Here is a 72,089-nt window from a genome sequence, read left to right as displayed (position 1 = left end):
AGAAGGGAAAGCAGAAAGGTGGAAATACTGGTAGAAGCCGACTTCGGGGAAGATCAGTTTGGATTCCGTAGAAATATTGGAACACGTGAGGCAATACTGACCTTACGACTTATCTTAGAAGAAAGATTAAGGAAAGGCAAACCTACGTTTCTAGCATTTGTGGACTTAGAGAAAGCTTTTGACAGTGTTGACTGGAATACTCTCTCTCAAATTCTAAAGGTGGCAGGGGTAAAATGCAGGGAGCAATAGGCTATTTATAATTTGTAATGTTATTCAATCTGTATATTGAGCAAGCAATAAAGGAAACAAAAAAATTCGGAGTAGGTATTAAAATCCATGGAGAAGAAATAAAAACTTTGAGGTTCGCCGATGACATTTGCAATTCTGTCGGAGACAGCAAAGAACTTGGAAGAGCAGTTGAACGGAATGGATAGTGTCTTGAAAGGAGGATATAAGATGAACATCAACACAAGCAAAACGAGGATAATGGAATGTAGTCGAATTAAGTCGGCTGATGCTTAGGGAATTAGATTAGGAATTGAGACACTTAAAGTAGTAAAGAAGTTTTACTATTTGGAGACCATAATAACTGGTGATGGTCCAAGTAGAGAGGATATAAAATGTAGACTGACAATGTCAAGGAAAGTGTTTCTGAAGAAGAGAAATTTATTAATATCGAGTATAGATTTAAGCGTCAGGAAGTCGTTTCTGAAAGTATTTGTATGGAGTGTAGCCATGTATGGAAGTGAAACATGGACGATAAATAGTTTGTACAAGAAGAGAATAGAAACTTTCGAAATGTGGTGCTACAGAAGAATGCTGAAGATTAGATGGATAGATCACATAACTAATGATGAAGTATTGAATAGAATTGGGGAGAAGAGGAGTTTGTGGCACAACATGACGAGAAGAAGGGATCGGTTGGTAGGACATGTTCTGAGGCATCAAGGGATCACAAATTTAGCATTGGAGGGCAACGTGGAGGGTAAAAATCGTAGTAGGAGGCCAAGAGATGAATACACTAAGCAGATTCAGAAGGATGTGGGCTACAGTAAGTACTGGGAGATGAAGAAGCTTGCACAGGATAGGGTAGCATGGAGGGCTGCGTCAAACCAGTCTCTGGACTGAAGACCACAATAACAACACTCAGATACTGTTCAATTTGTATCCTATCAATCCAGTTAATCAAAAATATCTTCTTACCTATCTTAACATTTCTCATAAAACCTGTAATCATAGCTGCTATCACAGCCTTGTGATCACATACACCTTTGTCTAAGTTAATTGATTCGATAATTTCTGGTCAGTTTGTTGCTAGGAGGTCTAGGATGGTCCAAGAGTCATTTCTCTATCTACTCAAAATAATTTTCGGACGATAATGTCTCATTCACCCCTGTCTCTGCACCGTTTTGATAGAATGACTGTCTACACACTGGCAAGCTGAGTCGCACCCAATTTCAACATCATGATCTGGAATGTTATTAAAGATGTTCTGTAAGTTCTCCCTTAAGCGCTATACCAGTACACCCACTGAAGCAGGCGATCTATAAAAGCATCTGACCACCATTTTTAAGCCTACCATGGCTTACTAACTTTTTCTTTTTTTGCGTCATCACTCTTCCGACTGGTTTGACGCGGCTTGCAACGAAATCCTCTCCAGTGCCAACCTCTTCATCGCAGAGTAGCACTTGCAATCTACTTCCTCAATTATTCGCTGAATATATTCCAATCTCTATCTTCTCCTACAGATTTTGCCCTCTACAGCTCTCTCTAATGCCATCGAAGTCATTCCCTAATGGCTTAACAGATGTCCTATCATCCTGTCCCTTCTCCTTATCAGCGTTTTTCACATATTCCTTTCCTCTCCGATTCTGCACAGAATCTCCTTATTGCTTACCTTATCAGTCCACATAATTTTCAACATTCGTCTGCAGAACAACATCTCAAATTAATTGATTCTCTGCCGTTCTGGTTTTACCACAATCCGTGTTTCACTACCATACAATTCTGTACTCCAGACGTATGTTCTCGGAACTTTCTTCCGCAAATTTTGGCCTATGTTTGATATTAGTAGACTTATCTTGGCCAGGAATGTCCTTTCTGTCATTGCTAATTTGTTTTTGATGTCCTCCTTGCTCCGTCCGTCATTTGTTATTTTGATATCAAGGTAGCGGAATTCCTGAACTTCACCCACTTTGTGACCATCAATCCTAGTTTCTCACTGTTCTCCTTTCTGCAACTTCCATAGGCTGCACTTATCAGATTGTTCATTCCGTTCAGCAGATCATTTAACTCTTCTTCACTTTCACCCGGGATAGCAGTGTCATCACTTCAACGTATCGCTGATATCCTTTCATCTTGAATTTTAATTCCACTACTGTACCTTTCTTTTATTTCCATCATTGCTTCTGCGATGTACAGATTCAACAATTGGGGAGGGGGTGGGGGGAGGAAGATTGCACCCCTGTATTACACCCTCTTTAATCCAAGCCCTTCGTTCTTGGTCGTCCATTCTTATTATTCACTCTTGGCTCTTGTACATACTGTATATTTCCTTTCGCTCCCTGTAGCGTACCCCTATTTTTCTCAGAATTTCGAATATCTTGCACCATTTCACATTGTCGAAGGCTTTTTCCAGGTCGACAAATCCTATGAACGTGTCTTGATTTTTCTTTAGTCTTGCTTCCATTATCAACCGCAACATCAGAATTGCCTCTCCCGTGCCTTTACGTTTTCTAAAGCCAAACTGATCGTCATCTAGCACATCCTCAATTTTGTTTTCCATTTTTCTGTGTAATAATCTTGTCAGCAGCTTGGATGCATGAGCTGTTAAGCTGACTCCGATAATTCTCGCACTTGTCAGCCCTTGCAATTTTTGGAATTGTGGGGATGATATTTTTCGGAAACTCGGATGGTATGTCTCCAGACTTATACATCGCACACCAACGTGAACAGTCGTTTTGTTGCCACTTGCCTCAATGATTTTAGAAATTCTGAGGGAACGTTAACTATTTCTTCTACCTTATTTGAACTTAAGTCCTTCAAAGCTCTTTTAAATTCTGATTCTGATATTAGATCGCCAAATGGTTCAAATGGCTCTGAGCACTGTGGGACTTAACATCTGAGGTCATCCGTTCCCTTACAACTACTTAAATCTAACTAACCAAAGGACATCACACACATCCATGTCCGAGACTGGATTCGAACCTGCGATTTCAGCAGCAGCGCGGTTCTGGACTATAGCGCATAGAACCGCTCGGCCACAGCGGCCGGCACCGGATCTCCTATCTCTTCTAAATCGACTCCTGTTTCCTCTTCTATCACATAATACGAATTTTACCCCTCATTGAGGCTTTCAATGTATTCCTTCCACCTATCTGGTCTCTCCTCTGCATTTAGCAGCAGTGGAATTCCCGTTGGACTCTTAATGTTACCACACTTGCTTTTAATGTCACCGAAGTTTGTTTTGTCTTTCCTGTACGCTGAGTCATTCCTCCCGACAATAATTTCTTTTTAGATTGCTTCACATTTATCAAGCAGTCATATCCTGAACTTCCTACTTATTTCATTCCTCAGCGACTTGTATTTCTGTATTCCTGAGCTCCTCCGGACATTTTTGTACTTCCTTCTTTCATCGAACAATTGAAGTATATTTTCTTTTACCCATGGTTTCTTCTCAGTTTGCTTCTTTGTATCTATCTTTTCCTTTCCAACTTCTGTGATGGGTCTTTTCAGAGATATCCATTCCTCATTCTCTATATAACCTTAGAGAACTTTAAGCGTGTCATTCGTTAATACTCCTGTATTCCACTTCTTTGCGTATTGTTTCTTTCTGACTAATGGCTTAAACTTTAGCCTACTCTTCATCACTACTACATTGTGATCTGATTCTATGTCTGCTCCTGGGTACGCCATAGAATCCAGTACCTGATTTGGTAATCTCTGTCTCACCATGATGTAATCTAGCTGAAATTTTCCCGTATCACCCGGCCTTTTCCATGTATACCTCCCTCTATTGTGATTCTTGAACAGAGTATTCGCTACTGCTAGCTAACCTATTCTTACGATATATATTCTAGTGTGAGCTTATGATTTCATTGGTATTCACTTTCCGTTTCAGCCAAATTTCTGTTCGTACATTTTGTATGGTCCAAGGCTTTCTCCAGGTCGACAAACCCTATGAACGTGTCTTGATTTTTCTTTAGTCTTGCTTCCATTATCAACTGCAAAGTCAGAATTTCCTCCCTCGTGCCTTTACCTTTTCTAAAGCCATACTGATGTAAAATATTACCTGGGGATTATGCCCATAAATGACACTAATCCTGGGACCTTTCCGTGGGTGTTTGTGCAGGTTACTAAAATCATGTTAATGTTTTCTATAGACGAGAGTTCTCTGAGAACGTTGTGGCTGATGTAACTTCGATTTTCGTAGGCAGCTCGTCTCTGATTGCAAAGGGAGGACTGGGGGTGGGGAGGGGGAGGGGGTGGTTCAAAAGATGGCTCTGAGCACTATGGGACTTAACTTCTGAGGTCATCAGTCCCCTAGAACTTAAACTACTTAAACCTAACTAACCTAAAGACATCACACACATCCATGCCTGAGGCAGGATTCGAACATGCGACCGTAGCGGTCGCACTGTTCCAGACTGTAGCGCCTAGAACCGCTCGGCCACTCCGGCGGGAGGGAGGGGGGGGGGGGGGTCCTCCAACCTGTAAAATGTTAAGATAATAGTAAGAAGACGCTGCTCAACATGCCATAATATTACTTGTCGAATAGAGGTGAAGACCCTTTAAATGAGTTTGCACGTTACGGGAATTTTCATATTATTACAAGAGCGTGCTGAAAAGTAATACATCCGAATTTTTTGGGCGAAAACCATTGAAGTTTGTTAATATTCTACATGTTTATTCTTCATGTGTACATATTTGCAGCCCTCTGCCGTTAGAGGGCTTCGAATTGAAGCGGGTAACACGGTGGTGTGTAACGTGCGAACCTGGGACTGACGATGACAGCTGTGGACTACGTAAACTAAATTACGGACCACCTGCATCCCTTCATTCTTGATGTCCTTTCCGACAGCAATGGCATCTTTTAGCAGGATAATCGCCCCTTTCACAGTGACATAATCGTGATAAAGTGGTTTTGAGGAACATGACAGAGAACGCACGTTGATGTATAGTGACCAAATTCTACTGATCTGAAACCGATGTACCACATTCCGAACGCTGTCGGGCGCCAGCCTAGTGTCCTCAAATCACCGACACGCAACTTACACGAATTGCGTGACTGAGCATAGACAATTGGCGCCACATTCCTCCGGAAACCTCCAAAGGACTTGTCGAATCGATGCCATGAAGAATCGCTTCCTGTATTGCGTTCCAAAAGGCAGATGCACACCCTATTTAGCAGTGGCTCATAATATATTTGCTCTTGATAATTTAGAACCAAAAGTCAAGGAATGTCTGGCAAAATCAGACCTAGAATGAGCAATTTATCATACAATTCCCTGCCGCGTCGACGTTGGTGATGTTACCTTAGAAAGCAGTACATAGTTTGTGGAGCTTAGCGCTGTTTTCTCTTGTTGATTGGAATACTTCGAAGAATTTGGTAGGTACTGGAAAAGCAGCAATTAGTCTCCTATCATATGCAACTTACACTTCTCAAAAATTAGTTAATGTAGCAGACTGTGGCTGGGACATGAGTCGCACAAAATCTTAGTTCAAAATCATCGATTGCTCATTAAAAAGAATCTCATTATGGAAGAGACGGTTAAGTGTTGTTGCCTATGTGACGAACGAGAATATCTCTTATTGTACAAAAAAAAAAGCAGTGAACGCATAAGAAACTTTTCACCCGTGGTGCACGAAATGCACATTAATAAACATGAGACTGGTACTCTTCTGGAATAATCTCCTTGATTGGTCTGCATCTTCGGGTTAAGTATTGTGTCGGGAGCGGACTTGATAACCTGAATTACGGAGTGAAAGCAACCAGCTTTCCCTCGTCGGTTAGATAATCCCATGGCAGCCCGTCCTTTGATGTAAAGGGAAAAAAATGTGATGCTGAATTATCCTCTGGGGATGGCAGTGGCGACATCACGTCTTCTGCATTGAGTAACAGCTGATGCGGACACTGCCGACCAGAACATGGAGCAGGCCCCAGCCCAACTTCCGCGAAAACTACCTAACTTCTCAGGGACACCCAACTTTCCTAATGAGAGTCGCTGACCACGTCCTCTCGAGAAACTGGAAAAAAAAGAGGGCACTCCGAACGCCCACCTTCCTTTGAAGAAAAACGCGAAGGTTTCCATTGACGCTCAAGTTTCCAGTCCACACAATAAAATAACCACGAATTAATGGCAGAAATAAGTACCAAGAAAGCCAAAATGATACCACTCTGCGAACCCAACTTCCCAGGAAGAAAACCGCAGTGATTTCCACTGAGGTACAAGTGTCCAGTTCACTCAACAAAATAACCTCGATGTACTGGCAGAAAATGAAACTATGTCGCATAGGAACATATGACTATCATATCACGGCATAAGAAACTTAATTACAATAGTCTGTCGACTTACTCAGAACATGAGTGAATAGTATACCGCCGAGACGTCAGTTCAAGAAATATAGTTCCTGCTTCTATACACCAGAAATATAAAGTATCAGACAATAAATAATGGAAAATGACGTTGCTCAGAAGCTAGACTTGGTGGGATATCTACATAAGCGATCGAAGGAACAAATATTCGCGAATCATTTCCATTTTCAAGAAGGGTTCTCAAACTATGCACACAGCCGTAGGGCTATGTCGGTGACGTCAATCTGTTGTATAACTTTGAAACATCGTTATGCTCATATATTATGACTTTTTGGAGACCTAAGTATCTCGTCTGTAGGAGTCAATATGTATTCCGCAAACAGTGCATCCCAGCTACTTCAGTTCGTTAACAAATCCCGGAAGACACCACAGATGCCACAGCCCAGATTTGAGTCGAGTTCCACGACTTCCTAATGGCGTTCAAAGCAGTTCCGCTTTGTTGTGTAACGAACAAAACTCAAGCGTATGGAATGTCTGACCAGCTTTGTGAGTGCGCTGAAGAGTTCCTAGCAAAGAGAATACAGCGTATCACACTTGGAGGAGAGTACATAAAAAAATAGGTACAGAGCGTTTTTCTTCGAGAAGAAGCAATCAATATGCAGCATTCATTCACGCATATCTCGTGAAAAGGTCATGTACGTCAAATCAGAGACATTCGAGCTTATATGATTGTTTTTCCTGCGCACAGTTAGCGTCTCGAACATGAAGTTCCCTTCATTTCTCAACGCCACGTGGCTAGCGGGGAATGTACGAAGACGTAGATTTAAATGCAATAGTATGCTCTCAGCTGGGACTTTTTAATTTCCATGTAAATCCTCAACAAACAGGACAAAAACTCTGTTACGATGAACATTTTCCTGTGAACTCAAATTATGGTCGTAAATGAAGGAAAGAGAACAGCGTAATTTACGAAAAACTTTGGTGCTTATGTCAAAACTTCATGCCTTTCCAAGTTAGTAAGTGAGAAGTTCATCACAGGCGCTGTTTTTACAGTACTTCGGTTGCGTGAAACACGAAGAGGTATCATACTCTAGCTAGTAATTTACCGTAGGACGAGTTAATCTCGTCCATTTTAAAGGGGACAGCATGACCCGCTTTCGTTGATTTCGTGTGCGATTTGAGATACAACTTGTTGCCAGTAACTAACTTCTTTTATTTTTCTTGTCGCTGCACATTAAGCACGCAGGCAATGGAGAAGGAGGATGCACCTGCGCACATCTATTTCTTTACCCGAGTTCTGTCAGTTCCCTTTCCTTGCTCCTGTGTGAGTATGATTCTGTGTAAGTGGGTACACAAGCATTTTTGAACTCGGCAGTAGAGCAGTAAGTTTGTGATACCAACACAATTTCTTCTCTGCCTTGAGGGAGGTCCAGAGACGTAGCTTTGTATCGGGAAGTGGTCGCTCCACACTCTAGCGTATCACAGGTATTGACAACCAATGTTCGTTCTCCCCCACCCCCACTCACCCACTTACCACCCTTTGGTTTAAGTGCGACTGGACACAAAGTTCTTGGGCTCGGTAAGTCAAAGACGCATTTGGCTTGATCTGCTATGCGGTCGTGAACAAAATGTTTACTAGTTAGGGTTTGGTTAACATTACTGATTTTTCATTTGAGACAGTTATGGTGATTTTGTGCAGCGTACTCGTTAAAGCATGTGCTATGGTAAGTGAGCGGTATTCACCTTATGAGAAAGGATCTTCGTATAGATAACGATCGCGTGTACCTGAATGGTGGCAAATCAGACTTACATCCACTCTGTAATAACAATGATACGTCAAGTAAGTTCGAAATTACACGTCAGGATGGATCAAAAGCAAACCAGAAGATGCTACCAATGTGACAGTAATACGGTCGCCAACCTAATTAGGCATTAACTGAGTTTCTTTCCAGTACAAGTTGGTATATATTCATGCAAAACAACAAGTTGTAACACTGCATAATATAGTAGAGTTTTAGAACCAGAAAATCTATTGAACTGATAGTTTCACGTTCTGTACTGGTATGGAAAATCATGAATACATAACACTACACTATAATGTTTACTACAAAACATTATACTGTCTATTAATCTGATTAAAATCGGACATAAGTTACCATAGAAGTTGTACTTTCATGCTACACACACAAAATGTCAATTTTGATAAAGATAAAACATTGATAAATTTTGACTTTGATATTGACTAACTTTTGCTGGTCAAACCAATTTAGAAAACTTCAGAAATCAAATGAATGAGGGGGGGACCTGAAACAGTTATGATCTCTGTATTTTAAAAAAAAAAGTACTGAATTTATTATTCGTTCAAGATTTCCAGTATATAAGTTACTACTCCTTTCATCTTATTTACTGCTCATTTAAATGCCTATAAATCAGTCTCGAAATAATAAACTTCATTACGATATCAATACTATAGTTATCTTACGTCTTCGTTAGACCTTCGCTACTCATTTACTGCTTATTAAGAAAACATTTCGTTAAACACCATTCTAATATAACTAGTTCTGCAAATAATTATTATTAACACAATTTTTTATTTTCATTTCGGGACACTCGGATTGCACAACGTTTGGAAAGGACACTGTCCAGGTTAGTTGCGAGGATAATTAAATGATGGAAAAGTTCTGGTAAAATTTAGGTTATTATTGCACCAAACAAACACAGTTCACTCTCTGATCCATACGAATACAGCACTAAATGTTTCAACCTGCTAGTATCGATGCGGCGGTAGGCGGGTGGCAAGGTGGCAAGGCACATAGCACACATACAACCACAGCTATGGCTCTTGACGTATTGGCACTTTAATTCTTCTTAGCGTCGTAATACTTTTCCATTTAGTGCCTACAGAATTTTTCCATGCTGTGTGGGCGTTGGAAGGGCATACCCGAAGCTCAGTGAAGCTATTTCTTCCAGGAGAGCCTCCTCGCTCCAGAAAGTGTTGCTCAGACCAGTGCCAAACTCCAGCTACTGCTGTGTCACTTGTGTCGTGCAGAGCCCATGCGCATTTTCCAGCGCCCGCCTGACATCCACCTTTTACCACTACCTGACAGACCGGGTATTCACCCGAGATTTTGCATTCTATATACCCTAACGCATTGCCTACGTATGGAGCAGACGCACAGTTACAGTTTTAAATATGTTACAACAGTTTGAACATTTGTTATATTTCAACTCTGTTGCAATATTACTTGACAGTTGACAAACATTAAAAAAATGGCTCTGAGCACTATGGGACTTAACTGCTGTGGTCATCAGTCCCCTAGAACTTAAAACTACTTAAACCTAACGAACCTAAGGACATCACACACCCGAGGCAGGATTCGAACCTGTGACCGTAGCGGTCGCGCGGTTCCAGACTGTAGCGCCTAGAACCGCTCGGCCATCTCGGCCGGCCATAAACGTTAATATTGACATTGAAACTTATTTACAGTTTTCGTAACATAATGGCATGAAACAAAAAGAAATAAAATCAGATCATCAATTACACAAAATTTATCGTAAAATAAGATGAAAAGAATTACTTATACACTCCTGGAAATGGAAAAAAGAACACATTGACGCCGGTGTGTCAGACCCACCATACTTGCTCCGGACACTGCGAGAGGGCTGTACAAGCAATGATTACACGCACGGCACAGCGGACACACCAGGAACCGCGGTGTTGGCCGTCGAATGGCGCTAGCTGCGCAGCATTTGTGCACCGCCGCCGTCAGTGTCAGCCAGTTTGCCGTGGCATACGGAGCTCCATCGCAGTCTTTAACACTGGCAGCATGCCGCGACAGCGTGGACGTGAACAGTATGTGCAGTTGACGGACTTTGAGCGAGGTCGTATAGTGGGCAAGCGGGAGGCCGGGTGGACGTACCGCCGAATTGCTCAACACGTGGGGCGTGAGGTCTCCACAGTACATCGATGTTGTCGCCAGTGGTCGGCGGAAGGTGCACGTGCCCGTCGACCTGGGACCGGACCGCAGCGACGCACGGATGCACGCCAAGACCGTAGGATCCTAAGCAGTGCCGTAGGGGACCGCACCGCCACTTCCCAGCAAATTAGGGACACTGTTGCTCCTGGGGTATCGGCGAGGACCATTCGCAACCGTCTCCATGAAGCTGGGCTACGGTCCCGCACACCGTTAGGCCGTCTTCCGCTCACGCCCCAACATCGTGCAGCCCGCCTCCAGTGGTGTCGCGACAGGCGTGAATGGAGGGACGAATGGAGACGTGTCGTCTTCAGCGATAAGAGTCGCTTCTGCCTTGGTGCCAATGATGGTCGTATGCGTGTTTGGCGCCGTACAGGTGAGCGCCACAATCAGGACTGCATACGACCGAGGCACACAGGGCCAACACCCGGCATCATGGTGTGGGGAGCGATCTCCTACACTGGCTGTACACCTCTGGTGATCGTCGAGGGGACACTGAATAGTGCACGGTACATCCAAACCGTCATCGAACCCATCGTTCTACCATTCCTAGACCGGCAAGGGAACTTGGTGTTCCAACAGGACAATGCACGTCCGCATGTATCCCGTGCCACCCAACGTGCTCTAGAAGGTGTAAGTCAACTACCCTGGCCAGCAAGATCTCCGGATCTGCCCCCCATTGAGCATGTTTGGGACTGGATGAAGCGTCGTCTCACGCGGTCTGCACGTCCAGCACGAACGCTGGTCCAACTGAGGCGCCAGGTGAAAATGGCATGGCAAGCCGTTCCACAGGACTACATCCAGCATCTCTACGATCGTCTCCATGGGAGAATAGCAGCCTGCATTGTTGCGAAAGGTGGATATACACTGTACTAGTGCCCGCATTGTGCATGCTCTGTTGCCTGTGTCTATGTGCCTGTGGTTCTGTCAGTGTGATCATGTGATGCATCTGACCCCAGAAATGTGTCAATAAAGTTTCCCCTTCCTGGGACAATGAATTCACGGTGTTCTTATTTCAATTTCCAGGAGTGTATTTACAACAGTACAGAGTCGTTCTTGTTACAAGCGATGACGAATTATAACTTCTGACAAATTGTGGTAAAAATTTCCTCGAATAACTCGGAGTCATGAACTTGGCGTTGCTCATGAAAACTGCCACTAGACTAACGGGTTCAAGACTAGCTCATAAGACTATGTGAAAGCGAATTCAATTTGTAAAGTGATTGCATTTATCTTACGTTCGTGTATTTCAGTCTTATTCGCTTGGTAGGTCTAAATTTTAAGTAGATTTATTTGTGTAGTTGACATACGTGAATCTCAGCCGCTACGTGCTCATTAACACGAGAATTACGTATTTTACTCTAATAATTGAAAAGATATTGAATTTGTGAACTGAGTGTAAGAGAGGAACTAAGTAAGTAATTACACACATTTTTTCCGCTAATTTCGGTTGTAAAAATGCGCAATTTGTTGTAGGGCACTGTGGAATATTCCTGCTTCAGCCTCTATAGTTTCATGAAGTTCAGATATACGTAGCCTTCCAAATGAAGTCTGTAGCGAAGGTGCGTTAGAAGTAGAGAGCTGCCATTGAATTTCTTTTGACGGAAAATCAGAGAATCGCTTACATTCATAAGCGCTTGCAGGGTGTCTGGCAGTGAACAAAAGCGTGGTGAGTGGTTAGGCCTGGCGTCCGTCAGCTCCTCGCCGCCTAACAGAAGACCAAAAACATCAACGAAAGACCGTCTGTGCTGGATTGCTTCTTCGTTACGAGGCTGAGCGTGACAATTTTTTGTCGAACATCGTGACAGGCGATGAAAATGGGTTTTTCACTTCGAACCGGAAACAAATCGGCAATCTATGGAGTGGCGGCACACTACCTGTCCTCCGATGAGAAAGTTTAAAGGCGCGCCCTCAGCCGGCGAAGTCATGCCGACTGTCTCCTGGGACTCTGGAAGGTTTACTCGGTTTGATGTCCTCCCTCATGGCGCAACGATCAACTTTGAAGTGTATTGTGCTAACCTGAGCCAATTGATTCAACTGTTCAACTGTATGTGAAATCTTATGGGACTTAAACTGCTAAGGTCATCAGTCTCTAAGCTTACACACTACTTAACCTAAATTATCCTTAGGACAAGCACACACGCCCATGCCCCAGGGAGGGATCGAACCTCCGCCGGGACCAACCGCACAGTCCATGACTGCAGCGCCTTAGACCGCTCGGCTAATCCTGCGCGGCGGGCAAATTGAAGAAATGGCTTCTGTTTGTTCGTCGCCACAAAAATGCAGACGAACTACTCTGTCTCCCAGACAACCCAAGGCCCCACACAAGCCTGCACACCCGAGAGGAGCTCACAGAACTTGACTGGCCTGTTCTTCCTCATCCACGGTACATTACGGTTCCCGCACCTTCCGACCTCCATCTATTTGTCCCAATGAAGGATACTGTCCGCGAGAAACAGGCAGGTTATTGATGCAGTAATAAGGCGGTTGTGCTTTGGCTTCGACGTCAACGAGCAGAGTGGTACCAGCAGAGGCATAAAGGCCTTCGCAGCGAGGTGACTTAAGGCCGTCGCATTGAACAGTTGACGAATATGTTTTCGTAGCAAAAAGAGTCGGGAATAATATGGTGTTCTGGAGTCGTCAATAAAAACAATCTGACTTCGGTAAAAGGGGTGCATTACTTATGCAACGCCCCAGTTAGCTGGGTATGAATTACTAAATATTTCTCACTATGTGGAGCTTGTGTTACACCCTGGTGATACGATCGCTGGAGAAAAAAATTTAATCACTAGATGTTCAGCAACTCAAATTCATTGACACGTTTCGAGTAAGCTCAACCTCATAATATATTTAGAAAGGTTAAAAGGCCATGAGGAACACCCTTTTGAAGTAATTACCAAATACAGAACTGATAAAAGTTTAGGAGAACATAAATTAAAATGAAGACACCAAAGGAGGTGGTGTACTTCATACACATGGTATGGCGTCATGTACAAATAGCAGCTTCAGAGAACAACTTATTGAGAAAATATGATTTTACATACAAAATAAAAGACATGGTCACCAGGTGGCGTTAATAGTTGCACAAGGTGTATTTGAACGCGTTCGACATGCACAATACAGAAGCAAAATTATGTAAACTCAAACCGTATCAGATAGGATGTCAGACACCAATGACCATAAAACATTCCTACGGCCGCGCGGTTTCAACAATCTTGCCACGGTTCGTGCGGCTTCCCCCGTCGGAGTTTCGAGTTCTCCCTCGGGCATGGGTGTGTGTGTTGTCCTTAGCGTAAGTTAGTCTACGTCAGATAAAGCAGTGTGTAAGCGTAGGGACCGATGACCTCAGCAGTTTGGTCCCATAGGAATTCACACACATTTGAACCTTTTACAATGCTACGATATATCGAAAACAAAAGACATCAATAAAAGTACAACTAAATGTAAGGTAGGATAGGTGTGCCGGACGAAACACGTGAAAAACTGGTGGCACCGTTGATGTGTATCTTATTACATCAAAAAGGAGATACATAACTATACGTCACATTTTACAAAAGACAGAAAGTTACGAAGCTTCTCTGCTAAAACAATGTTCATACGCTAAAATTAAGAATGGTATTACGAGCCGAGGCGGGGTCGCGTTGTTAGTAAGAGGTCCAGCGGAGACCTGGTAGTGCTCCGAATCGCGGACTAAACGTTATTCAGTTATCCTTCATTTATTGGTGAAACTTCTACAATCCCTCCGTAGTCTTCTCGCCACCGAATAGCAGCGACCATGATGAGTCAGCGCTGCTTGAAAGCACAGGGTGGTCAGTGCCGGGCGAGAATCCTGCTGAGCGCAGGTCCTGGCCTTGACATATCGGAGCTGCAGCCCCGTCACAGGAGGATTTGGGAGTCGGGCGTCCCCGCAACCTGGAGTGGCTGCGTCAGGGGCTAAGCGCTCTCGGTGGGTCAAGCTGTGCTTAAGTTCGACCACGGAAGTCTACATGCCCCTGTTGTCGGTTGTCGAGACGGATGTGTAGGCGGGAAACCCAAGAGCGACACGAACGACAGCCCGAGCTGCGCTCCAAGCATACAGCTGGTAAGGCGTACTGTCCCAATAGTAGCGACACAGGCGGCCAGCGCCTAAGTTGGACAGCTTGTTCACGGGCAGATCGGTTCTTCATCCACGGAAGATCAGCCCAGCCTCCATGCTGAGTCAGTCACCGATGTGATGGGCAGGACAGCGGCTTGCAGATCAGAAGTCCTCTCCATGGCTGGATGGCTGTAGATTTGTAGCAGTGGACTCCAGATTGGCCGCAGCTAATAGACACTTACTAAACTCACGAGAGCATCCTGCGACTTCTCAGAGTTGTTCTTCCATTGGTATCCGTAATGCATATGGAATGGCGTGACTCTGAGGATGAACTTGACAAAAATTTAAATTTGTGGTAAGGTCTTACGAGACCAAATTGCTGAGGTCATCGGTCCCTAAGATTAAACACTACTGAATCTAACTTAAACTAACTTACACTAAGAGTAACACACACACTGACGCCCGAGGCAGGACTCGAACCTCCGACGGGCGGAACTTGAGAAGGCACAGGTCTTATAGCAGGTGATGACTCGATTGCCGCCCCAATTGTAACCGAATGCACTCTTGTTTTATGAGCCTGTCAGCACTCTCAGCTGCTCCAGAGTTTAACTTCAGGGTTTCAGAGCGTACCTTTACCCGGAGTTTGCGTCCTGAATGGTGTTCTTACGGCATCTGTAAGTAATTTACTACATTTAGCCTCGTTATGGTAGCACGTTCCGTGTATCCCGCACCGTTGTCGAAGTGCTGAATGAGTTGTTCTTGCCTTCCCTTTCTCGTAGTCTGATGAAATGTGCTCACAGTTTGTTTGCACGGTGGGTCGCCCGTGTCGACATTCGGCTACGCCACAGTTACGTAGCCGACAGAAGTGCTCCAATAAGGCGGCCCTGTGGTGCTTACTATTCTGCTGTGCGACACTGGGAAGAGGACGGAAAGAGACGTGCCCACTGAAACCCTTCAGTCATTACATTGATTACATTTATTCACAAACAGTAAACAGCATACTACAGTTCATAAATAAAATAAATACAATTTTAATAATAAATAACAGCAGTAAAAACCATAAGGTAATGAGTATGCAACCACATCGCGGAGCTTAAGGAGAAAGACAGTTACAAAATGCCAAAATTTCAATCAGATTATTGTGAAAATACTGGTCGGAATGTACCATTACAAGGTGTATATAAATTTAAAACTGATAGTAGAATCTAGTTCAGATTTACATAGGCTATACATACTCGCATAATTCTTTATTGTTCGGTGTATCAATAAAGAGTGGGTGGGAGTAAATAAATAGGTGTGAGGGATGTTTGAGAGGAAACACCAAGAGTAACGGACATTTCTAAAAAACATTTTAACTCCTCAGCCCTCACATTCCCCTCATTTGTTCCATCACCCACACTCCCCCCTTCTCCCCCTCTTTTCTATCTTCATTTTTTTTTTTTTTTTTTTTTTGAGACACCTAGCATTCACAAATTATATGCAGAGTCTAGTCCGGACAAAGTTCGGTAATTATTTTGCTAATGTATATGTGTTTTGTAATGGTACGTTTCAACCAGCACTTTGACAATAATTTTCCTTCATTCAAATTGTTGCATTACATAATTGCTCATATAACCCGTTTTTGTCTTTAGGCTCCGCATTGTAGTTGCATGTCAATTTCTGTGTGGTTTTTGGTATCGTTATTTACTATAAAAATGAATTTATTTTGGTTGTGAGCAATATTATGTGATTCACTGTTTCTTAATTCTGTATATCTAATAAATAAAATATCTTAGAAGCTAGATTAAGGGAAGGCAAACCTACGTTTCTAGCATTTGTATACTTAGAGAAAGCTTTTGAGAATGTTGACTGGAATACTCTCTTTCAAATTCTGAAGGTGGCAGGGGTAAAATACAGGGAGCGAAAAGCTATTTGCAATTTGTACAGAAACCAGATGGCAGTTGTAAGAGTCGAGGGACATCAAAGGGAAGCAGTGGTTGAGAAGGGAATAAGACAGGGTTGTAGCCTCTCCCCGATGTTATTCAATCTGTATATTGAGCAAGCAGTGAAGAAAACAAAAGAAAAATTTGGATTAGGTATTAAAATCCATGGAGAAGAAATAAAAACTGTGAGGTTCGCCGATGACATTGTAATTCTGTCAGAGACTGCAAAGGACTTGGAAGAGTAGTTTAACGGAAAATATAGTGTCTTGAAAGGAGGATATAAGACGAACATCAACAAAAGCAAAACGAGGATAATGGAATGTAGTCGAATTAAGTCTGGTGATGCTGAGGGAATTAGATTAGCAAATGAGACACTTACAGTAGTAAAGGACTTTTGATATTTGGGGAGGAAAATAACTGATGATGGTCGAAGTAGAGGGGATATAAAATGTAGACTGATAAAGGCAAGGAAAGCATTTCTCAAGAAGACAAATTTGTTAACATCGAGTATAGATTTAAGTGTCAGGTAGTCGTTTCTGAATGTATTTGTATGGAGTGTAGCCATGTATGGACGTGAAACATGGACGATAAATATTTTGGACAAGAAGAGAATAGAATCATTCGAAATGTGGTGCTACAGAAGAATGCTGAAGATTAGATGGGTAGATAACATAACTAATGAGGAAGTGTTGAATAGGATTGGGGGAGAAGAGAAGTTTGTGGCACAACCTGACTAGAAGAAGGGATCGGTAGGGCATGTTCTGAGGCATTACATACAGTTTAGTATTGGAGGGCAGTGTGAAGGGTAAAAATCGTAGAGGGAGACCAAGAGAGGAATACACTAAGGAGATTCAGAAGGATGTAGGTTGCAGTAGGTACTGGGAGATGAAGAAGCTTGCACAGGATAGAGTAGCATGGAGAGCTGCATCAAACCAGTCTCAGGACTGAAGACCACAACACCAACAACAACAATAAATAAAAGTTGTCAACGGGCATATCTCTTCAAATCCTCTTCCTGTGGTTAATTCTAGCCATAAGTACTTTATTTTAGCCGTGTATCTTAATAAGATTCCATCTTTTGTAAAATGTAATGTGTATACATTTCATATGACTGGTGTGCCACCTAGTTTTCATATTTCTCCCCAAATATTATCATTTATCATTGATTTAGGTATAATTGTATGATATTTCGCTTGCTTTTGACACATTGTGACTGTATTTTAAGGCGTTTGCTCTATAACGTCCTATTTGACACACTGTTTTTACGTAATTTTTCATCTGTGTGGGGGTTGTTGAACGCGTTCCGCTCTACCTTGTGCTACTATATGAGCACCTGCTAGCTATGTTCTTTATTTTGTATGTAATGTCATATTTACTCATTGAGCTGTACTCTAGCCTTGGTACTTGCACAAGACATCGTATGGTGCGTTTGAAGCTCCCTTCCTCCTTTGGAATGTTAATTTTAACTTATGTTCTCCTAAACTTTGTAAATTTTATTATTTGATCATTACTAAAGAAACTGTGTTCCTCTTGACTTTTGTAACCTTTCTGCGCATTTTCTAAAGATGAATTTACCCGAAATGTGTCAATAAAGTTGAGTTGCTGAGCATCAAGTGTCTAAATTTTTCTGCAGCGACCACAACAGCAGTCTACAAAAAGTGCACCATATATATGAAATAGTAGCGTGCCTCTTAAGTGACTATATGCCACACTGCACATTCATATTTTTCGCGAGTTACAGAGGTCTATGTGAATGATTTTTCCTGGCTCTCAGCAACCATCTGTTCTTGAAATCGGCGTACTGCTTTTTTAAGCAAGGTAAATATCCAGATCTTCTCCCACTGAGTTTGCCGATGGCCCGTGGCAGTTTTAACTAGGATATTTATAAAATATGATGCCTTATGTAACTTAAAGGACTTGGGTTACAGGCACGACGTGTGATAAAACCGTATCCTAACTCATTTAAACCAAATTAACTATTCGGTTCCTTTATTTCTGAACCCAATGATAGCCCGTAGGTTCCGGAACTTTGAGTATTTTGGATGTTCTGTAATTTTTGAGTAATCTAAAGACTTTGCCGTGCACGCGACATGTGTTCTTATGTGATCGCATGTGGCCTGGTAGCTCTGGCCAGGGTATAGTGTAATGTTGCTAATAACTGATACGGCGATGTACACGTGCGGAAAATTTTTGCAGATCAGCAAGTTGTATATTTCTGCCCGACGTGGTAATGATGACTACGCAGATTGAAACATGCGTTCTTTTGTGGCACTAAGTGTTCTTTAGACTTTACAGAGGTGTATTAGTCCTATAAGATGAGCTGTTTGCATACTTTTTCTGTGGTGAATATCGTGCATGATACTGATTTTGTCATTCAGGCGTGATTAGACGAACTGCATACGGTGGAACTATAATTAGACTGCTTGTTGGCTGTATAGGGACTAACGTTAATTGAATAATAAATTACATAGAATTTGAGTTACATGTTAATGTAGTATGAAAAGGACGCCATTGAAAACCTGTAATGAATTAGGAATAGATAAATGTATTTGGAATAAGTAATGCACACTACAACTCTCCAGAAATCCGTTGTCTCCGTTATTTTCAATGAAGCAAAAAGGCAATTATCAGTATAAAATCTTGAGCTCTTAACAATCAAGGGCAGTCCAACAGCTTTCCACATAGTTTATCAATTCAATTCACTGCAAACGACGCTTGCTTTGAGATATATTTGTATGCCAACCGTGCGTTAACATCCTAAAGATATTATCTATTGCACGACAATATTATTTGATCAATTTTTGGCCTATATCTGTCAGATATTATGTTTGAAAGTAACCGAGCCGCACGCAGACAAATCAAAATGGCGTGCATGAGCCGACCAGACTACAAAAGCGGTGCGTAGCTGCTCGTTGTGCGAGACAATAGTGGCTGAGATTAATCTTGCACAGATCTGAGGATCAATGGAGAGCTCATAATAAGCATAAAGGATATGTGGAGTGGCTTTGACACTGTAATCTTCACCCAAAAACGGCACTGGAATCACTATTGCGATCTCACACAAATTAATGAGCAATAGATACTGGTGCTGCATCCGAAATTTCACGAATATTTACCGTGAAATTGTGACTTTGAGAAAGAATAATTAAAATTTCGTGTACGAATACATGGTTTCACAGCTTTCCGGTGCGCCCAGTGGCAAAAAACCCAGAAGCTTTCGGTTGAGCGTACTTCCGTCATTGTCAAGTGGCGACTATCATACGGTTGCTGTCCCGTCCTTTTAGTTATTTATTTATTTATTTTAGTTGATCTGATAAGGGTCATCAGTGTTTCACTCATACAGAATCTTTTCTTTTACGTCGTAGTTACCTATAAAATTATAATTTTTGTATGACATACAGTATTAAACCACCACGCTACCGCCTGTGACGTTAGAGGAGCCCGGTCCAGCGCCATATACACTGAATTGACAAAAGAAAAGGAATACCTCTGAATGTCGTCTCTTACATCCTTTTTACCGGTATACATCAACAATTTGACGTGGCTTGGATTCAACAAGTCGTTGGAAGTCGACTGGATAAATAATGAGCCATGATGCTTCCACGACCGTCCATAATTGCGAAAGTGTTGTTCGTGCAGTGTTTTGTGCACGAACTGCTCTCTCCATTACATCCCATAAATGTTCGATGGGATTTATGTAGGGCGATCTGGGTGGTCAAATCATTCACTCAAATTGTCCTGAACGTTCTTCAAACCAATCGAGAACAACTACGGCCCAGTGACGATTGGGCATTCTCATCCATAAAAATTCCATCGTTTTTTGCGAACATGAAATACAGTAGCCGAACACAACCATTTCTAGTCAAAAAGCGGTTCAATTGGACCAGAGTGTTCAGTCAATTCCATGTAAACACAACCCAGATTATTATGGCGCCACCACCAGCTTGCAAAGTGCCTTGTTGATAACTTGGGTCCATAGCTTCGTTGGGTCTGCACCTCACTCGATCCTTGCCATCAGCTCTTACCGAGCAGTATCGGGATTCATCTGACGAGGGCACGGTTTCCCAATCGCCTAGGTTCCAACCGATACGGTCAGCACCCAAGAGGCGCGCCGCTGATGAGCTCTTAGCTAGGGCACTAGCACCGGTCGTGTGTCGTCATAGAGCATTAACTTCAGATTTCATCGCACTGTCGTACGGATACGTTCGCCATACATTCCACATTGATTTCCGCAGTTATTTCATGCAGTGTTGCTTGTCTGTTAGCACTGACAATTATCCAAGCACCACCGATCTCGGACGTTTAGTGAATGTCGTCGGCCACTGTGTTATCCGTGATTTGAACTAACACCTGAAATTTGCTATTCTCAGCACACTATTGAGACTGTAGATCTCGCAATATTGAATTCTGTAACGATATCCGAAATGGAATGTCCCGTGCGTCTTACTCCCATTCCAAGTTCAAACTCTAACTCCCTTCGTGCGGTTATAATCAGGTCGGAAACCTTTTCACCTGTAACACCTGCGTACAAATGATAGCTCCGTCAGTACATCGCCCTTTTGTATCTTTTGTACGCGATACTACAGCCAACTGTATATACACGTATTGATTTCTCCTGACTTTTGTCACCTCAGAGTAATGTTTTAGTTGCAAGACTGCCGTGCCCGTTTCAGCCTTCTGACGGCCAGGTTCGTAGGTATGATCATGGTTTTTAAACCACTGAAGGCTGCTGTAATCTCGATAGAATTTTCTCAGTATCACAATTTCACATAAAATTCCGTATCTACAAAAAAACGGGTAATTTTTCATAAAAAAGCTTTCGGCTTTCTAATGTGTAACATCTGTATTCTATTTGGACTTTCCATATAATTGCTGGGAAAGTACGATCCTCATAGGACATTTATGTTACTGACGCACATCAGTTAGTTATTGGTTACATAGATATCCATTTCGTCTATGTCCTCTTTTACGCACGTTCTTACATCAGATTTACAGTAAGTCTATGTTCTATCCATGTACTTTGATAATTGAGGTATTCATTGTCTGTGTTCCTATGAACAGAGTTGAGATGATGTAAAAATTTGTTTAATTTATACTACGTGATCAAAAGTATCCGGACACTGCAAATCATACATTTTTCATATTATGTTCATTGTCCTGCCAACAACTGCCAGGTACTCCATATCAGCGACCTCAGCATTCATTAGACATCGTGAGGGACCAGAATGGGGTACTCCACGGAACTCACAGACTTCGAATGTGGTCAGGTGATTGGGTGTCACTTGTGTCATACGCTATACGCAAGATTTCCACTCGCCTAAACACCCCCATGTCCACTGTTTCCGATATGACAGTGAAGTGCAAACGTGACGGGAACGTACAGCACAAAATCGTTCAGGCCGACCTCGTCTGTTGACTAACAAAGATCGCCGACTGCGCCGGCAGCGGTGGTCTCGCGGTTCTAGGCGCGCAGTCCGGAACCGTGCGACTGCTGCGGTCGCAGGTTCGAATCCTGCCTCGGGCATGGATGTGTGTGATGTCCTTAGGTTAGTTAGGTTTAAGTAGTTCTAAGTTCTAGGGGACTGATGACCACAGATTTTAAATCACATAGTGCTCAGAGCCATTTGAACCATTTTGAACAGATCTCATCATTTCTGCTACTGTTTTATTGTTTTATTGTTGAGTCCCATAGTGCTCAGAGCCATTTGAACCATTTTTGAACCGCCGACTGCTGAAGAGGGTCGTAATGTGCCATAGGCAGACATCTATCCATACAATCACGCAGGAATTCGAAACAGCGTCAGGATCCACTGCAAGTACTATGACAGTTAGGCGGGAGGTGAGAAAACTTTGACTTTATGGTCGAGCGGCTGCTCATGAGCCACACATCAAGCCGGTAAATGTCAAACGACGCCTCGATTGGTGTAAGGAGCGTAAAAATTGGACGATTGAACAGCGGAAAAACGTTGTGTGGAGTTACGAATCACGGTACACAATGTGGCGATTCGATAGCAGGTTGTCGGTATAGCGAATGCCCGGTGAACGTCATCTGCCAGCGTGTATAGTGCCAACAGTAAAATTCGGAGGCGGCGGTGTTATGGTGTGGACATGTTTTTCGTGGAAGTGGCTTGCACTCCTTGTTGTTTTACGTGGCAATATCACAGCACAGGTGTACATTGATATTTTAAGCAGTTTCTTGCTTCACACTGTTGAAGAGCAATTCGGGGATGCCGATTGCATCTTTCAACACGACCGAACAGCTGTTCATAATGTACGGCCTGTAGCGGAGTGGTTACACGACAGTAATATCCGTGTAGTGGACGGCCTACACAGAGTCCTGACCTGAATCCCACAGAACTCCTTCGGGACGTTTTGCAACGATTACTTCGTGCCAGGCGTCACCGACCGAAATCGAGACCTCTCCTCAGTGCAGCACTCGGTGAAGAATGGGCTGCTTTCCAGCGCCTGGTTGAACGTATGCTTGCGAAAGTGGAAGCTGTCATCGAGGCCAGGGGCAGGCCAACACCTTATTGAATTCCAGAATGACCGATGAAGGGCGACACGAACTTGTAAGTTTTATTCAGCCAAGTGTCCGGGTACCTTTGATTACATAGCGGGAAACAGCGGTTAGTCTTCGAGTTTTAAGGAGGGAGTACAGCCGAAATAAGAGCGCACAACAGTTCCGTCGATCAATTTCCGGGACTAAGTTTCTTTATCGAACTTGGCTTGATTAGATACATCCTACATTTAACTAGTCATTCTACGTATTTTACATTACATTCGTTACGAGAAGGATGCTGTAAGTCACATCTAGTACAGTATTCAAGGTTTAGAGGTTTCTATAGTGCCGAGGAAGCACAGTTTGTATTCGTTCATGAGAACTACCACATCAAAGACAAATTACATGCAGGTAGGTTTAAGTTAGGAACACTAGCCGCAATGGGCATGAGACAAGCGGTTTAAGAGGTAGAATGAATTAATGAAGCTATGTTGTTGTTGTTGTTGTGGTCTTCAGTCCTGAGACTGGTTTTATGCTGCTCTCCATGCTACTCTATACCTGTGCAAGCTTCTTCATCTCCCAGTACCTACTGCAGCCTACATCCTTCTGAATCTGCTTAGTGAATTCATCTCTTGGTCTCCCTCTACGATTTTTACCCTCCACACTGCCCTCCAGTACTAAATTGATGATCCCTTGATGCCTCAGAACATGTCCTACCAACCGATCCCTTCATCTAGTCAAGTTGTGCCACTAACTCCTCCCCAATTCTATTCAATACCTCCTCATTAGGTATGTGATCTACCCATCTAATATTTCAACACGACCGAGCACCTGTTCATAATGTACGGCCTGTAGCGGAGTGGGTACACGACAATAATATCCGTGTAGTGGACGGCCTACACAGAGTCCTGACCTGAATCCTACAGAACTCCTTCGGGAGTAGCACCACATTTCGAAAGCTTCTATTCTCTTCTTCTCTAAACTATTTATCGTCCATGTTTCACTTCCATACATGGCTACACTCCATACAAATACTTTCCTGACACTTAAGTCAATACTCGATGTTCACCAATTTCTCTTCTTAAGAAACGTTTTCCTTGCCATTGCGAGTCTACATTTTATATCCTCTCTACTTCGACCATTATCAGTTATTTTGTAATGAAGCTAGAGGAAAAGAAAGTGGCATGACTGATCGAGAAATGAAAAGAGGAGTAAGCGTAAGATAGGAGGATAGGAGGATTATTTTACCGTTTGATAGAGAATAATTGGCTTTATATGTTCTTTTAGGGGGTAGCTCTGTGATGTTTACAAAAGGAGACGATTCTTCTTCAAAGCAACAGGGCATTACATCGTAACCAAAGCGCAGGGTAGGATATTCCAGAAGTGGACACTAGCAGCGGCGGATGAGTTTGCAAATGTTGCCGAGTCACGTCAAGATGAATCCCGGCAATGAATAGTGTGCTGGCTGTCAGAATGTTTGTGCTCGTTCGTGAAATGCATTGCTGCGCAGTTAGTTGAATTAATTTTGATATAGCAAACGTTGTACTACTGGCTAATTCTATCCAATTGCCACGGTAGTTTTCTGTGAATGAACAGAAGGTTGCTTCGGCTCTTATGCATCGCAAAGAGGTCGGCGCAGGGTGAAAGTTTGCCACGAGTCTGTTTAGTTTTATCATTGTGTAAACGGTGTACAGAACAGGGTCTCATACTGAGCTTTGTGGTACTCATTCCTTAGTTGGCCGTTTCTGGCTGGAATGAATACCGCGTCATTAGGAAGGAGTCGATTACTGATTACATCGACGCTACCCAACAAAGTATTTCTTATGAAAGTTCACAGCGCTTGGAACTGCTTATGAATGCCTGTATATATCTGCGACATTAGACTCTTTGATCTTATACACAGATATTCAGGTTGCGTGCAGGTAAGTGTAGAGATTTCCATGCACTCTGTCTCCTTTGCGGTCTTATCAACGCACACGAAAAGCACTTTTATGAGAAACTGGGCACAAACACTCGTTCCTACTAGAGCATAAACCTTTCTGCCCCATCCCGTCCCTCAGCCACTTTTCAGTAGCAGGATGTGACTCTGGAATACCCTTCTTTATTATGTTAGAGAACGGAGTAACACCCGCCGTTTCAAAAGATAATTAATTACATATTTACTGAAGCAACAACAATGTCTACTTTTGCTCCTGTACACACTTTTTATCACTATTACATCACTCTTTCCAAACAGAACCTCCTCATTTCCAAAGAAAGCTCTTAGCTGGTGCAGTCTACTGAACCTTCCCATCTTCAAAACTCGGTATATCAGAAAATATCAGTTCCTTAAACCTATAAATCCTTTTCACATCTACCACTATCGCTATTGTTATTAATAATAATAACATTATTATCATCACTATAAGCTGCAGTTGCAGCAGTAATGTAAGTACTACCAATATTTATCTTATTAGTTCTTTGTACTAGAGCTACGCTCTACCAAAACTAAGATTGGGCAGATTTGGTACACTACATAAATGACACAGTAAATGATACGATCACCGGTAGTATTGGCAGCATTGTTAAGGAAAGAAACGTAAATGGATGTGTAAAACGGAGAGTCGGACCCGACGACTTCTTTGATTTTTTGTTTCTTTCGTTGTTTTTTTTTTTGTACATTATTAAAACCGCACATTATTCAGTGTTAGTCCAGTGTATATTTTATAGCCTTACAGAATATAAACATAAATGAATGTATGAAAGAGGAACTCGGAGCCTACGACTTCTTTAATTTCTTGTTTGATTATCTGTTTGGCATAAAATTAGACCCCCACATTATTCAGTGTTAGTTCAGTTTATATTTTATAGCCCCGAATATAAACAGCATTTTACAAGTAGTAAAACTTAGTGGACAGTGTAACTTTTGTGCTGTTACTACATAACAGCAATCACTTTTGATGCAAGTACAGTTTAGATGCAGAAACACACATGATATATGACTATACTTGTCTTGTATTCAATAGAATTTAGGTAAGAATTTTCTGTTATCATCGGCAATTGTGAAAGCTGTTTGTGAACAATAGAAACATGTTTTGTTCATGTTCTACGAAGTACTGAAGATCTGTTTCATATATTTTTGTTTTGTACCCCTTCTTTTATTTTATCTTTTCGTTGAGGAAATTGCATTTTCTAGTCCAATGCTATAAATCTGTATTGCTTTTATAATTTTTAATACAACGTCCCTCGTATCACATTACAAAACAGAAATTTTAGAATAAAACCAGAATTACATATTGAAAATTTTAATGGTGCTATTAATACTGTTTACTTCTAAATAAAGGATAGGAGGACAACACACAAAACAGAAAAGATCCATAGGTTACATGGCCCTTTACATATTCTCACTCAGTTTCTAGATGGTGCACCACATCGGGTTTTTAGAGGATCTAGTAAGTCACTGCGATCGCTATGAGGTAACTCCCGATATACATGCAACACTCCTAATGTATAGGTGAAGTTGGTATGACCTTAAATGACCAAGGCTTCGAGGAAAACTGCCTTAATCTAGGCTTACTTATGAAAATTGTAGCCTACAGTAGGCAGTAGTATTTATTCACACTGTCTCTACATAAAGCCAAATCCATTTATAAATATTTGTCATAAATATATACTGTACGTGTTAAGCACTGGACAGATGTTAGAGGGGACGTGAAGGCCCGTATCTAATCGAGCTTTCTTACCAAGGGAACGATCGCCATTAGTGTGAGCGGCGACGTTGAGCCCGTGTAGGCGGGGACAGTTCGCCCTTTAAGGGCCTCCCCAGGCGTCATCGGCGCCGGCCAGTCGCGTCCCAGCGGGAGGTGTGACGCCTAAATTGCTGGCCAGTGTTTGAGGAACACGACGCAGCTGCGCCTACACTGTTGTCCGGAGTCACACTGGGTGGGTCAATGAACGCACGCCGTTATGTCAGCGCGCTGCACAAAGGCGCTTACATGTGCGCCCTGGTGTCCCCAAGGCTTCAGTCCTTTTCATCCATACTTTGTTACAACTATTATTGATATATATTCAGTTGTATCTAACAGAAATCCTAAGAACGTTGATGCAGCAGTGTCAGGTATTAACTCTCGCAGTACCAAGGGGGAGGGGGAGATACTTTATGGTCACCATTTGAAAATGTGGGAATCTACTCATACAACTTATATTTTAAAATTTTGAAAAAAAAGATATTGTTTCTAAGGATTTCTTACTGCATATTTCGTAACTGTCCTGAATTTTTCAGTAAAACGTAACCAAAAAGTTTATCTTATTAACAATTATGCCAAAAGTTATTATCAGGTTGTTACGCTATTTATCTATTAGTATCTACCTGAAAACTATATTGTTTACTAGAGGTAACACAAGTTATAGCAATTTATTTTTTTCTTTAATTTTTTCGTGGTTATGAAACGTCCCCTTAGAAAAATTGTACAAGACTGTGCTTAAACTGACACACAATATTTTTTTTAGCGCAACGCAATCTGACTTTCAATAATCCCTACAAAAGAATGGCCCTGACTAACATTAACCTATACCTTTCACAGATCACTTACCTCACAAAAAATCTTCGTTACTCGAACTACTGCAATACAGCGAGCACCACTACTGCCAGCTAAGTAAAAGATTCAAACTACTGAAGGCACTAACTACTGATAGGCATAGTTAGCGAATGAAAGATTTTAATAGAGTACAAACAATGTATTTACCTTAATAGTCAGAATATATATCAGTTCATGACACCAATTCTTACAAATTTCAAAACTCCGCCATCTCTCTCCCCACGTCCACCACTGCTGGCGGCTCACCTCCAACTGCGCAACGCTACGCGCTGTTAGCATCCAGCTGCCGCTGCCCAACACTACAATGGCAGACAACAATGCAAACCAGCCACAGACTGCGCACAGCACAGCCAGTGATTTTTCATACAGAGCGCTACGTGGCGTTACCAATAAGAAAATGTAAACAGCCTACTTACATAGCCCCCATGCTCCCCACAAAAAAATTTACAAATTGTTTTGGGCCGTGGCCAATACAGATTTGAAAATTTTTTTCATAATTACAATAACAAAGAAATGAAATGCACACACTTATCGATAAAATGTTGGTCAAAAGCTAAAATTCTCCCACAGTCCATAAAGACAGTCCTGATCGTTCATCATAGTAAAATTGCAGTGTTTTTCTCAAAGACTGAGCAATAAAAGAAAATGCACACGGAAGTAGTGGATTTCCATGCAGTCTTGAAGAAGTAGTGTTTTCCTTCCAACGAAAGACAGTGCTTACTCTTGACATGCAGACAGGTAATGGGCCACAACAGAGTCAGTCGACGTTGAAGACTATCGGTAGGTAGGTCATCACAGAGCAGACCCACTGTAGTCCTGGTAGAGATTACGGTATTAGTGGGCCACCAGAGGTGCAGACCCATTGCAGTCCTTGTAGAAATAATGGTATTGGTGGGTCATCAAAGGTGTAGACCCACTGTAGTCCTTGTAGAGATGGCCAGCAGCCATCTGTTTGACTGTGCAGGCGCACAATCACCATTGAAGAGTCTTGCGGATAATATAACAAGTCCATAACCACCACTTGTGCACTCAGAAAAATTGTTTTTGAAATGTCCTTAGAACCAGCAATGCTGTTATCCAGTCCCTTACTGAGTTATTAACACATGTGCAAACATTATCAGTCCCTACTTCTCACATATTGTCCATATACTATGACCAACAGAAACGTGTGCAGTGAAATGTAATTTACAAGTTACTTAATTTGATGAACTGGTGTCAATTACAATTTTATAACATAAGAATACAATAACAAAGGTACAAAATACATCTTTAAAGAACATAAGACTACAGATATCATTTGCAGTAGTACAGGCTTTACAATAGCATCGAAATAGCAAATACATCAGTGTTACAAAAATTATCACATCAGGTTGTTACGCTATTTATCTATTAGTATCTACGTGAAAACTATATTGTTTACTAGAGGTAACAGCAGTTATAGCAATTAATTTTTTTCTTTAATTTTTTCGTGGTTAGCATAAGACCCGTTTCCTCCTGGTATTGCGCGTTACATTAAAATCATTCGTATTGCAAGATTTCATGATGACCTTTCACCAGTATCACGATGGTCACAGAAACCGGCTTTTAAAATAAAACATAAGAATGTAGTTTCGCAAGCTTCCATGGTTAGTGTAAACTGGAATAAAATCATTTCACGCGTCAGGCCGCGTCATTATCAAACTAAAATAACTGCAGTAAGAAAAAGGATGATATTTCATGCATGCTTCATTGTTGCGTAAATGATAAGTAATTGAAACCCTCAGCTGCCGACAGGTGTTGTTGATATACTGTGATGGGAACAGCTGAAAATGCGTGCCCCGACTGGCACTCGAATCCAGGATCTCCTGCTTGCATGCAGACGCTCTACCCATATATATGGTGTTACAAAGAAGTACAGCCAAACTTTCAGGAAACATTCCTCACACACAAAGAAAGAAGATATGTTATGTGGACATGTGTCCGGAAATGCTTACTTTCCATGTTAGAGCTCATTTTATTACTTCTCTTCTGATCACATTAATCATAGAATGGAAATACACAGCAATAGAACGTACCAGCGTGACTTCAAACACTTTGTTACAGGGAATGTTCAACATGTCCTCCGTTCGCGAGGATACATGCATCCACCCTCCGTCGCATGGAATCCCTGATGCGCTGATGCAGCCCTGGAGAATGGGGTATTGTATCACAGCCGCCCACAATACGAGCACGAAGAGTCACTACATTTAGTACCGGGGTTGCGTAGACAAGAGCTTTGGAATGCCTCCATAAATGAAAGTCAAGAAGGTTGAGATCAGGAGAGCGTGGAGGTCATGGAATTGGTCCGCCTCTACCAATCCATGGGTCACATAGTCTGTTGTTGAGAAGCGTATGAACACTTCGACTGAAATGTGCAGGAGCTCCATCGTGCATGAAATACATGTTGTGTCGTACTTGTAAAGGCACATGTTCTAGCTGCAAAGGTAGAGTATCCCGTATGAAATCATGATAACGTGCTCCATTGAGCATACATGGACGAAACTAAAATGAGCTCGAACAAGGAAATTAAACGTTTCCGGACACATGTCCACATAACATCTTTTCTTTATTTGTGTGTGAGGAATGTTTCCTGAAAGTTTGGCCGTACCTTTTTGTTACATCGTGTGTGTTTTGTTCTCATTTCGTTCGCTTTTGATCGTTGCATCTCATCGGGGCGGACGTCGTGAGACATTCGTTTAAGTTCGTTGTTGATCGATTAACTCAGTATTTTTTTAACTACAGAGGGCAGATACCCCTCTGACCGAACACGCTGAGCGACTTTGCCGGTAGCCCATCTGAGCCACCGAGGACACAGATGAATTGCGCCACAGCTGGGACTCATCCCACGCACGCTTCCCTTGAGACCAACATTCCCAACTGTCCACAAGCTACATACGTAATGTACCTAATAGGTATTTACCCACCCACTCATTACTCGCTTACTAAGGTGACGATTCCCGTAAGAGTTCGGGCAACCTGTGCCCATTCGCACAGACGAAGTAAAAGGTTACCCAGATTGTGGACAGTTGGGAATGTTGGTCTCACGGGAAGCGGGCATGGGATGAGACCATCCAGTGGCGCTGTTCATCTGTGCCCTCGGTGTATCAGGTGGATAGAGCGTCTGCCATGTAAGCAGGAGATGCCAGGTTCGAGTCCCGGTCGGGGCACACATTTTCAGCTGTCCCAACGAGATATATCAACAACACCTGTCGGCAGCTGAGGGTTTCAATTAATTATCATTTATTCTAGGGAAAGCTACACGGTCATCAATAGTATCTGTTCTTTCAAGAACAGTTGCTATCTTCATTCTTGCGTAAATTTATTAAACGAATATTTCAACAGTTTGCCAAAAAAAGGGAAGCACGAAAGAGCGTCTGAATTTATGAAACAAATATTTACACTGCCTAACAAGAGGAGGGGAGCAACCAAGCGCACAGTAGAGATGGTCAGATGTAATTCCAACTTCGTAGACGCACACACCACCGTCTGACGTATATATAATTCGAGCCGTCATTCTCTGTGGCAGGTAGAGGAACCATCAGACTGCATCAGTGGTATTGGTGTTTAGTTTTGGTAATGTGTGGGGCTTGGACATGGTCTATCGTTGAGTAATCAGTATGAAGGAGACAAATATGCCATGTAATCGTCAGAGACAGCTTTATTAGCATCAGACACACTTTGAAAGTTGCCTCATTGTGAGTCACTTCTTCGTTGGCTTGTCGGATCGTGTGATATCCAGGTTTGATCGTGACCCAACATTGGACTGCATGGGAATCTGAAACACAGACACACTCGTCATGAAGGTTTCGGTAAATCACGTCAGACCACCACAAGAGAGGATGAACGCAGTGATACCTTCACATCTGTAACGGCCATCCAAGGCTTGAGTACATGAAATATTTTGTGTTTTTTACACCAATGGTCAGAGGTCAGCAGAAGCCAGACAAGAGGATTACCATCCCATGTGTGGTGGACGTTTTGAGCGGTGTCGTGACTAGGAAGCATTGAATTGTCGACGAATGGTGTCGGATTTTGTTGATGAACGAATCTCGGTTCTGCGCTATCCTGGATGATCTCAGTCGTAGAGTACGGTGGGAAGCTGGGGATTAGCCCTATTGTTTCATTGTTTTACAGAGGGGTAGTGGTGTTACTCCTAGTTACATGGAGTTGGGATCAATCACTTATGACTTCAGGTCACGTATGGTAATGAGTGAAGGAACTCTGAGGGCATAATGGTAACTCATGGACATCCTCAGTTCCCATGCGTTACCTCTCATAAGACAGTATTCTGGCCCCATTTTTCTGAAGGACAATGGCACGTGTCTCTATGAACTGTCTGCATGATGTGGAGGTATTCCAGAGGCCAGAAAGGTTCTTAGATCTATTCCCAATACAAAACGTGTGGGACTAGCTCGGAAATCAATTCCACCCCAGTGACAGTATCCAGCAAATCAAGAACCAGTTGCAACAGTAGTGAGTCAGCTTGCTTCACTATAAGATATCAAATGGTTCAAATGACTTTGAGCATTATGGGACCTTAGGTCATCAGTCCCCTAGAACTTAGAACTACTTAAACATAACTAACCTAAAGACACCACACATATTTATGCCCGAGGCAGGATTCGAACCTGCGGGGGCGGTTCCGGACAAAAGCGCCAAGAACCGCTCCGCAACCGATGCCGGCTCACTATAAGATACAACGGTTTTATGACACCTCATTGGTGGTCTTATACTGACGATTTTTTTTTTTTTTTTGGAATTCGACTCGAATTTGTAAACAGCGATGTAACATTACATACCCTCTCAATCCCTGAAGTTTTGTTTCGTTTTCTCCTTTCTTTCTGGGTCTTTCACTTTTTTGTCACGTAATGTATTAACTTGCTATGGATGGTGGTGATGCAAACAAGCTTTTCAATAAAGCAACACCACAAATGACGTTATGACCGTCTTTGCAGCAGTGTTCTTCGTAGCGACGAAAGAGTCTACTCACCATGAATGAGACCGATGCAAAGACGGCCGAAACATTGACTGGGTAGTTGTTTAGGTGTTTCAGTAATGACGTGGCCTAACACAGAATTATTTGACCAAATTGCCCCTGAGAAATTACGTTTCCATATCGCACTGGAAGTTTATCTGTGAGCATTTTCTTAAAGCCCTTTCCCAAACACTTCTTTGTGGTATCCAATTACTTTACAAGCACACCACACACACACACACACACACACACACACACACACACACACAAATTTAACGAAATGTTTCCACCTTAAACTGAATAGAAGCTGATTCGGTCTTTAATCCTGCAAAATTTCGACAACTGTGATAAAGTTCAACTAATAGTGAAAATTCCAGACAGCTCGATCTTCAAGGGTATACATCGTGGTGCGATGCACATCCTGGTTCACTACTGCTCAAGGCAAAATCCAGTTTCAGCGTGTTTCCACGCAAAGGCGCGATGTCCTATGCAGTTGGCCGTTATCGGTTGCCATCACACGATGGTGTATCGAAAAGTAAGGGATTTGGAGGCAGAGTTGGTTCGAGCGTATGTAGAAACTGGGAGTGCAGAATAAAGCGCAGTCTATAAACCAGAAGATACATGAGTGGGATTGAGTCACAAAGCTTAGTGGAAGTTCTGAGAACAGAATTGGGTGGTTGGAATCGTTGTACTCTGTACAATATGATGCGGAAGCGCATATTTCAGACATAACAGAATCTTTGTGCAGTACGACCTATCTTCAGCTATTTACAGTGAGATAACAAAAGTCATCGAATAGCGATATGCTTATATGCAGATGGCGGTAGTGTAGCATACACAAGGTGCAAATGGATAGTGGATTGTCGTAGCTGTTATTTGTACTTAAGTGATTCATTTGATAAGGTTTCTGACGTGATTAGCCGTACGACGGGTATTAGCAGACTTTGAACACAGAATAGTAATTGGCGCTCGACGCATGGGGCATTCCATTTCGGGAGTCGTTAGGGATTTCAGTATTTCGAGATTCATAGTGTCAAGAGTGTTCAGGGAATATCAAATGTCAGGCATTACTTCTTATAATGGACAGCACAGAAGCCGATGGTCTTCACTTAACGACCGAGAGCAGCGGCGTTTGAGTAGAATAATCAGTGCTAACAGACAAGCAATACCGCGTGAAATAACCGCAGGTATAAATGTTGGACGTGCCGACGAACGCGTCCTTCAGGCCAGTGGACGAAATTAATGGGCTATGGCAGCCGACGGCCGACGCGAGTGCCTCTGGTAACAGCACGTCATCTCCTGCAGCGCCTCTCCGGGGCTCTTCAGCACATCAGTTGGAACTAGACGACTGGAAAACCGTGGTCTGGTCAGATGCCTTCTGATTTCAGTCGGTAAGAGCTGATGATAGGGTTCGACTGTGGCACACAGCGCACGATGCCATGGACCCAAGGCGTCAACAACGAACTGAGCAAGCTGGTGGTTGCTCCATAATGGTGTGAGGTGTGTTTATATGGAATGGACTTGGTCCTTTGGTCCAACTGAATCGATGATTGACTGTAAATTGTTATGTTCTGTATCTTGGAGACCATTGACAGCCATTCCCGGATTTTTTTGTTTCCAAACAAAGATGAAATTTTTATGGAAGACAATGCGCCATGTTACCGGGCCACAATTGTTCACGACTCGTTTGAAGAACATTCTGGACAATTCGAACGAATAGTTTGACCAACCACTGAAATTTTTTTGGACATAATGGGGAGACCAGTCCGAGCACAAAATACTGCACTGACAACACTTTCGCAAATATGGACAGCTATAGAGGCAGTATGGCTCATTATTTCTGCAAGGGACTTTGAGTGACTTATTGAGTCCATACTACGCCGAATTGCTGCACTGTGCCAGGCAAAAGAATGTCGGGCATGTGAGGAGGTATCCCATGACTTTTGTCAGCACAATGTACAGTGAACAGAGGGAACTCTGAATTTTTCTGGGTAGTTGGTGATTGATTTCAGATTAGTAGTGCGGAGGTATGGAAATTTATTTGGGAAAAACTGCAGCTTAAATCTGAAAGGTATCCTTACCCTCGCACAGTCTTAAGCTAGATACTCATGTGCCTTCTGGGTGCAGTAGACTGACGATATGGTTTGCCGAATGTCGGTAACTAAATGGGACACCAACCTAATTATCCAGTGCCTCTTAGAAGTTTTAATTACCTACTTCGTATATTTTAATAATCACTGGTGATACAAATAGAGATTTTGGACTTGAATGAAAGAGAATGAGAGCAAGCATGTCCGCTGCCCTAGACAACCAAACGTCAAACAATGTTGATTGGTGGTTTCTGTGGCAATAAATATGAGACCAGTGTTTTTTTAGTTTTTTTATACTATTCATTCAATCATAAAAACGTTTTCGAACATAGGCATGCTAAAGAAAAGCGAGTGTATATTAGCAGATAAATCGCCAATTTAAATCACACTCGCAGTTCGTCATCCTCAACGGATATACTGAAAAAACTATGTTCGAATGGCTCTAAGCACTATAGGACGTAACATCTGAGGTCCTTAGTCCCCTACACTTAGAACTACTTAAACCTAACTAACGTAAGGACATCACACACGCCCGAGGCAGGATTCGAACATGCGACCGTAGCAGCAGCGCGGTTCCAGACTAAAGCGCCTAGAATCGCTCGTCCACAACGCCCGGGAAAAAATGATGTCGAGGTCACATATAGTTCCAGCAGCCTTGCTGCTGATAGGAAGCATTTATTCTCTTAAGATCGTACATATATGTACCCTAATACATTAGTTACTTCTGAATGCTTTTGCTGTTTCTCAAAATTTATTCGGTCGAATGATCTGGAATTTTAGCCTGCGAGCTTGTGACTATCTGTCCTTCGTATACGGGAAACAGTGAACCTCCTTTCCACCGATTTGCTATGTAAGGGGACGTTTTAGGTCAGCTATTCTTTCTGTAAAAACAACATTTGTGTCACGTACCTCTTAAATGAACGAATAGGAATGAATCCCTTCGAGTTTTCTTTATCCTTCTTTTTTCATTTTTGTTGTGGCCATGTGACGACATGTTTCACCACTAAATGTTGCTTGCTACAGACGCGTAGCAAAACTATATTTATATTCACAGTGGCTCCATATACGCAATGGACGAAGTTTCTGTTCCTGGTATATAATTTTTGGAATATAATAAAAGTCAAGTAGAACGGTGACAAATAACAGTTGTGCTTTGTTTATTACGAGCCCAAATAATAGTAATAGCATACACATATGTGTTTCAGTAGCTAAAAATAATTGTCTGTGACGTGTGAGTGGCAGTCCAACATACCGGTTTAATCTGTCAGGAAATACCGAAACTGTACATATTGTGGATCTTATACCGTCACACTTCAGTTTTAGCTTATTCTTTCAAGTGACTGCTTATCGAGTATCGACAGTTAGACTTTATCAGCTCGTTACGCTGCATCTACGTCTACATGACTACTCTACAACTCACACATAAGTGCCTGACAGATGGTTCATCAAACCGCGTTAACACTATTCTCCTCTCTAACACCGCATGGAAAAACGAGCACTTCTGTCTACCAGTGTGAGTTTAGATTCGTTTTGCTTAATTTCTCTCTGTGTGAGTAAAATATTTTCGTATACGCAAGAGAAAGCTGGACATTGAAATTTGATGGAAAGTTCCCCATGCAACGAAAAATGACTTTGTTTTAATCATTGCCACACCAACTCGCGTATCGTATCCGCGACGCTCCCTCTCCTGTTTTGCGGTAGTACAACAGGAGCTGCCCTTCTTTGAACTTTTCTGATGTCCTCCTCTCTGGTAAGCGTCTCATACCGCATAGCAATATCCTAACATAAGACAGTCAAGCTGAGTGCAGCTAATCTTTTTAAGTCGATCTAATGCATCTTCTAAGTGTTCTATAAATAAAGTACATTTTTTGTTTCGCCTTCCCGAGCACATTATGTATACACATAAAAAAAGTTTTGCATCACCTCGGTTCCGAGAGTTCCGGAACCTGTACGGAAAATTGTAATAGAGGTCGTAATAAACATAGTTTCCGCCCCTTTTATTGCTCATGAAAACCACACATTGCATGTTATACCACCATACAGCGAGAGCAGAAGTGGTGGTCCACATTGCTGTACACATCGGTACCTCTAATACCCAGTAGCACGTCCTCTTGTATTGATGCATGCCTATATTCGTCGTGGAATACTATCCACAAGTTCATCAAGGCACTGTTGGTCCAGACTGTTCAACTCTTCAACGGCGATTCGGCGTAGATCACTCAGAGTGGTTGGTGGGTCATGTCGTCCATAAGCAGCCATTTTCAGTCAATCCCAGGCATGTTTGATAGGATTTATGTCTCGATCACATGCTGGCCAGTCTAGTCGAGAGATGTCGTTATCCTGAAGGAACTCATTCACAAGATGTGCACGATGGGGGCGCGAATTGTCGTCCATGAAGACGAATTCCTCGCCAATATTCTGCCGATATGGTTGTACTATCGGTCGTAGGATGGCGTTCAAGTATCGTACAGCAGTTAGGCGCCTTCCATGACCACCAGCGGCGTACGTCGGCCCTACATAATGCCAGCCTAGAACAGCAGGGAACCTCCTCGTTGCTGCACTTGCTGGACAGTGTGTCTAAGGCGTTCAGCCTGACTGGGTTGTCTCCAAACACGTCTGGTTGAAGTCATATGTGACGTCCATCGGTGAAGAGACCGTGATCCCATTCCTGAGTGGCCCATTTGGTATGTTGTTGGGCCCATCTGTACCGCGCTGCATGGCATCGTGGATGCAAAGATGGACCTCGCCGTGGACGTTGGGGATGAAGCTGCGCATCATGCAGCCTACTGCGCACAGTTTGAGCCCTAACAGGACGTCCTGTGGCTACACCAAATACATTACTCACTGTGGTGGCGTTGCTGTCAGGATTTCTCCGAGCCATAAACCGTTTTTAGCGGTCATCCACTACTGTATTAGCCCCTGGGTGTCCTGAGCGCCGCATGTCATCGACAGTTCCTGTCTCTCTGTATCTCCTCCATGTCCGACAACGTCGCTTTCGTTCACCGGAGACGTCACTTGTTGAGAGACCTTTCTTGCACAAAGTAACATTGCCGACGCGATCAAACTGCGGTATTGACCGTCTAGGCATGGTTGAACTATACACACGTGCCGTGTACCCCCTTTCTGATGGAATGATTGGAACTGACTGGCTGCCACACCCCCTCAGTCAAATGGGCTCTGCTCATGCGTGGTTGTTTGAGCCGGTTTAGTGACATCTCTGAACAATCAGAGGGACTGTGTCTGTGATAAAGTATCCACAGTCAACAGTGTTCAGGAGATCAGGGAACTGGGGATATGCAAAACTTCTTATGATGTGTGTGTGTATATGATCATTCCAGTTTAAGTTGTTCGTGATTGTGATTCTTAAGAATGTAGTTGAAGTGACAGCCTTCAGATTTGTGAGATTTATCGTGTAACCGAAATTTACCAGTTTACTTTCATTTCTCAAGTGGATGACCTCACACTTTTTTTAAAAATTTTGGATAAATTACTGCTTTTCACACTATGCGGAGAATTTGTCTAAGTCATTTTGTATTTAGTTTTGATCTTTTGATGGCTTTAATAGACGGTAAGTGGCAGCATCAACTTGAAGCAACATAAGTGGTCTGCTCAGATTGTCTCCTAAGTAGTTTATGTAAATTAGGAACACTAGAGGGGCCATAACAATATCACCCCTGTTTTACTCGATGACATTCCGTCATTTAGTACGAACTCCGATCTTTCTGGCAGGAATAACGAAAACAGCCGCAGAAGAGAGGCATGCTGCATCCAGCAGTAAATACTGTTTTTGCATACAGACAATTTTTTATGAATAACCAACGTTGTTTGTGACGAGTACCCACTGGGCGAAGTATTAAAGTCTGATATCTTTGGTCAGCAGCTCCCATGAGATGAAAACGGTTCGAGATGTGTAATTCGGTAACGCGGGGATCAAAATTATGCCGTCTCTATGGAGTACTTTCAGTCTAATTACTCGTGGCGTGTTTACGGTTTGGCTAATGATTCAATATGAAGAAATTCTTTATATGCTATGGTGTATAGGACTTTTCAGAATCGAAGCGCAGTACGAATTATTTGGAGCAAGTAGTATTCCAAAAGAAACAATTTACTTGAATACAAATAATTATGAATCACGAAATAAGGTCTTTTGTAATAAAGACAGAAGCTGAAATAATGAATTAAAGTTGGTACCAAGGTCAGCACTGGAATCCAGGTCTCCTGCTTACTGGGTAGATATGATATCCAATTTTTCTGTTTTTTTTATTTTTTATTTTTCAAATTGATTGTTATCGGTACCAACAGATGTCGCATGACATTTGTTAATGTCGATCGTTGAATACTTTAATACTTTACCCTTTTCTTTGCCCCAGCAAGCAACCAGCCTTTTCACCGGACATGCTGAGCTACCATTGCAGCACTGTTAGACCATCCTGGTATTGCGGCTAACAAAGCTGAATGACCAGCACTAGCCTAATGGCCTCCCTAACAATCTCAAAGCAGGGGTCTATCAGATACCCTGCTAATGTGCTAACAGACACGTTAGACGGTGCGTACTGCCGAAGATCTGTGCGAAGAACACCAGCGCTACACCAGATTGCAGCAGCCTAAGAATTCGGCAGTCGCAGAACGCTACCCGATAAGCACAACAAGGTTCTGACACAGATGTCCAAAGTCTGGGACTGTCTCATCAAGGAATCTATTGAGACTAGAGTAAGGGAACCGCTGACAAAACGTGATAACGGGTACGTATTTAGCAAGGCATGGGATCCCGCTGTTAAAATGGTCAAGGAGAGGAATGAACTACTAGACAACAAAGTGACAAGCAGAGGAACACCAGAGGTGCCGCCAGCTCTCGAACCTGGGTGCGAACCTAGGACGGGATACAGGTCGGGGGGAGCAGTGGGGCTAGGAATGCTGGGCGCGGACGGCCGATGGAGCGGCCGATCAGCAAAAGAGGGGGAGGAGGTAAAAGCGCGGCGCCGACCGCCCATCAGGGCACCTGGTGATAGCAACTTGGTCATTTGCCGAAATATCGAGCCCGTTGAACTGCGAACTATTTCGACAGCATCTTGACTCCACGCCCTGGTACTGAAGAGCACATTGCACAGATTTTCACACTTGTAACTCAACATTAAGGAACGAGCAGATTTGCAACTCAAAATCATTCTTTTAAATATTTATTGTAACGGTCTCAGGTATCATTAGTCACACTTGGTAACTAGTTCGGATCGCATTTAATGATCACCTTCGGATCTGACTAATCACGAATTCTGGGGAGCGACTTTTTTTTTAAAAAAAAAAAAGAACATAATCTGATAATGTACAATAGCTATTTAAGTCACACTGGTAAATATACCACTTGTCTTAAATGCTCTTTATAACTTTATTTACTAAAAACATTCGATTTTACTGGTATTAATATATCCACAATACTTTCCGTACAAGTATGAATATCAAATTTATGTTTAGAAGTCGCTAGGCTTAAAATATCTGACAACAAGTGGGCAATGGTACGAATATGTAGCAATGACCTTTGAGTCACCTTCTTCTGTGTTCAACTATGATATGCCATCTTTGGATTTCCTCTCCTGATATACTCATGATATAGAAGACGGTAAGGTCGACTTAGAGTAAAATTTCCTACATTGTAATGAACACAATTAGTGCGGGAATCATTTCTAGGGATAACTAAAGCTGGCTGTCTTCCAGGCCGTACATGTAAGCAATTAGATTATAGCAAGTTCACATCCCAGTTACGTCCGATGTTTCTGATTGTATTCTTCGAAATGCTTCTCCTAATGAAAAATAAACATTGAAGATAATATTGTCTCGCAAATTACCTCGAAAATGTTAGCCGCCGGAATAATATACACTCCTGGAAATTGAAATAAGAACACCGTGAATTCATTGTCCCAAGAAGGGGAAACTTTATTGACACATTCCTGGGGTCAGATACATCACATGGTCACACTGACAGAAACACAGGCACATAGACAAAAGCAACAGAGCATGCACAATGTCGGCACTAGTACAGTGTATATCCACCATTCGCAGCAATGCAGGCTGCTATTCTCCCATGGAGACGATCGTAGAGATGCTGGATATAGTCCTGTGGAACGGCTTGCCATGCCATTTCCACCTGGCGCCTCAGTTGGACCAGCGTTCGTGCTGGACGTGCAGACCGCGTGAGACGACGCTTCATCCAGTCCCAAACATGCTCAATGGGGGACAGATCCGGAGATCTTGCTGGCCAGGGTAGTTGACTTACACCTTCTAGAGCACGTTGGGTGGCACGGGATACATGCGGACGTGCATTGTCCTGTTGGAACAGCAAGTTCCCTTGCCGGTCTAGGAATGGTAGAACGATGGGTTCGATGACGGTTTGGATGTACCGTGCACTATTTAGTGTCCCCTCGACGATCACCAGAGGTGTACGGCCAGTGTAGGAGATCGCTCCCCACACCTTGATGCCGGGTGTTGGCCCTGTGTGCCTCGGTCGTATGCAGTCCTGATTGTGGCGCTCACCTGCACGGCGCCAAACACGCATACGACCATCATTGGCACCAAGGCAGAAGCGACTCTCATCGCTGAAGACGACACGTCTCCATTCGTCCCTCCATTCACGCCTGTCGCGACACCACTGGAGGCGGACTGCACGATGTTGGGGCGTGAGCGGAAGACGGTCTAACGGTGTGCGGGTCCGTAGCCCGGCTTCATGGAGACGGTTGCGAATGGTCCTCGCCGATACCCCAGGAGCAACAGTGTCCCTAATTTGCTGGGAAGTGGCGGTGCGGTCTCCTACGGCACTGCGTAGGATCCTATGGTCTTGGAGTGCATCCGTGCGTCGCTGCGGTCCGGTCCCAGGTCGACGGGCACGTGCACCTTCCGCCGACCACTGGCGACGACATCGATGTACTGTGGAGACCTCACGCCCCACGTGTTGAGCAATTCGGCGGTACGTCCACCCGGCCTCCCGCATGCCCACTATACGCCCTCGCTCAAAGTCCGTCAACTGCACATACGGTTCACGTCCACGCTGTCGCGGCATGCTACCAGTGTTAAAGACTGCGATGGAGCTCCGTATGCCACGGCAAACTGGCTGACACTGACGGCGGCGGTGCGCAAATGCTGCGCAGCTAGCGCCATTCGACGGCCAACACCGCGGTTCCTGGTGTGTCCGCTGTGCCGTGCGTGTGATCATTGCTTGTACAGCCCTCTCGCAGTGTCCGGAGCAAGTATGGTGGGTCTGACACACCGGTGTCAATGTGTTCTTTTTTCCATTTCCAGGAGTGTAAATCGTTTCCGCTGACGGTGCAGATAAAGCATGAATAATGAAAGTATTCAACACGCCGAAAATTGCTCATGTCCAAACTTAAATGTTATAAACAGACTTTTTTTTTGGTTTTCATTGTTAGATGGATCATACCGACGTTCGTGAATATTTCATTTAGATCTATAAGAAATACTTCATGAAGGTGACTTAGTTCCATAGCGAATGATGCTTTCGCTTGCTGGCATTCAACGGCTGTGAGGAGGTTGTGGAACAGCACGCAGAATATTCAGAATTTGGAGAAGATACTGATACAGATAATGTATTGTCTCAAACAGCACTGTAGTAACCGGTGGTTGTCTGTGTAACACACTGTCAAGTGGACCAGTGTGTGAAAAGTCTATTGCAGACGCAGTAGGTAGGGTAGACTGTTTGCTTGGGCTTGAAGAGGCGTTTCGCGAACTAAAGTGGCTCCAAATCTGGATTTACATGAACAGTCTAAAGATGCTGTGACGCAGTCCTTTGGAAAACGTCTTCCTCCCGAGGGCAAAAGGGTACCATCCAGAACCTCAGGTTGACGATTCTATGCAGTTTTTTTTTTTTTCAACTTGTTAGCACAAATTTCTTGCCACTGTTCCAACGTTCAAAGGTGTGTGAATTCCTAAGGGACCAAACTGCTGAGGTCAGCAGTCCCTAGACTTACCACCAGCGACATGGCCTCTCTAACAGCACTCCCACTCCCAATTATTTTAGATTTTGCTTCAAAAATGTTCTATATAACGAAATATTTTCACAAAAATTTTCATTCCCTTCATCACCCTCCTGGTGACAGAATTTCCAAAAACACTGAAACACTTATATTTTTAATTCCAACTGAGAAGGTAAATTTAAATGTACAGAGATTCAGCCTTAAAAATACTTACATTATGAAATATTTTCATACTTTTCATCCCCTCTTCAACTCCCTTAGAGGTTGTTGAATTTCGAAAAATGCTGGAGCATATTTTTCATTTATTTCTAATCGACAAGTGAAATGCCAATTTTCATAGACGCACCTTTAAGAATGCTTCAGTAGTTCTTTTACACTTTTTTATTGAAAAAAGGTACTTTTCCAGAAACAATGAAACCCATATTTTCTTATCTCCAACCTAGAAGCAAATACAATTTTTTATAGATTTAGTTTCAAAAATATTTTCATAATGAAATATTTTCATAAAGATTCCCACTGCCTATTTTACCCTCTTATGGGTGAAATTTCGAAAAATTTCTTCTTAATCGGTGCCTAAGATGCATGATCAACACCACTTCCAAATTTCTGGTATCTATTGTCTGCCGTTTGAGCTGGGCTAAAATGAGTCAGAATTAGTCAGGACATTTGCCTCAATTGATACAGATTCATTTGTTTATACGAAACCGTGTGCCAACTGTATCAGTCATTCCAGTGAATGAAGCTGCGAAATTAACGTTTGAAATCTTGATATTAAAATGGCGGGAACCCTGGTTATTCTTAGGAGGAATTCGGACTGGTTACCTGTTGTCAGAGCGTGTGAGCCGTTGGCCAAACACTCAGCAGCCACAATGGCTCTCTGTCGGAGGGACAGAGGGGCGTCCAGTGCTGACGTGCTGACGTGTGTGGCCGGCGCGCCGCTTTGTCTCGCGGCAGGCAGGAAGCCGGCCTGAAGTGATTAACGGCTTCCCGCCCTGAGAGCCGAGCACACCCAGCCGGGCCTGCTCTGGCTGAAGTTCTGCGCGCCAGGCACGGGTCTGCTGTTCGTCTCCCCGTGTGCGCTGACTACGACATCAAATGCTCTCACATGATGCCAGCTACTATGTCATTTGCCCTTTTCATTGCTTCAGTTATTTTGTCTCACCACCTACTCTGCTACAATGACCTGCATGGCGCCAATGCAGCAAAACATCATTGTAAGTGTAGTGCCGTCATTATGATGACCACACACTATGACGTAAGAAGACATAGTGAAAGCGCAAGAATACTTATTCAGTACGCTGACACTATAAAATACTGGGTGATCAAAAAGTCACTATGAAAACTGAATAAATCACGTAATAATGTAGACAGAGAGGTACAAATTGACACATATGCTTCGAATGACGTGGGGTTTTGTTAGAACCAAGAAAATACAAAAGTTCAACAAATGTCCGACAGCTGGCGCTTCATCTGATCAGAATAGCAATAATTAGCATAACAAAGTAAGACAAAGCAAAGATGGTGTTCTTTACAGGAAATGCTCAATGGTCCACCATCATTCCTCAACAATAGCTGTAGTCGAGGAATAATGTTGTGAACAGCACTGTAAAGGCATGTCCGGAGTTATCGTGAGGCATTGGCGTCGGATGTTGTCTTTCAGCATCCCTAGAGATGTCGGTCGATCACGATACACTTGCGGCTTCAGGTAACCCCAAAGCCAATAATCGCATGGACTGAGATCTGGGGACCTGAGAGGCCAAGCATGCCGAAAGTGGCGGCTGAGCACACGATCATCACCAAACGACGCGCGCAAGAGATCTTTCACGCGTCTAGCAGTATGGGGTGTTTTTTTTTTTTTGTTCTTCTAATAAAACCCCATGCTATTCCAAGCATGTGTGTCAATTTTTACATCTCTATCTACATTATTCCGTGGTTCATTATGTTTTCAAATTTATACTGACTATTTTATCACCCAGTATGTCCGCCGCCGCTTCTTACAAGTTGACACACCTTTGAGCTGTGACAGGGTGTCCTGAAAAGCTGAACAGACGAGGAAAGCAGGCCAAGTGAAGTCATTATCGCTTCAGAATGGCGAGCAAGTGTGCTAACTAGCTTTGATTACTGGACTACAGCACTGTCACGAAGAAAAAAACACTTGCTGGCCTGGTTCACATAATTATTACTTGAATTAGACCCTCTCCCTCAGAGTGCTCAGATGTACTCAGTATCCAGATGTGCACATGATGGGAAGGTATGCCATCAGTGCCAGCAACTACCTTCGAGATGAAGGCTGTTCACAGTATGTTGATGAATCCATTCAGATACTATTGCGTTAGGGTCCAGAACGGAAAGAAATCCACTTGAGCATGCGGACTACCTGGCGTCTTTACAGTGCCAAATCTTCTGCCAGGTTACTACCTGCTAAAGGTGTCCACTTCCCTGGTAGGACATGTGTTCCAGTCCAAAATGGTAGCCGCCTGGCAACACTGCGCACCATCCAGTGTGGGCATCTGCCTTTGACTTTGATGATGCTACAGGCTATGATTTCAGTTCTGTCCTTCCATGTCCTGTTCTGTGGTGTTTTCTGCAGCTTTGACGTAATCGGCTACTGTGCACAGTCCTTATCAGCTACTGCCATCAACGAATGATGCAGCCTATACACGCCGCTGCCCAGGCGCACCTGCTGATGGCAGCTCGCTGAGCTATTGCAGCTCACTATGTAATCTCAGGCCAACAGTTCCCATACCAGAAATTTCCACTTTTCTCTACCTAATATTAATAGTTCAGCCATTTCCTCTGTCACTGTTGAAGTCATCTCTTGATCCAAGAGGTACGAAGGGTTTGTAATATATATAGAGCAGATAAGTGTGAGAACTATCCCACAATCAGCCTAAGAGCTTATGCATCCAACGTCGGACAAGAATAATATACAGAAGAACAGAAAACTCGGGACCAAATAAATGGCAGTAAGTTGGGTTTTAAAGAGGGTAAAGACACCAGAGAGCCATTTCTAATATTATATGATTGCATGGTGTCAGATCTTATTGACACGTTTGGAAGAACAGATACCACGCACTCCTAAAACTGATTCACCTCGATGGGCCATGAATTCATCACTGTCAGTGCGGATGCACAGTTACGATCAACCTGTGGCGGGAATCTCAAAGTAGCGAACATGACATGCATGGGGACTGTAGGTAGGTGGGGCTTACTGGAGGTGTGTGTCGACTGGGAGGCGTGCCGAGATAGTCCGCGCATTTGCGGTAAATATTGTGTCCGGATGAAGCAGCGGTTAGAGCAACTGTCTAGTTCGCAGGATATCCCTTGTTCGAGTCCCTTTCTGCACAGATTTTCACTCGTCGCCACTTATCCCACATAGTCCCAGAGCAGCTGACATCATTAATTCTTTCCCTCTTCTTTCCTTTCCCTCCCCTCCACTTTCACTTCCACTTAGTTTTTCTGATTATGGAGCCAGAATTCTAAAATATGGAGGCTTTTCATAGCATTGGTCGATGTGGAAAAACCATCCATGAGTGTAAGATGCTCTGTCAAATTAAATCTGGGGACTGGACCAGGAGTAGAATATGGAACACTGGAATTGCTCTTATCGACAGATCTATGAAGGTACAACGCACACCTTTCATACCTTCTGTTCAGCTAGTAAATTCTACTGTGCTGCTTTTGGAACAGACAAATCACTTGGTAACCTTGTAATCAATACTGTACTCATACATCGAGTAAATATGTTTGAACAACTTTCTACAGTTACAGCATAAAGTCAAGCGCCGGTACGCCAGTCGGAAACAACAGGGAAGAGTAGGCTGTGAGACGAGGTCAGCCAATTGGACACTGACCAGACCTCACTCCAGGATGACAATGTCACAACAGCGGCCCCTATGTGAACAGAACATAAGCGCCACGGTCGACTGGTGACAGCCCAGTTCGACAGCAGCTTCAAGATTAGCCACTTGGATAGCAGCATCAATGTTAGGCACTTCGATATACTTCAGGAAAGACTTTCGTCAGTTAGAGATAAGCGGTCACTGCAAAGACTGATTATTTTGTATGTCGCCCTTTGCTTGATACACATTTGTTTAGTTGCCAAAGTTAAGTTTTGTATTTCATTTATTGTAATAAAACTCATTAATCCGACTTGTTTGATTGATTGTTTCTCTGGCAAACCGAGTCCGCAAGTTTCCTAGACACAAGAGTGACCTCGAGGCTGGACGAAATATCCACCACTGACCTTAATAAAACATTCTCAGGTTTCAAGCCGCGTAATGTGGTTTACTGCCCATGAGCTTTTGGCAGATATCTCCTCTGCCATTGTCAAGTGGATGACTGTCATGTTGTTTTTTTTTCCTTTATTGTATTTCAGTTCCCCATCGGAACGGGCTGGTAGCAGCATAAGTGCCAAAAGACATAGAACAAACAATAGAAGACAGTGAAAAATATACAAAGAAGAGAATATGGTGAACATGGATATAAAAAAGGGGGAACATCATGGAAGGCAACAGAAAAAAAGGGGCGACTGTAAAATGGCGATAAAGAACTGTAAAAAAGTAGTGCACATAAAAGGCCACACACTGCTACAATTAAAAGAACACAAGGCACAGTATGACTGGAACATAAAAATTATCGACGGATGGCGTAGCACATAACAAACACTGACAGCGAACCTCAAGGCAGGACACAATTAAAATCACACCTCTTGATGCACAGGAGAAACAGCACTAAACACAACACTGATGTGGCACACTGACGATGATCAAAACAGAGGATCTGCCAGGTGCAATGAGATGAAGGAGACCAGAAGAAGGGAGGGAGGGGAAGAGGGAGGGGAGATGGGCGGGGCCCAGGTAGGGAGGGATATGGGAAGGAAAGAGGCAAGTATGGGGTGCAGGGTCTGAGGGGGGGAGGAGGAAAATCCGCTCAGGGAGAAGGAGTGGGAGAGAAAACGGGGGCCTTGGGGAGGGGGGGGGGGAACAAGGCCAGGTTATAGTTGGAAGGAAGGGTAGATGTCACGGCAAAGTTTGTCATCCGAGAGGGGGAGGCACTGGAAATTGCCCTGATGAAGGAGATGGAGGGTGTGGAGGTGGAGATGTCGTGTGGTTGACATTGCCGTGCTTATATAGCTGCGCCATTGCTCGTGAATTCGTTCGTGGCGTCACTGGTGCTCAATCCCGCAACATATATGATAATGTTTTGGCCACATGACCGCCGGGGCCGCTTCAACTCCCTCAACACTGGATGCCGCGCTGTACTCAGCTGCAATCCACCGTCTCTATTGAAGGTGTTGTCAGAAATTCTAATCTGTATGGCCTCGTTTACCACGCAATCTCAGAAGCTATTAGTCCATTTAATAACAGACGTCCCAACGAATGCAATCCGGTGCCCATTTTCCAGAGCATGTTCTGCTACATCTGACTTTTCGGGATAGCGCAGACGGTAACACCTTTCATGTTGTATGCGGTGCTGTTCAATAATGCGAACAGTCTGGCCGACATAGAATTGCCCACATTCACATGGCATTTTGTAAAGTCCTGGCGTTCTGAGGCCTACATCATCTTTCACAGATTTCATTAGCTGCCGGATCTTTGCCGGAGGCCGGAAGATTGTGTCTATTTGATGCCTCTTCAAGACCCGACTAATCTTCCCTGTTGTCGAACCACAAAACGGTGAAAATGCAACTTGCTTGGTGTCTTCTTCAGAGGTCTTCTTCCTTTGAGGCTTTGATGACACTGGTTGTGAGATCTGTTTAATGTTGTAACATTACCATATATGATGTGGGACCGAGCACCACTGACGTCACGAGCGAGGGAGCGGCTATATAAGCACGGCAATGACAACAACACGACAGTCATCCACTTGACAATAGCAGAGGAGATCTCTGCCGAAAGCTCGTGGCAGTAAACCACTTGACGCTGCTTGAAACCCGAGAATGTTTCATTAACGGATATAGCCGCGAAAACATGCATTCCTACGCACTACTGACCTTGTTAATGATTCAGTATGAACACTTGCTGTCCTTCGTTTAAACGATTACTGTGTTAATGAATTATCAAGCACTCACGAATACGACACACTAGTACGCTAGGTACGTTGTGATCTGTTAGATATATTCAAGTACCATCTAACAGCACTTCTGCAGAGCGTAGTGTGGTGTAACGTTCTCTGTTCGTATCACAAACACTACTTTTAAAAAAGAGTCTGGTGCAGAAATGGTCTAAGCTGGCTGTACCAGTTCCACATACACCACTAATGATAGCTCGTGTTTTACCTTGCCTTACATCACCGCTTTTCACACTCGTAAGTGAAAACAACTTTACTAAACGTCGATAAAATTTTACAAGACCCTTTTCGATACGAGATTTATTCGATTACAGGTTCGTGATAACTGATGCAGCTGTACTCACACAACGCTGCATCTACGTAGCAGTTGCGCCAACTTCAAATGTAGCACGAGTTGTTCTATCACCGTAAGAACGACAAGCCAACCCTTTACTGACAGCTTTTCTATTAGAAGACCTTGCAATGCGGTCGCGCTTACAGTTAAAATACTTCTGTAACTATAGTTACTTCGCCTTAGCTTTAGTTATGGTTAACCTAGATTCTATTCACACGTTTTTAGTGTTCTGACGTATATCGAATTCGTCTCAACACTTGCAGAAAGATAGTATTCGGTAATGATAGTTAACAAGTGAAAATACAGTCAGTTAGTAAAACGTTCTGTTTTTATAAACGAAATCCTCAGTGAAACATTACTCGAGTAAGCACTTATGTCAAAAAATGTCGTAATAAGACAAAAATATCGAAGTTTTCTTAAGAAATTTCTTGTCATTAGTACATAAAACCTATTATGTGGAAATAATATTGGATTTTACACACAACGCCCATACTGAGACTAAATCCCAAAATAATTATTAAAGCTTTTCCCTTCAGAAAGTAATATTAGTTGCAATTAAATGACCCTCCACTGCGTACCTATTTTAAGTTACTTCGCTGGCTATTCGTTTCTCGAAACTCACCGTAACACGAATCATATACTTACAAAATCCAGTTCCTAAAGAGCAAAGCTCTTTTAATAAGCGAGCCTGATATTTTTTTTACAATGTTTATACGACTATTCAATGTTAATTATTCTCATCTTGCTTCTATATTCAGTGATGAACTTAATTACACATAAGCGATATAACCCTTCACTATCTAAAAATGAATAATCTCTTTCCTCAGTAGCAAAGAAAATGATTCTTAATACTAATCGCTCGAAATTTGATTCCCTTGCCGTATAACTCAAAATAGTTAGGAACATTGCCTTCACAGAATATTTAATACAACCTTTTAAGCTGTCATGAGCACCTGAATTCTTTTTTAATCAATAAACTTTAAATATCTTTGTCTATTACGAAAACGCTCAAGATTGTAGTAAATCTGTCTAGATCTTATCTGTCTACCTGTCTAGATCTTTGTTTCGTTCTCTAGCCAGTTAGTAGACAGACTTCTGTTTATTAATAACTCGGTATTCTTTCTTTTTCGCTTTAAACCAATTCTACTTTATTTCTCTTGTTTAATACAGCTCATCGTCGTTATGTTACAACGGTAGGCAACTCCCTACAGAGCGGACTGAATACCAATAAAAACAAATCAAAAATAAACCACTGAGGGTCACCGCTATTTAAACTCTGACATTTCAACAAAGCTAGCTGTAAAGTTGTTCCAGGCGTTCGACCGATATACCACGTGAGATAAAGATCTTAAATTAGTCACCCGTAACTTTCCTTTCCCGTAGATAAGACCACTTTATCTGCTCAGTCATACGGTTCCGTGCTTAATTGGTTCGCTCCAGAAAGGGCTAAAACTGAACTTGGGTATCTTTATCGTAAAATCAAATCAAATGTTTACATTTGATATCACATAACGTTCTGCCCACACGCCAAAAATCATCTAACCACGCACTACCTTCTCTCATATTGCCCAAAAATCCCGAACTACATACGAACGCTGTGACTCAACTAGCCTTGAGCGACCACGACCGGTACACTACTTTGAACAGAACCATCGGATCGGCGATCCAAACCAAATATCGCCAAATCATGCAAACTGACCTCTTATCAGACAAAGGACGTCAACAGCAGTTGCAATACGTCATGTGCCATCACATAAAAAGGTCTCACGAAAGTATTTTCTATTGGAATTGTAGGAGAAGGGCGTAGGCTATATTCAGTCAGAAAGATTCCTAACAATTAATAATAAAATGATATTTATTAAATATGCGAAATACTTAAATAATACACCTTCTTGTGACATTTACAGCACAATAAGACGTTTGAAATTATTACAAGTCCTGCCTAGATTTTTCTACATTATAATGACAACATTTCAGTGATATCATTGGAGCGCACGTTGAAAGAGTGGCGGTGGGACTTACAGTCCTGTATCATTCTCTGACCGTGGAACCTCAAAGTTGCGGGCAAAACGTTACACAACTACGTTGGTGGCCCTACCGTACCATGGATGTCACATACCGAGTGGCCGTATCTAGACTGACACGTTACTTGTGACCGTAACAGGGCTATCGTAATCATTGTCCGAATCTCATTCCTCGAGGATGGTAAGAGGGATCAGATGGCAGTGCCAGTATCGGGGAGACGTGGTGTCAATGTGTTGTATGCCACTTTGTCATAGAGACGTCGAGCCTTCTCTCGAATGGTCGTCTTTAGAGCTATCATGTTTGTTGCTTATGAATACATTATGGGGGTGACAGTGATCAATGTGTTACAAATATTTTCTATTAAAAACAGTCTTGATCACGATTTATTTATCAAAGTGACTGTTTCGACCACTACTGTGGTCATCTTCAGACCATTGAGTAGGAACCGCTTTCTACTGGAGAATTAGTAGTGATTCTCACTACTAATTCTCCAGCAGAAAACGGTTCCTAGTCAATGGTCTGAAGATGACCACAGTAGTGGTCGAAACAGTCACTTTAATAAATAAATCATGATCAAGACTGTTTTTATAGTCTCCTCGTAGGAGGTAACAATCCTCGTTAGTGGAGGGGCCTGCAGACTCCAGCGACGCACCTTATTCTGCAGGCGCTGGAGGATCTGCATCCGGGAGGCACTAATCGTGGCCCACGTGGAGGGGCCATAGATGATGGAAAGATGGACAACCGTCCAGTACAGTCGGAGTTTGGTGTTTAATGTCAGTTCCCAGCTGCCGAAGAGGGGGTATTATGCCTCTATCAGTTTCTGTCATTTTTGAGTGAAATATTCTGCATCTCGCTCAACGAGCAGGTTTTTACTCCTCCGGACAGCTAGACAATGGACATCCGGGAACCATGGGACATGATTTTGTTGTTGTTGTTGTCTTCAGTCCTGAGACTGGTTTGATGCAGCTCTCCATGCTACTCTATCCTGTGCAAGCTGCTTCATCTCCCAGTACTTACTGCAACCTACATCCTTCTGAATCTGCTTAGTGCATTCATCTCTTGCTCTCCATCTATGACTTTTACCCTCCACACTGCCCTCCAACACTGAATTGGTGATCCCTTGATACCTCAGAACATGTCCTACCAATCGGTACCTTCTTCTTGTCAAGTTGTACCAGAAGTTCCTCCTCTTACCAATTCTCTTCAATACCTCCTCATAGTTATGTGATCTACCCACCTAATCTTCAGCATTCTTCTGTAGCACCACATTTCCAAAGCCTCTATTCTCTTCCTGCCCAAACTATTCATCGTCCATATTTCACTTCCATACAAATACTTTTAGAAAAGACTTCCTGACACTTAAATCTATACTCGATGTTAACAAATTTCTCTACTTCAGAAACGCTTTCCTTGCCATTGGCAGTATACATTTTATATCCTCTCTACTTCGACCATCATTAGTTATTTTGTTTCCCAAACAGCAAAACTCCTTTACTACTTTAAGTTTCCCATTTCCTAATCTAATTCCCTCCGCATCATCCGACTTAATTCGACTACATTCCACTATCCTCGTTTTCCTTTGGTGATGTTCATCTTATATCGTCCTTTCAAGACACTGCCCATTCCGTTCAACTGCTCTTACAAGTCCTTTGCTGTTTCTAGCAGAATGAATGGTTCAAATGGCTCTGAGCACTATGCGACTTAACTGCTGAGATCATCAGTCGCCTAGAACTTAGAACTACTTAAACCTAACTAACCTAAGGACATCACACACATCCATGCCCGAGCCAGGATTCGAACCTGCGACCGTAGCGGTCACTCGATTCCAGACTGTAGCTCCTAGAACCGCACTCCCACTCCGGCCGGCCTGGTAGAATAACAATGTCATCGGCGAACCCCCAAAGTTTTTATTTCTTCTCCATGGATTTTAATACCTCCTCCGAATTTTCCTTTTGTTTCCTTTACCGCTTGCTCAATATACCGATTGAATAACATTCGGGAGAGGCTACAAGCATGGGACATAGACGACTGCAATAGTCCGGTATAGTTCGTATTGCCAACCCATAAAGCTCCTGCGGGGCGGCCGCAGTGGTCTAGCGGTTCTAGGCGCTCAGTCCAGAACCGCGCGACTGCTACGGTCGCAGGTTCGAATCCTGCCTCGAGCATGGATGTGTGTGATGTCCTTAGGTTAGTTAGGTTTAAGTAGTTCTAAGTTCTAGGGGACTGATGACCTAAGATGTTGAGTCCCATAGTGCTCAGAGCCATTTGAACCATTTGAGCCAGTTCCTGCGCTACGAGTGTTTGGAGCGCGGTCTATCGATTGTGTTGCTGTACCTTCTATACATGGTGATTCTTATTAACATTTAAAGAAACGAGAAGAGACGTAGATGACGCTGAGACAAGTGATTTAAGTCACATGGGGTCGCAAATGTGGAGAAATACCCCCAACATGGATGAGAAATGTTGAACGTATGACGTCGCCAGATGACGTATCCCGCCGAATGTGCAGCAGTTGTGCCTGGACGTGAAAGGATGATTGGGCGATCCAATACTTGCAGTGTAGCAAAAGATGAAAATTTCGAACACCTTTTGTAAATGTGATTTGTTTTAAAAGTAAAAGTAACATAATTGACGAAATAAATCTCGGGTGAACAGCCTGGTATGAGTGTGCAATGGACACAATATTTCGGCAATCGATCACGTTGCCTTCATCAGGTGCTCTGATGTACTGACTGGCGGTGTGCCGCCGCCAGGTATATATAGGATAACCTCCCGCTCGTGCCGCAGGCGCTTCATATGAGTCGGTGCGGTCCGCACCCCGCACGCTCTCCAGGTGCAGCGTCCGTTCTACCGCCGTCTGGGCGCTGCCTCCTAGGTCTTCTCGTTTCGGAGGGTCTGCCGGCACCGCTCTAGTTATTCTTCCATCCTTCCCCGAAGTCGCTACACTCTGGGAAATATCCTTTTTCTTCTTAATCCGGGTGATCGCGTGTTCCCACGCCTTGCTGAGGATCTAACCGCTGTAACCATTTAGTTGTGACTCCCTTACTCTCATCTCTGTGGCTTCTTTGATTACACAGTCCCGGTATTTGGAAGTCTGTGTCAGGACTTTGGTTTGGTCATAATCCATGCTTTGGAGTTCCCACAGGGAATTCTCAGCAACTGCCGACTTACTGTGCTGTTGCAGTCTAGTGAGCTGTTGATGTTCTCGGCATCGGTCCTCAATGGTACGAATGGTCTGCCATATTTATACACTACCGCCGGTCAGTACATCAGCGCACCTGATGATGGCAACGTGGTCGAATGACGAAATATTGTGTCGTATGCACACTCATACCAGGCTGTTCACCTGAGATTTATTTCGTCATAAAATACGCCTGGAGAAATTGAAGAATCACAGTAACAAAATTATTGTTCTCGCCTAATCAAGTAAAAGTTCTCCTTATTTTGTGTTTCTTTAGTTTTGTTCGTTCTTTTGTCGTCAACAGACATTATTTTATACAGAAACCTAGGTCATTTACTGGTAACGATGCAGTTCGGAGGCTTGAAATGGTTTACACATGACGCAGTACGGTTTTGGTTGCACTTTACTTTGCGATATACCAACGGAGACCACAAGACCAGTAAATAAAATATCAGATCTTACGTCAATGTAAACACACAATTGTTTATCGTAATGGAAAAAAAACTGCCTGCCGCTCGCAAGACTCGAAGCAAGAGCCCCACGCGCTTAAGTCGTGCACGTCGACCCAGAGCCACACCGACGGGATTGCTTGACTGGGGTTTGGATGAACAGGTGCGACAAACCGATAGTCTCAACCGCTGCACGTGCAGCACTGTATGTGAGTGATGTTATATGTTCAACATTTGTCGTCCACTTTGGGGGTGTATTCAGACATTTACGGATCCATGTGCCTCATGTTAAAGTACCTGTCCCAACGTCACCACTTCAGAGATTTTTAAAAGCTGATAAAAATCACCCTCTATGTTCAGATCCCGACTCCAAAACTCCCGACATACAACCACATAAGTAGTCTCACGAATCAGAACTTTATGCTTCCTATACTGATAGGTTGATATTTTCAACAAATCGTTGGCACAGCAGCAGGAACCCGGACGGCAACTCCCGACTACTCACTACAGCCGTAGACTCTTCGATCTAGTCAAGACTGAACTGAATTATGTTCGAGTCCAAACGATACTGACTTCCATTCGATTCAAAACGATACTATCTGTTTCATGTTTTACTAACGGGAACCATTTTTCTAAAGCGCTCCCCTCCACCGGTTCACAATCAAATTATTTTTGACGTTTACTCCACGTGATTCTGGTGACTGCTTTGCCAACAACGGCCTCCTCGGCATTGTAATACTAAGTATCATTTGTCTCCACTTCTACACAGTTACAAAGGAACAAATATAAGAAACACAAGACATATCTCTTTGCATATAACACATTAATTAGACTTTAGTTTACGTACAGCTGATTGCCAATGCGACCAAGGCTGCAAATTTTAACGTAAAATTTGCCCTAGAAAATTTGAACTCATACAAGCTCCCCCATACTTCTACAGCTTCGCAGAACCTCTTGTGCATGCAAGGGTTGGTGATGGTTTGTGGGGGGTTCGACATCGTTGCCATCAGCGCCCATTCAAGTTCCAATCTTTCCATGTCCAGTCTTGTCACAACTTGAATGATGACGAGATAATGAGGACAACACAAGCACCCTATCCCCCGGTTGTAGAAAATCCCCCACCTAACCATAGTTGAACCCAGGACCCCACGATGCAGAGCCAGCAACGATAGCCACTAGACCACGAGCTGTGGATATGTACAGAGGGGGTGGACAGTAACATGGCAACACCAGAAGCACAGCGAGCTTCCATGCATAATATGGTGTATGAAAGTCGTTGACGTTCACAATACTTTCAGGTCGTCTCAGAATGGAGAAATACAGTTGCTGTATGGCCTTCAAAGAGACCTTACACCATACTTCCGGAAATATAGTGACACATTCAGGGAACAGTGCTGAAGGTGGATAGCTATCATGCACCCATTTTGCCGAAACAGACCACAAAGGCTCAATAACATTGCAACCTGGGGACTGTAGAGGCTACGGGAGCTACGACAATTCATCTTTGTGCTCCCAAATCCAGTGCTGGAGAATGAGAGCTGTGTGAAAAGGTGTCACGTTGGCTTGGAACAAAGCATCAGCATTGAGGAACAAACAATGTACCAAGGGAAGGACCTTGTCGCACATCTGACTTTTGTATGTGCACAAGGAGAGTGCTAATGTGTGCAAACGTAGCTTACCACTTAGCGCGCAAATGTACAAAATATCTTAACTGTCTTCTCAAGCCCAGGGTGTCAAACAGACATTCTAAATAAATATGAACCTGGCCCTGTAAGGCAGCTAATATCAGGTGCGTGTCATAACAAAAATCATCAGAAATGCTGCTGACACGTAACTAGAATTCATGAATTATTAAAGTGAAAGTTTGGGGTCTATTCTAGAAAGACAAAACATCTATTCCCTTTTTTTATTCTACATATAATTTATCAACTGTTGCTTTCATGAGTCAAGTGATAAACAACAATAATGTCCAATTACTTTTGACACTCAATAACAAAATATTTAATTGTTAGACATACTGAAATGATGATAATTAAAATCGTTATCTTCGCACAAGAAAACTTTTTATCACAGGAAAGAATGATTATTAAAAATCTTCATCAGCTCATTTAAATCTACATAGTCATAGCTCGTCAATGTACTGAGTTGGTGCAGAATAAATTTATTTTTGTGTCAGTAAAAAAAATTCATGTAAATGTGAGGGTAGGTTAGTATCCAAGCTTTTTATATTCAATGGTCAAAGCGTACACAAGTTAGATTGAACAAAATCTAGGCTCAACATTTACGGTGGCCTTATGTATGATGACTCTTTACCAAGTGGCATCTGCAACGGCGTTGTCTCAGTACTGGATCTGCGGTCTAAGGCGCTGCAGTCATGGACTGTGCGGCTGGTCCCGGCGGAGACTCGAGTCCTCCCTCGGGCATGGGTGTGTGTGTTTGTCCTTAGGATAATTTAAGTAGTGTATAAGCTTAGGGACTGATGACCTTAGCAGTTAAGTCCCATAAGATTTCACACACAATTCAGTACTCGATCTGAAATGCTGATTCCCTACTCTGGCCTTGACTGAATTCACTCAACCACAACTTTCCTGCGTTCCGTACAACGTTAATCTTTCCCTAGTCAAAATAATGGCTATTGCACACTCGCTATGGTTCGGAGCGACGTGTACAATTTCTTCACTCGCAAACATTCCCGCAGAAATAATTAACTACCGCTTTGCTATCTGTCGCCACCTGAAGCGTATCGTCCTCACTTTGCAGAAAGAAAAACTCTCAACGCCCTCGCTTGTTTCCAGACACTTGCGCAGTCTGCCACGAGATGAGAGAGAGAAATTTTAGGTCTCAAAATGCTTTTATATAATGGGGATCTCCCTACCGTATCTCGTCTGCATATCCAAATATGGCTTCAGCCAATCACCGTCTCGCTAGAGGTGAATACATTTTTATTTTTCTTGCTGCGTCGCAGCCTATCCCTGTTAATGACGTGCCGCCACTTACCCTCGTCCCGGCCTTATTTACACTAAAAGGAATATGTATTGTCCTCGCCTTATCCCTTTCTGCACTGAAGCTCACCGTTCACTTGCTAAATGGGCGTCTTTCGATATCATTAACCACCTGCTCGATTTGTCTATAAAATTCTTTTCACTTTAACTTGTTTGTTCATGGCAGTCCGTATATTGGTAGATATTGTTTTATTTTTTTTTAGTTTTCAGTACATGAATTAACTGCAACTGCCTTTTGCTGATATAATATAATTATTGTTTTCTGAGGATCTCATACTGTATCGTTCTGTCATTATGGATCAATCTCATGTAAGGTCTATAAAATCCAGACACCTTACAACCCAATATGGCTAAATGGTCACACAATCCTTGGCAATGTGAGCTTGCGTTGTACCCATACGCACATAAAATACCACGATATGATTGCTCAGATTATCACTAAATCCCCACCATGTTTCACAGTTGACACTAAGAATCCGCCATAAGTTGGAACTGTATACAAGAATCATCCGATCAAATGATTTCCTTCTAATGCTCCATATGTGAGGTTTTATGGCTTCGATAACACATTTTCCCGCTGTGACCGAGTGGTGTTAGGCGCATCATTCAGGAACCGCGTTGCTGGTATGGTCACAGGTTCAAATCCAGCCTCGGGCATATGTGTGATGTCCTTAGGTCAGTTATGTTGAAGTAGTTCTAAGTCTAGGGGACTGATGACCTCATATGTTAAGCCCCATAGCGCTTAGAGCCATTTTCTGAACAACATTTTCTTGTGATTCTTGAGTTTCTCCCGGCGTATTTGTTAATCAAAGTATCCACGGGTGTACTGCCGGTCTACAGTGTCCAACGGGCACAATATTTCGACGATCATACATGTCGCCATCATCAGGTGAACTGACGGACTGAGTTCCTGTGAACGTGCCGGTACGGAGATCCGTACGCTATCGCTGCTCAGGGGGAACTGGGTTCGGTCGCTGCTGTTTCGCACTAGAAATTCCTCATTCTTGAGGATGTTTAGGAGGAGTTTGTTGTCTTTAGACATTTACTCCACTTAGATGGGTTGAGGTTTGCTGGGACGTTTAGTAATAACTGGGACGGTTGTGCTTACTGGATTCGTATGATTGCTGGTCGGAGACAGGCGGTAGGTCACGTGAAATGACAGGTATGCGTCGGTTAGGAGCCTTTACTTGACTGGCCCTGTCGACGCCTGGGACTGTCAGTCAGCGACTGACAGAGCGGGTATTTGATGGTGATGATGATGGTGATGGGTGTCGGGCGCGGTGAGGAGAGTCTTCTATGTCCTCCTGCCGTCAGGGTGCCTCTTCTTGTTGTCCTTCTTCTTCTTCTTGTGGAATGTGTCTGCTTGTGACACTTTCGGATGTGTCACATCCTCCCAGTTGGCAGCTTCGGCATCCTCAGCGGTTGTTCCTGACTTGAATTCTCCTCTTCTTGTTCTTGTTGTTCTATTGAGACGAAGAGAGCTTCCCACTGGACAGGCGTGAGAGGAGGGCGGGCGTTGTAGGACCTGAGAGTATCCAAGTGAATGGACACTACCTTCTGCAGCTGCGTCTTGGAGAGGGGGCAAGTGGCCTCATCCATAATGACGATTGTCTGAGCGGCTGCGTCTTGTGTTTCCACCCTCGTGGCTTCCTGTATTACTACGGGTTCCACGGGGGCGGCAGTCTGCGTGTCAGCATCCTTCTGTGCTGGATGCGGCTGGCTGGCCAATGCATCACGGAGACAGTGCACCAGCAGCCGAGCCTCGGCTAGCTCAGCTTGTAGTGTTGCCTTCTCTTCCGCCATTGCGGCTTTGAGGGCAGCAATTTCTTCATCGGCGGCGGCGCGGACCCTGGCGCACGCCTCGCTGACTGCGTCCGATGGTACAGTACAGCCACGTCTTCGGCCACCAAGCATCCGCCAAAGGCGGGGGGTGGTGAGGACGCAACGGCCTCGGCTGTCTCCGCCTTCTTGGTGGTCTGGTGTCTTCGTCTAGCCTTGTCGCCGAGGCTCCAGTTCTTGATGTAGCTGCAGCTGCGGGAGTTCGCGGCATGAGGGCCGCCACAATTGGCGCAGCAGCGTGTGTCGTCTTTCTTGGGGCAGTGGCGCTAATCGTGTGCTTGCGCACAACGAAGACATGCCACTGCATTACGGCAGTACTTGGCAACATGGCCAAGTTTTTGGCAGCGATAGCACTGCTCCTTCCGCTCCGCCGTCTTCTTGCGTTCCCCGCCTTCTGATGCGCCAAGCACGAGGCCCAGCAATTGCAGCAGGGCAGTAGCTTTGCCACCCTTTCCGCGTCGTCCGTACATGCTGGGGAGCTAGCGCTAATATGCAGCGATCAGCTCACCTCCGCAGCCTGAGCGGGAATGGGTTCGGTCGCAGCGGCGGCCGATTTAAATACCCTCCGCCCGCGGCGCGCTCCCTCCGCCGCCCGCGCTCCGCGCCACGGTCGTGGTGGAGCAGATTGCGACGGCGACTGAGATGACGTCGGTGTGATGGCTCTGTCCGCCGTGGTCGTCACACCTACACGTTTGCTCGATTTACTCTTGATTAACCCAATCGCTGGTTCCCAAGCCTTGCTAAGATTATAGCCACAATCACGTTTTATGAGGTCGTCATTGGTGCGAATTTTGATGGACTCTCTAACAACGCTGACCCAGTATCTCGACGTCTGTACCAGAATCCTCGTGCGTTCATACTCCATAGCGTGATTTTCCGACCAATAATGTTCAGTGACCTCCGACTTGCTCGGATACATCAGTCGAGTGTGCCTCTGGTGTTCACGGCATCGATCCTCGACGGTACGCATCGTCTGACCAATATGCCACATTGACACGGAATCTGGTACACTCCGGCCTTCCTCAAACCGAGGTCATCTTTGGCGCTCCTCACCAGTGCACGAGTTTTATTCGGAGAACACAACACAGTTCCGACCCGATGTTTCTTCAAAATGCGGGCGATTTTCCCCGAGATTGCGCCTGTATATGGAATAAACCTAGTGCCAACCTCCTCCCTCGTGACTTCATCCATCTCCACAGGTTGTGCTGTAGTGGTTGGGCAGAGAGCACGTTGAATCTGCCACTCTGAGTGCCCATTTTTTCGAAATACAGTTCTCAGGGGTTGCAATTCCAAACATTTTCTTGTTATGAACATTTGCACCACTGATGAATGATTTTGGAATTTCAGCTTGCGCAGCAGTTCCCTGCTTATGGTGCTCCCTTCTTGTTGTTTTGGTGCTGACAGGTTTTGCGAGTGCTATATTCAATTCTGCAGTGACTTTTGCGGCTGTCATGCTCTTATATTTCGTCACAGTCCTCTTCAATAACCGCCCGTCACTATTACTCAACACACACATTCGTGCAAGTTTCATGCTGTATAGACCATAGCTACGGTGCCTCTTGAAATACCAAACACATTGGTCCCCTGTGTCAGACAAGTATTCACTATACAAGCACCAACAGTTTACCTACAGTCTAATCCACTTAGCTCCGACATAATGCACTGACACAACAACGCATAAAGCTGTTCTGACGACGATTGCTCCTTGCAACGTACTAACGACTTTGCAAGAGCGCCATTCGGGGTGGAATATAACTGAGCAATCTGGAGATTTGGCTAGTATCTGCATTAATCGTCGAGTATGCATTTGTCGTGTTGTTTCCATATTCTCACCCAGCCAATGATAATTTGCTAGTTTAACACTACCGGTTTGACAAACAGTTTTAATCTAGCAGCAAGTTCCAAAACAGCGTTCACTCCGTTACGGAATCAAAAACTGTCCCCTCTCCGGCGTCTAAGCCGTTTCTCCACGATGTCCCTTCCTTCAGGAGAGCGAGTCTCGCAGTGTATACAGGAGAGCAGCCGTGAACTTTTAAGGTGGCAGAGAGCTACTACAGGCGGAAGAAAAGCTGTGAAGTCGAGTAGTGAGTTGTTCACGGGTAGCTGAACTGGTACCTTTACCTGCAGCAAGAGGCAACGTTTCGGATTCAAGTCCTGGTCGAACACACAAATTTAATGCTATCACAAGAGACGTCGCAGCTGTATAGCTATGAAATATTCGCAGTAACAGTCTCAGATGCAGCTTGTCACAAATGTCCACTTCAATATTTTCTTTAGATTTAAAAATAAATATTTTTTAATTAAAATTACTTATTAATATTCTTTTAAAAAAAGCTAAAAGTGTAAAATAATATCCGGTCTTCCCAGATTCTTAACCTCATATGAATAGTCCTGAAAATTTCTGATTGTGAATTTTCAACAGGTATGACAACACTTGTTAAATTTAAAACGAAAAGAAGGTGATGCATGGAACAGATAGTTGACACATAAATAACTAACCTAAGTCGGTAACGACCGAATGCAGTAGATAATTGATGCATGCATAGTTCACAACATGACTGGCAATATTGTTGAACAGCAAATGGTAACTACTGCTCTGTGGTTTTTATCAAGACATCTACTCTCTAGAACCCTTACTACTATTTACTGCCGGCACCCCACGTTTTTCATTTTAAATTGTAGAGGTATTACCGTAGCTTGGTTCGTTGAACCAAGCAGCGAGGTAATCAGTCCCATGAAATTAGAGAAAGATAGGGAAGGAAGTCGTCGGTGCCCTTTCAAACGAACTATCCCTCTATCAGAATGAAGAGATTTAGGGAAATAATGGAAAACGTAAATCAGATCGGCCAGACGAGGGTCTGAACCGTCGTCCTCCCAAATGCTAGTCCAGTGTGCTAACCATCGCGCCACAGAGTTAACGTAGGTTGATTCTTACAAAGAAGACGACAGCAACCAGTCATATTAATAATGCTATTTATTTAAGTAAATAGCGCCGTAACCGGTTTCGAGCTGACAAGTTCACAAATTTACTTTATATTATCGTCAGTTTTCGATTTTTATTTTCCCATTGTAGCCAAATATTCTTGGTGTGTTGCTGCCATGGTAAATTCTGCGAAACTTTGTTGCAAAGTTGAGGACTGTATTTTTGAAATATTGCAAATTATATGCAGCTCTAATATGATTTGCATATCACAATATTGTGCAAAGCACCACACACACACACACACACACACACTCACACACACACACACACACACACACACACACACACACCAAAAATTATTTGTCACAAGCGAAGTTGACATAAAGACGGCGGTTGTAGTATTTGTGAAACCGCCATTTTTCTGTCAACTTCACATGTGGCAAACACTTTTTCGTGCGTGTGTGGGTAGTACTACTATAACGCAATTTTTTTTTAGATGCATCTCCATCAAATCAGAAAGAAGTTTTTCCTCGCCTTGCATTTTCTTACTGTGGGCAGTGTGCAGTCAAGTCCACCTCAATTGTGAGATCTGCAGTCCATTCAGGAAGTTCTAATTTCTTTGCTGCGCTACTTTTGCCTTCTTAAATCGAAAAATAATTCGGAGCCTGTGCCTTCACTTAACCAACGTACTTTGCAATAATACACACATCAAAAAAAGGTCTGAAACACCTCGGATCCGAGAGTTCCGGAACCTGTACAGAAACTTGGAATAGAGATCACCATTAACATCATCCAACGTACTTTGCAATAATACACACATCAAAAAAAGGTCTGAAACACCTCGGATCCGAGAGTTCCGGAACCTGTACAGAAACTTGGAATAGAGATCACCATTAACATCATTTCCGCCCTTTTTATTGCCAATAAAAACCGCACAGTGCATGTTGTACCACCATACAGCGAGACCTTGAGAGTTATTGGTCCAGATTGCTGTACACACCGGTACCTCGCATAGCCAGTAGCATGTTCTCTTGCCTTGATGCATGCCTGTATTGATCGTGGCATACTATCCACAAGTTCCTCAAGACACTGTTGGTCCAGATTGTCCCACACCTCAACGGTGACTCGATGTAGATCCCTCAGAGTGGTTGGTGGGTCGCGTCGTCCATAAACAGCCATTTTCAATCTATCCCAAGCAAGTTCGACAGCGTTCATGTCGAGCGATATGGTAATCCTTAAAGAAGTCATTCATAAGATGTGCTCGATGGGGGCGCGAACTGTCGTCCGTGAAGACGAATGCCTCGCCAATATACTGCCGATATGGTTGCACCATCGGTCGGAGGATGGCATTCACGTATCGTACAGCTGTTACGGCTCCTTCCATGACCACCAGCAATAGTACGTCAGCCACACACAATGTCACAGCAAAACATCAGGGAACCTCCACCTTGCTGCACTCGCTGGACTGTGTATCTGAGGTGTTCAGCCTGACCGGGTTGCCTCCAAACTCATCTCAGACGATTGTCTGACTGAAGGCATATGCGACACTCATCGATGAAAAGTACGTGATGCCAATCTTGAGCGGTTTATTCGGCATGTTGTTGGGCCCTACCGTACCGCGATGCACGGTATCATGGTTGCAAAGATGGACATCGTCATGGAAGTCGAGAGAAGTTGCGCATCATGCTCACAGTATGGGTTGTAAGACGACGTCCTGTGGCTGCACGAAAAGCAATATTCAACATGGCGACGTTGCTGTCAGGGTTCCTCCGAGCCATAATCCGCAGGTAGCGGTCATACACTACAGTAGTATCCCCTGGGCGGCCTGAGCGAGGCATGTCATCGACAGGTCCTGTCTCTCTGTATCTCCTCCATGTCCGAACAACATCGCTTTGGTTGACTCCGTGACGCCTGGACACTTCTCTTGTTGAGAGCTCTTCCTGGCACAAAGTAACAATGCGGACGCGATCGAACTGCAGTATTGACCGTCTACGCATGACTGAACTACAGACAACACGAGGCGTGTACCTCCTTCCTGGTGGAATGAATGGAAGTGGTCGGCTGTCGGACCCCCTCTGTCTGATAGGCGCTGCTCATACAAGGTTGTTTACATATTTGGGCGGGTTTCGAGACATCTCTGAACAGTCAAAGGGACTGTGTCCGTGATACAATGTCCACAGTCAACGTCTATCTTCAGGAGATCTGGTAACCGGGGTGACGCAAAACTTTTTTGATGTGTGTGTATATATGTGCCGGCCGCGGTGGTCTAGCGGTTCTAGGCGCGCAGTCCGGAACCGCGTGACTGCTACGGTCGCAGGTTCGAATCCTGCCTCGGGCATGGATGTGTGTGATGTCCTTAGGTTAAATAGGTTTACGTAGGGGACTGATGACCACAGATGTTAAGTCCCATAGTGCTCAGAGGCATTTTTTTGTGTGTATGTAAACACTTCATTGTCTTTGTTCAGTTCCATTGAAAATTGTTGCAAATAACAGTGGACTAATGTATACGCCTTCATTAATTTTACTATTCATAACACCAGTTTTTTTTATGTGCTGCGTGCCCGAAAATATAGATATAAGTCTTTCTAGATGTACTAAACAGTGAATCCTGTCTGTCAATGAGTTGCAGTTTCTTGCACTTTCATTCTAAATTAAATCTTTAATTTACCTCTACATACACCATGTTGTAATACAGTACAGTTTCATAGAAAATTTGCAGAACCCATCAGTTTTGCATAAAGATGTAGAGAATTATCAACCCTCTCTTCTATCATTCCCATTCATTTTAAAGGCTAATGGCGGTATTTCGTTAGACTGCCTCTTTTTGTGCGAATATTCACTGAAAATGTGAAAGTTTTTCAGACGCAGAGAAAATAGTAAAGATTAAACAGTGCTGACACCGAAGTTATGCCGAATTGAAGAGAGTTGTCTCGACCGAAAAATACCACACAGCAGTGTTAAATAAAACGTCATGCTGTACCGAGTACTTCCGAGAAGAAACGACTTGAACCGAGATAGGCTGAAACGGTGCCCACACGCCGTCCGCACACGCTGCCCATATCAAGTTTGGCACGCCGTGGTCAGCCCTGCAGTAGATTTACGAGACCAGTTCCGGGATGGATACTTTAAAAATCAAGGCGCAAGTGTTCCGACAGTGCCATACCGCGGGAAGCCCACGAGAAACATTGTCCCCATATTTCGCGTTTGTTCCTCTCGCTCTTACCGAGGGAGGTGGTGCTGTGAATAGCGTACTGCACTCGTGTTCGGATATCCTGATTTCGATTTTCCTTGATTTCCCTAAATTTCTTCAGTCAAATGCCCGGATAGTTCCTTTGAAGAGGCGCGACTGACTTACTTCCTATTCCGATGGAACCTATGATGTCGTGGTCCCCGCCTCCGAGTGAACCAACTAAGCAACATTCCGCTTCAGTTCGGCAGCTATGACTAGTCAGAGAGCGATGGCGTGGAGGAATGTAAGGCTACTCGTGAGTTGCGATGGAAGTCGAGTGTACGATCTCGCCGTTATAAAGTGGCACTGACAAGATGAAACGACAGATTGTCGAGATCAGACGGTATTTGACGATGTCATATTTTGTGAGGCTCTGGTAGTGTAAGAGGAAAATTAAGTGATTCACTGTATACAGTTTCAAATGAGCTCCACAAGAGAAAGAATGAGGTCTGGGAAAAGTTAGATAGTATAATCCATACTTTCAGACGAAAACGTACAATTTTCGTCTAGTGCGAACTAAGTGGTTGTATTCCTGATTATTCCACCTCCTCCTTCAGTAAACGTAGGTCCTTAGTTAAACGAAAACTGGGCACAGCGTAATCTTACTGTTACGTCCATGTGAGCAAAACGTACGCTATTCCTACATTCTTTTCAATATGGGAAATTGCATTTATGAGCCAAGAGCGAAGTGTTTAGCTATATAACTTTTTCTTAGACTGTTGTAAGTTAATTTTTCTACCTAACTTCATCATGGTGTAATGTTTTCTTCTACTGTCGCACAGGACTCGATCATCCATCGAAATTGTGTGTAGATCAACGTAATGGTTAAACAATCTCTAAACAGAGCTTCAATATTAAAATAAATGATTGGAGCTCAGTCCGAAGGGGGAATCGTCACTGAAGACAACTCTACTTCAGTCAGCTTCAGACACAAGACGTGTCTGTCGACTCTGAGAAAGGCGGTGGGATACCTGACTATGGAGCGCTATACTACCCGACAACCGGAAGTGATTTCATATCAGGACCCGTTTGGTTTCCATCCGCGGCGGCCTTAAAGCACGGTGGTACGTCGACAATATTGTACGCCGTGTTTTGTTGCCCTTCATGGCAAGCCAACCTGAGCTTGTATTTCAGCAAGATAATGCCCGCCCACCCGCCCACAGCGAAAATATCTGCTGCTTGTCTGTGTGCTTTCCAAATCCTACCTTGGCCATCAAGGTCGCCGGATCTTTCCCCAATCAGCTTCGGATTTTGACAGTCTGGCGCGCCAATTGAACAGAGGACATAAGGTAAAACTATGAATCAATGAGAAGCGGAATAGCTACCTGCATAAGAGACAGAGGTGGAACAACGCGTTACTGTCTTGCTTCAATTTGCGAAGCTATTTCTCTTCTATAAAAAATTCAGTTTTTCTGTATTGTAGTCATTTGTTTGTCTGTATATGTACACCACGTCTGCCGATGTCACTCCTTCTCTGATAATTCTTCCTTAGAGTGTAAAATAATCCTCTTGCTCAGAGATTTTGTATGTAGCGGCTATGCTGCTGTATGCTTGCATGTACTCACTGTCGTCTCTAGCGGATAGAGTCGAGTTTACTTGTATCCAACAACAAACTCAAGTGGTGATATTTCAGTTGGGTAGGTAGCGACGGAGACTTTAGCGTCGAGGGACCGAGCACACGGAGACGTCGAGTTTGGAGATGAGGTCATAGGACTGACCGACAAGTTTAACGTGAGCATATGGGGTTGATTTGTGATCTGTAGAAGGTAGCTGTAAACTGTATTAGTAGAGCCACCGAAGTTAACAAGCACACGTTCCAGCTATGTATCTTCATTATCAGCGCCGTGGATTATTGACAACGTGTGTTTTGTTCCCGCAGCCTAGCTGATTGAAAGCGGCAATGTACGGCGGTACGGGACATCCTACGTCTGTCGTTTCGCTGATTTATGGTACCGAGGGGCGACTATTTTGCTGTGAACGGGTGATTGCTATACATCTGTCGCAGCTGTGGACATCACTGTACATAATGTTACACAGCTTTTGGATTACAGCCCGATTAATCGGTATTCCTTCGTGTAAAGGCAGTCGTTTGAAATCAGCACTACTGAAGTGGTCGTGACGTAGATCGTTGTGGATAGGGTGCTGGAAACGTGCTTAAAAGATTAGTGCACGCCTGATCTCCTGATGAACTGCTTGCCGCCGAAATACGGTTTTTGACGTACTTGGTAATCATTGTTTGGTCACTTTCAGAAGTGTTGTCCGAATTATTCTGTAATCATTATATGGCATCTTTAAGAGCTGTTGCTAAAACCATTTTGTAGTCAAAATCTAGAGACTTTTACGCTATGTTGCGCTGCGCAATATGGCAGATTGTAGATTAAGTATAGATTTACAGGGACTTTTAAGGCATTGAAGTTAACCTTCTTTTATATTATTGAGATGACGGAAGCTCTCAAAAATCTAGTGGAAGTTCATACTGCACTGAATTATTTCATTAATTAGTTGAATATTCATAATCATTTCTCTTCCTTGAAATTTCAAATACTGCTATTTGTTTATAATATTAACGTTTTAATGTATATATTAGTTTTTAAGTGTTTAATACTTTTATTGAGTTTAATTGCTAAAGTATTCACTAACCGCTGTTATGAATTACACATGTAACAAACTCACCTTTTCAGAATTTTGTATTTTTTACAGATAAATAGGACTGTGTGTAACGTTACTTGTAACTGAGGAAGCCGTAAACAGGAAGTTAGAGCTTCTTGGAAAGTAAAACTTTGTTTTGAGAGAAATGCTGTTTTTGGTACGCAATTTCACCACCTCGTTCCATTTCATAACTAATACTTTCTCTATGGCCATTCCAAATCTTTCTACTAATCACAATTACTCTCCAGTTACCTTCACAGTTTGATCGTAACATCTTTAACACCTCGGTTAAGTTTACAGTGATAAAAGCTATAGAAATAATAATTTAAAATTAAGAATAGAATTTTTAGAGGGGAAAATAGTGTAGAATCAGAGTTCGGTAATTGCAGATCAAAATTATAGTATAACAGCAAGTAGTTTAACGTCTAAGTACAGCAAAGCCACGGAAGCTCCGTCATGGATAAGGCAGTGACGCTAAACTCTTGTGATGAAAAACCCATATAAACGCCTGATCGTCATTATTGCCGCCTTTTTCCCTTGATTGTTTCGTTAAAAGGCGGGTAACCCGTGTCAGTCAGCGAGACAATAATTCGATTGGACTTTATCGTGTTAAGACTCACGATAAACTGTTAGAATATTACGGCGATTAAAAGTGATGTAGTGTACGATCTCTGACTGTTGGTAGCAACGGAGCATTAAGCGGATTTTAGGACTTTAGTGCTAGATTGTAACTTTACTGACATATAGACGACAGAAACTCAAATTATCTGCTAATACGAGTGAATTCAGAGATACCAGTATTCAGATATTAACGTGTGGACTTTTGAAAGTTTCGTGTGCGATTAGTTGCGAATCTGGACGTAGAGCCCGTGCATATCGGCATTTGCAGACTATTTACATTCCTCCGGGCTAGGAATCATTTAAATAGACCATCATCCATCACCATCTTAATCCTTGAATACAGAGTGAAAGTGAAAGACAAGAGTGTTGTACTTATTTAATTTACCTAGTACTAGTCACTGAAGGTTTTCAGGAGCCAAAGCTTTTCAGCAGTAAGTCAGCATCATCTAGCGGAAAGCGTAGGCATTAACTAACACGCTAACGGAAGTGAACTTTAACGTGTTTAACGGACTGCTTATTATGAACTTTTGTGATTCTTTGACGTCCCCACTCCCTCCAAAAGGTGGCGCAGGCTGTCTTAATCATAAAAGGGGAGAGTTTTAGCCGGGCAAATTACTAAATAAGAGCGATATTTACAAGACTCGCAGTAATAGCAAAACACAAGGCCCGCACCTCGTCGGAGAGTCGTCGCTGTCAACGTCGGGAAGTAAAGCCGGAAAACCTACTGACGATACGTATCTACGAGCAGACTTCGAAGTGGAGTACCTAAAAAGGAAACCACAAGAGAGTTGGAGATGCTTCACATCCACATACCAGAATGTGAATAAATCTTTTTGTTTTGTTTTACATGTAAGGTGTCAGGCAAATCCAACATCTTCAATGAAAACCCTGAAATGATAAGCAAATCCAGTAGTATGTCACATAGCTCCGAATAAATCGTGACATTAAATTAACAAAAGTAATACGAGTAACGAGTGAGCAAATGGAATACCACAGACTAACACAAGAATGCCTAAATTCATGTCTTACCTTCCCACCGTGAGACAGACGCAATTCCGAGTGGAGAAACGAGAACAGAAGCTGAGAGGAGAACCGTGTTAACCTAGAAGGCCCTACGATAAGGGATGGACACCCACGTCTCCAGCTAACCGACAGGACCACCCCGCAGCCCATATTAGAAGCTAGAGCCGTCCAGAAGAACAGTATAGATCTTACGACATCACTAAAAGAGCCACACCAGCCGCAAGTTTTAGCGTGAGACTTTTTCGCGTTTCTGTTACGTTGCAAACTTTAAAAATATTGCCCCACCACGAAAAGTATAACGTTTCTCATTGGATAGACAGAATTTTTGTAGGCAGAGCTTAAGGTTAACATTGAGAACCTGATTGGTCAGAAAACACAGCTAGACAGTTTTCTTAAAACCAAATCCGCTAAATTGTAGTAAGGAGAAGTTAGGAAAGAGTTGCTTCCGAGACGGCAAGCTGGATGGAGCTGCGTCGCCCGACGCCCCTTGACTCTGCCTAAGCAACGACAAGGTAATGAACGCACGTGATGCCGCATAATAGCGCATAAAGCTTCACTCACAACTGCAGAAGTCTCATCTGTTAAACCCCCATTTTGCGTAATACTGGTGTCGATCGTCAGTTAAAGCTCATGTTATTCATATTTGCTACCTAAGTTAAAATCAGCCACTGAAATTTACGACAAGTTAGATAAGTAATTAAAGATAATTGAGGGTCACTGTAGACCATTTTGATAGTTTTCTCTTTTGTGAAACTTAATTTAAACCTAGATTATCGATTTGATACGGCATAGGTCATCCTTCGATCCGTTGTAGAACTTGGAAACCCATTCAGGGAATATTCGTTCACATTTTTGTTAAACGCAGTTGGTTTTTATTATCCTCTATTAAGACTTTTCCTTTTATCAATAGTGCAATTTATAAACAATGTTTTGTGAGTAGAATAAAATTTACAATGGTAAACTTAACTGCTTTTTCGAAGTTATTTTACCAGCTAACTAAAAATAGGAAAGCCTTGAACCCCTTCCACTAAATTTAGTTAGTATTAAGATTCTTTTACAGGGAGTGCAGTGGTGGTATCACTGAAATCTTTAAGTATTTGGTAATGTCATCGCTAGTGTCACTGAACTCTTCTGAACTCTACATGTCATGTGTGGTCTGGCGTCTCCTTACCAGCAACAGGTCCCAGGTTCAAACTAGTCAATTCCCTAAAAAAACACGCTCAGAGCGTCGTTGCCCGAAAGTGGTAGGGAGACACGACTTAGAGCAACAGACACCATGCAGAATGTTAGAAATTGGTGACCCTGCCAGAATGGTAATATACTATGATTGAGGGTCGACTACATGCCTAACTAGGTCAGAATAATATCCTGTTAAAAATTTTTCCTAATAAAATTTTTTTTCTTTGAAAGGCATAAATAGTTGAAAACAGTAGCTGCAGCGATAGATAGTAAGAAGGTATTCAATAGAAAGTGAAACTTTCTAGCAGAGACAATAGCATAATAAAGTTATGAATTTTAAAAATTGGTACAATTAAGTTTTCTCCTCAATTCAAGCGTACGGACGGCGTATACATCGTTGACAAGTTGTTTGTGACCCAACAAGTAAGTGAATGGATTGTCAGTCTTGGGTATAATAAATGTCAAGTAGTGTGAACAAAAATTTTATGAAACGCGTGAGATCGTATGAGCGCATGTTGACTCGAAGAAGGGCGCGTGAATTGCTTTTAAAACAGAAAATAAGGGATTCGGAAAGATTAGCAATGGCAGATAGAGACCTTGACTGTATTGATGTAGAGACCCATCATGAAGATGGACAGAGAATAGAAGACAGTACAACAGACGATGCAGTATCGCGAGAGATAGGACACATAACGCAACATAACGACGATAATGTACGTCAAGGCATAGATAACATAAGTCGGCATACGGCAGAGGAGCAGGAAAGTAGAGAGACAGTGAATAAGGATTCTAACTTTCTTCTTGAATACGTAGAACCCATAGTACAAGTAATCAGAGCTCCCTCACCACAGAGTACAAGGAATGGGAGCAGAAACGTGTCACAGCACAGTTCAATGCAATCGGTTTTGAACCAACACTA

This window comes from Schistocerca gregaria, chromosome 8 (genome assembly GCF_023897955.1).
Source record: "Schistocerca gregaria isolate iqSchGreg1 chromosome 8, iqSchGreg1.2, whole genome shotgun sequence".
In the NCBI taxonomy this organism is placed as follows: domain Eukaryota; kingdom Metazoa; phylum Arthropoda; class Insecta; order Orthoptera; family Acrididae; genus Schistocerca; species Schistocerca gregaria.
This window is presented reverse-complemented; position numbering follows the sequence as displayed.